General features: G+C 48.8%; 3 protein-coding genes, 1 non-coding gene and 1 pseudogene across 15 annotated transcripts in view; 2 read left to right on the top strand and 3 right to left on the bottom strand.

Annotated features, from left to right (window-relative positions):
* The first annotated feature begins 5,647 nt into the window (after window positions 1-5,647).
* Window positions 5,648-28,546, top strand: RFC2 (replication factor C subunit 2). Of its 4 annotated transcripts, none has more exons than XM_036309142.1 (11): window positions 5,663-5,818; window positions 8,157-8,226; window positions 13,453-13,494; window positions 13,781-13,887; window positions 18,423-18,524; window positions 19,532-19,632; window positions 22,487-22,644; window positions 22,871-22,936; window positions 24,332-24,412; window positions 25,854-25,967; window positions 27,354-28,546. In XM_036309142.1, exons 1-11 carry the CDS (start codon window positions 5,712-5,714, stop codon window positions 27,462-27,464), a joined length of 1,059 nt encoding a protein of 352 aa, XP_036165035.1. In that variant the 5' UTR covers window positions 5,663-5,711; the 3' UTR covers window positions 27,465-28,546. The 4 variants fall into 4 exon arrangements, with proteins under 4 accessions (XP_036165032.1, XP_036165033.1, XP_036165035.1 ...); XM_036309141.1 differs by lacking the exon at window positions 5,663-5,818 and adding an exon at window positions 5,947-7,928; XM_036309139.1 differs by lacking the exon at window positions 8,157-8,226 and having other exon boundaries at window positions 5,648-5,818.
* On the top strand, window positions 7,704-7,804 carry LOC118657135 (annotated as a pseudogene).
* On the bottom strand, window positions 17,280-17,385 carry LOC118657144. The gene has a single exon (XR_004967881.1). It is a non-coding gene; the product is annotated as a U6 spliceosomal RNA (small nuclear RNA).
* Window positions 28,547-29,372: 826 nt separating the features above from the next.
* On the bottom strand, window positions 29,373-44,824 carry LAT2 (linker for activation of T cells family member 2). Of its 7 annotated transcripts, none has more exons than XM_036310320.1 (13): window positions 43,995-44,824; window positions 39,852-39,966; window positions 39,300-39,339; window positions 36,236-36,279; window positions 36,011-36,056; window positions 35,460-35,497; window positions 35,168-35,203; window positions 35,059-35,089; window positions 34,445-34,497; window positions 33,062-33,127; window positions 32,676-32,765; window positions 32,044-32,167; window positions 29,373-30,090 (listed from the first exon to the last, which is right to left on the bottom strand). In XM_036310320.1, exons 2-12 carry the CDS (start codon window positions 39,943-39,945, stop codon window positions 32,061-32,063), a joined length of 645 nt encoding a protein of 214 aa, XP_036166213.1. In that variant the 5' UTR covers window positions 39,946-39,966; window positions 43,995-44,824; the 3' UTR covers window positions 29,373-30,090; window positions 32,044-32,060. The 7 variants fall into 7 exon arrangements, with proteins under 7 accessions (XP_036166213.1, XP_036166214.1, XP_036166217.1 ...); XM_036310321.1 differs by having other exon boundaries at window positions 29,373-29,984; XM_036310324.1 differs by having other exon boundaries at window positions 32,676-32,738.
* Window positions 44,825-51,947: 7,123 nt separating this feature from the next.
* EIF4H (eukaryotic translation initiation factor 4H) overlaps window positions 51,948-60,948 on the bottom strand; it is a 23,500-nt gene continuing 14,499 nt past the window's right edge. Inside the window, exons 3-7 of one of the 3 annotated variants that reach the window (XM_036308431.1) lie at window positions 58,969-59,033; window positions 58,784-58,880; window positions 58,430-58,489; window positions 54,327-54,464; window positions 51,948-54,071 (exon numbers count right to left, since the gene is read on the bottom strand). In XM_036308431.1, the coding sequence (XP_036164324.1) occupies window positions 53,932-54,071; window positions 54,327-54,464; window positions 58,430-58,489; window positions 58,784-58,880; window positions 58,969-59,033 (500 nt within the window). In that variant the 3' untranslated portion in view covers window positions 51,948-53,931. Of the gene's footprint in view, window positions 54,072-54,311; window positions 54,465-58,429; window positions 58,490-58,783; window positions 58,881-58,968; window positions 59,034-60,948 lie in introns of all 3 variants that reach the window. The other 2 variants (XM_036308434.1, XM_036308432.1) reach the window with 2 other exon arrangements.

Here is a 60,948-nt window from a genome sequence, read left to right as displayed (position 1 = left end):
CAAAAATTAGTTTGTCCGTGATCCGAGAATCCTGGCAGGACCCCACACGCCGCTGGAGACACCTGAAGGGCACGGGGAGGGAAGGGTCCTGTGTGGTTCGAGTGGCCCAGGCTCTACAGGGAAATGGCCTGTGAGCGGGACCGTGGGAGGAAGCACAGCTGAAGCTTGAATTCGGTGCTCCTGAGCCAACGTGTCCAAGAGGACTCTTGTGTTTTAAATGTCCACACCTCTCAGCAGAACAGCTCTGTTCCCGTCCCGAGACCTCTGTTTTGAGGGCCATGGAAGATGGCTACAAAATACCCTCAGATGCATCTTTTAAAAGACATTTGTTTTTTCTCACACGGTGGCATTTTAGAGTGGGTGAGGCTGGTACTTTCAAAGAGAGGCTGCCTGGCTTTAAGCAAATTCTGAACAGCAAGACTCTACTAACCCTCCCAGAGAACAGGCCGCTCCGCATGGAGACGTGTCCTGGTGTAGTGGCCTCTGCATGCAGATTTTGCATTTTAACGGTTCTGTTAATTTTTAACAATTGGGAAACTTTGAGAACTGTCCTCCTAAAAACAAAGGTACAGGATTTTGCCTGGTGCTTTAGGGTCACTGCTGATGTGGGGATGACCCCAGGCTGCCCTTTGAGCGGGATCATTAGGCTGTTGGAGTATTTACTGCCAATTTTGTTCTGTTTGTTTATTCATCCAAGCTTTCCCTGCTTCCTGTTTTCAGGCAGCACATCTGCCCTGGTATCCATGTGGCCACTTCTAAACCTGCTGAGGGCTGGGGGCCAGCGCACCAAGCTCATTCCGGTTATGGCTGGTTATCACTCCATCAGCGGCGATGAGACACGGGAGGGCCTATTTTTCTTTGTCTGCCAGTCTGGTGTGCATATAAATATGCTATTGCATGTAACATAGGCATTGCATGTACCGTAGAACATGTATAATTGCTGTTTTAATTTTCCTTTTCTTGACGAGCACCTATTTAACGTGTGTGGACCTTTTACATGTCATGTATGTTGCCCTCCTTTGTGACTTGTGCATTTGCCCATTTTTCTGTTCTGTACAAATTGTAAAGCTCTTTGGAGAGCAATTTGTCAGTTTCTAGCAATGCTTTAGAAGTATACATTCTTTGACCCAGAATTTGCTTCTAGAAACTGTCCTACAGAAGTGTTTACACATGTGCACAGACATCAGACTAGGATGTTCACCGCAGCCAGCTGGAATGGGAGAAACAGGAAGGGACAGAGATGTCCAGCTGCACCGGATGGGTAGGTGAGTGATGGTACAGTCGTACCACGTAGTCACTAAACTAGGAAGGACATCTATGTACACTGACTCCGTGTCAAAAAAAAAAAAAAGTGGAAGAAAAAAATATAATCTCATGTATCTAAAGAGAAATTGTATCTCTGCCCGAAGCAACAAGTGTTAGCTGTGTCTCCCTGTGGGGAGGACAGCGGTGTGGAGGGGATGTAAGGGGGACAGGGTAAACTTTCTCTCATGGTTCACGCCACACATTTCTGTTTTAGTCTTCTACAAGAAGGATTACTCGTGTCCTAAAATTTCTTGCCGCTTCAAGTGTGGTTCAGACACCAGCAGCGTCAGCTTCTGTGGGAGCGGGTTAGAAATGCAGTCTCATGAGGCACCGCCAAGTCTTCAAGCCCGTCTGCACGGATCTCCCTGAGATTCCAGACACATGTTGGGGCCTCGCACTGCAGAGGTTCTGAGGGGGTAGGCCTGGTGGCCTGAGCTCACAGCAGGGCTGACCTCTGCTCTGAGACAGCCAGTCAGTGATAAATGCAGGGACAGTGTGAGTGGCAGGCTGACCCTCAGAGGGTGCTGTGTGGCCCTAGAGCAGTGGTTCTCAACCTTCCTAATGCCGCGGCCCTTTAATACAGCTCCTCATGTTGTGGTGACCCCCAACCATAAAATCATTTTCGTTGCTACTTCATAACTGTCATTTTGCTACTGTTATGAATCGTAATGTAACTATCTGATATGCAGGATGTATTTTCATTGTGACAAATTGAACATAAGTAAAGCATAGGAATTAATCACAAAAACAATATGTAATTATATATGTTTTCCGATGGTCTTAGGCGACCCCTGTGAAAGGGTCTTTCCACCCCCAAAGGGGTCGCAACCCACAGGTTGATAACCGCTGCCCTAGAGGGTGCTGTGTGATCCTGGGGGTGCTGTGTGGCCCTAGAGCAGCGGTTCTCAACCTGTGGGTCGCGACCCCGTTGGGGGTCGAACTACCCTTTCACAGGGGTCGCCTAAGACCATCGGAAAACACATATATAATTACATATTGTTTTCGTGATTAATCACTATGCTTTAATTATGTTCAATTTGTAACAATGAAATTGGGGGTCACCACAACATGAGGAACTGTATTAAAGGGTCGCGGCATAGGAAGGTTGAGAACCACTGCCCTAGAGGGTGCTGTGCGGCCCTAGAGGGTGCTGTGCGGCCCTAGAGGGTGCTGTGTTGCCTAGGGGAGGCTGGAGTTCTGAAGCTCTTAGCTCTGTCTGGGCCTAAGTCCAAGTCACAGAAGGCTCAGTACAGGGAAGAGAAAAATGTCCTGATAGTGCAGTTCTGCCCCAAAGGTCACCTCCTTCTCTGATCCTCCTGGTATTCCAAGCCCATCATTGAAAGCAAGTCCTGGGAGTGCCAACAAGCCTCTTGTAGAGACGGGTTTTTAGAAAAGAACCATAAAGGGGAAAGAATTGTGCAGTGTCTTCTACATTTATTGAAAATGCTTTGTTCCTAGTCACAAACATCCAGTGAATGTGGTGGGAGGTGTGTGTGTGTCATAGCTGACTGTAAGGAAAATGTGAGTAATATTACCACATGGGGACAATCTCGAGAGAAAAACACCAAGAGACATTTCAAGAAAAGTTTATTTCAATAAAAATTTGTTATTTGTTATTTTCTCCTTCAGAGCAATAAAGGACCTGTGAGTAGTGGTTTTACAACTATGCAAGATGGCCTGGCTGGTGCGGGTCAGTGGTTGAATGAACATCAACACATGACCTAGGCCAGTGATGGCGAACCCATGACACGCGTTTCAGAGGTGACACGTGAACTCATTTTTTTGGTTGATTTTTCTTTGTTAAATGGCATTTAAATATATAAAATAAATATCAAAAATATAAGTCTTTGTTTTACTATGGTTGCAAATATCAAAAAATTTCTATATGTGACACGGCACCAGAGTTAAGTTAGGGTTTTTCAAAATGCTGGCACGCCGAGCTCAAAAGGTTCGCCATCACTGAACTAGGAGCTCAGGGTTCGATTTCTGGTTGGGGCATGCGGGGGTTGGGGCTAGATCCCCAGTGGGGGGCGTGCAGGAGGCAGCCAATCAATGATTCTCTCTCATCATGGATGTGTCTCTCCCTTTCACTCTCTGAAATCAATAAAAAATATGTTTTTTAAAAATATGCAAGATGGTTCCATCAGTTTAAAGAGGAACGGGAAAGAGACAGCTAACCTCAAGAACTTTTCCCAAATCATATACATATAAGGAAGAAGAAAAACACCAAGGAAGTTCTCAACCTGGAAACTTTAATAATTACCATCATTAAAACAAACTGCTTCAGAATTTGAGTCATTTGAGGTTCCTGCCAATTGGCAATAACGAAAGAATGAGGAAGCACATGTTCTGGTCCCACCTCAGAACACAGTTGTGAATTGGGACCTTGCTGGCCTGACTGTATAACTGGAAGGAGCCATCGGCAGACATCAGCTCCACGCTTACTACCCAACTATGCGCAAGGGAAGGAGCTAGGAGGTAAGTACTATCCTCAAGGAGCTAAACACTCAGGTTGGAAAGATGGAATTTACAGATGAAAAATAAATATAACAGCAATATTGTCTTCCCCAATAAATTTCCATAATGGATAGGGCTTTGGGGGGGAGGGGTAAGGAAAACGAAAATGTTAAGAATAAAAATAGAAAAACAATCGCTCTGGCCAGTGTGGCTCAGTTGGAGCGTTGTTCCATACACCAAAGGGCTGCTGCACGTTCGGACCTGGCCTGGGTGTGTAGGGGAGGCAACTGGTCCAAGTTTCTTTCTTGCATCAGTGTTTCTCCCTCTCTTTCTCTCTTCCCTCCTCCCTCTCTATAACCAGTGAACATACCCTGGGGTAAAGATTTTAAAAATAATAAAAAAATAGAAAAACAATCACCTACAATATAGATTCTGGAGCCCACGTTTACTTGAATGACTGATCAATCACCTGGAAGGCAAGGTCTACATGTTACATATTGTGGACTAAAAAAGGGCCAAATACTAAACCTGACAAGTCATGGCAGGCCTTACCAACCAACATAAATTCCTAACTAAGGTGGGTAGTCACATCCAAGGCCTGTCACTTACTTGATAAAGATCAGTCTTTAAGTGAGCCTGTCTATCGTCTTTTTGCATCTAGGATAACACTTAAAATGCCAGCGTAATCTTCTTTCCCAGACCCCTCAGGGCACACCTGCTGGCATCACTGCTTGAGACCACAGAACCCTTGTGATCTCATTGCCCCAATATCACCTCTATGTGCTGTAAATGTAAATTATTAACTATCCACCAATGGAAAAGAAGTATGTGTGTCTTTATTTTACCCAATCCGTCAGATTTCTCTGCTTTGCTTTCTCCTGCCCCCTTAATCTACCACCAAGGGATTTCAAGTAATAGTAAGTGATAATTATTACTCATATATATTTTTAAAATATGTATTTATTGATTTCAGAGAGGAAGGGAGCGGGAGATAGAGATAGAAACATCAGTGATGAGAGAGAATCATTGATCGGCTGCCTCCTACACGCCCCCCACTGGGAATCAAGCCCATAACTCCAGCATGTGCCCCTAACCAGAATCGAACCTGGGACCCTCCAGTCCAGCAGGCCAACACTCTATCCACTGAGCCAAACCAGCTAGGGCTATTACTCATATTGTTATTTATTACTCATTATTATTATAGCACGAGCTGTGGGAGGAAAGATTAGTAAATTAGGTAGAAAATCAGCCTAAAAGAGTGCTCAAATCATTGTGAATAAGAAGTACCTATTTCTCTAAAATGAAATTGAGTCGCATCTTACAGAGGGACAGCTGCCTCACCTGCAACTTGAAAGCAATTCCCACCCGGTAGGCAGCATTAATAAATGTCAAGTTCCAGGGCGCAGAGAGGAGCCCGCCCAATGGGAGCTGGTACTGCACCGGGACATCCTGAGCAATCGGGAAAACCGGGTGCCGGCGGGTTCCAGCCGGCGGCTTTCTGCCACCCGGCACCACTGGACGTCAGTCCAGTCCGTCCCCCGCCGGGTCAGGCATTTGGATGGACTACCCAGGACACCTGCCTCCGCACGGGCAGCATGCTCCTCTCCACCTTGGCGCAGCTGTTCTGCTGGTCGCGCGGAGAGGGCCTCCCAACAAGGCACACGAAGACACAAAACCGCCGAACGTCCCTTCCTGGAGCGACACGCTTTCTCGGAAGGCAAAGCGCTCGGGTCCCGCTGTCCTCTCTCTCCCAGGCCGGACGCCAGGTCTCCCAGAGCAACCGCGGCCTTGCGCAACCCGACTCCGAGCCGGTGCCCTCCGCGCAGGCGCGGAAAGAGGGGCCAGACAGCTTCCGCTCGCGCCCGGCGTCCCTCGCGTTTCCAGGGGCGGGGCTTGCGTGATGGCATCATGGGGCGGGGCCTCGGGCGGCGGGAAGAGGCGGCGGGAACATGGAGGTGGAGGAGAGCTGCAGTGGGGCGGCCGAGCACGGGGCCCAGGACTCTGCCCCGGCCCCCAGCAAGGCCCCCGGCAGCGCCGGCCACTACGAGCTGCCGTGGTGAGGGCCCAGGCCGTAAATGAGGGGTGCTCTGGTAGCGTCGGTGGGCGAGCGGCGGGTCGTGCCCGGGGGAACCCAGGGGCGGAAGATCGGGGGCCTGGAGCGGAGCTGGGGGCTCCAGGGTGTGGTGACCGGGAGATTATTTGAAGAGGGCGAGGGACACGGGTCGCTTAGCCCACCCGGGGTCGAGGGTGGCCGGTCTGCCCCCTGGAAACGCAGTGTCGGTCAGAACATTGCTTAGGGAGAGGAGGGGAGAGAGAAACTTCGGTTGGTTGGTCGGTTGGTTGCTTTCTGTAGGTGCCCGACTCCATGGACCGGCAACCTTTTCTGTGCACAGGAAGAGCTCAGCCAGCCCAGGCACTGGCCAGGCCCGCCCCTCTTCTCGATGAGAGCAGATACCTAAGTGGATGCAGTATAATGTATTGGAATATGTACAGCTGCGCTGTGCAGCCCCCCAGCCACTAGCCGCATGAGTCTGTTGAGCCCTGGAAATGAAGCTAGTCAGAATTGAGATGGCCTATAAGTGCACAATATACGCCTGGCTTTTGAGGACTTAGTATTAAGAAGAACTCATTAGTAATTTTTACGTTGCTACATGTTGAGAATGACAACATTTTTTAATATATTAGGTTCATAAATAATATTAGTAAAATTAACTTCATCTGTTTTGCCTTTCGTAATGTGACTACCAGGAAGTTTAAAATTACCCATGTGGCTGGCATTATATTTTTCATGCACAACACTACATACCTAGGATACTTGAGTATACAAAACAAACGGCTCTCAGGGAGCTTACATTTGATAGAGAAAGACAAAGTAAAAAAGCAGGTGCTGTGGAGTAAATAGCTGTGGTGTTCGGGGCAGGCCTCTGATGAGATGGCATTTGAGCAAAGACCTGAACTCAGGGAGGAAGCCCTGTGACTAGAGAAACCTTGCAGGTAGATGGAGCAGCTATGAAGGCCCTGAAAGAAGAGCATCTTTGCCTTTTTCACAGTCCAGCACAAATTTCAGCTCCTAACAGTCCCAGGTGGTGATTCCCTCAGCTTCGCAGCCCTTGGTTTCTATAACAAGTCTAGCACGGTAGTGGGACTTGCTAAGCTCTTATCTCCCTGCCATTTGGAAAGCCCTTCAGAGCAATCACCATGTCTTGCTTATCTCTGTATCTTCTGCTTTCCTCCCCTTGAGATCTCTACCTCCTTTCACAGTGCTTGGCACCTGGAAGGGACTGAGTCTGAAGAATAAATGAACAGGAACAAGCATGCTTTATCTGCTGGTCTTGGAGGGGAACTATCTGTTTACTGTAGTATGTGACAAACAAGCTTCTTTGCATGCAGCTGTTTCTGGAGCACAACTAGTACCTGCATAATCAGGGAGTGTTGTAAAGGACTCAGGAAGTCCTGATGGTTAAATCATTGTATATCTTCCACTTATATTCTCACCGAAGAAAGTCATTTTCTCTGTAGCATAGTTTGCTTATTTATTTAAAAGAGAAGCATTGCCCCGCCAGTGTGGCTCAGTGATTGAACCAAGAGATCACTGGTTCAATTCCCAGTCATGGTATATACCCAGTTTGCAAGCTCAATTCCCCCCCGCCCCTGGGAAGGGAGGTGGGGGCGTGCAGGAGGCAGCCAATCAATGATGTTTCTCATCTATGTTTCTATCTCTGTCCCTCTCCCTTTCTCTCTAAAAATCAAGAGAGAAGTATTGGTCTGACTAGGCCACTAGCCTGTCCACTCCACATAGCCTAATAGGGTCACAAGATAGGCCTGTGGTTTCTGTCTAGCCAGCCCTGCTGTGCGGCTTGTCAAGTCTGTAGAAACTGCCAGGGAAGGCATGAGGAGGCTCAGTTACATCCATATCTGTCAGATCAAATGATGTCAGTACTGTGCTCGCTTCGGCAGCACATATACTAAAAATTGGAACGATACAGAGAAGATTAGCATGGCCCATGCACAAGGGTGACACGCAAATTCGTGAAGTGTTTTTAAAAAGAAAAGAAAATGATGTCAGTGCTGTGTGTGCTGGATCTCTGTTGTGACGGCCAGACTGTTGCTGCACAGGATCACATTGGTCCAGATGGCCCGCTCTGGCCCTTCTCCAGCAACAACAGGTATTTCTGTGCTGTGGTGGGTTTGGAGCTTCTGGTGTGTAATTCTCATGCACTTAACTTTTGAAATGGCACTTGGGCACCCCTTAAATTTAAAACCTGCCGCCAATTGATGTATTTTTTTTAATGTATATCACCTGACAAAGCTGAGGATTGCTGCTCTTTAGTGCTTCCTTTTGTGTAGCATGAAAATAGCTATGTCAACATCTTTATGCATTTTCTTAAAAACAGGGTTGAGAAATATAGACCAGTGAAGTTGAATGAAGTAGTTGGGAATGAAGACACTGTGAGCCGGCTGGAGGTGGGTGTTTTTTTTTTTTTAATTTATATATATATATATGAACTTATACCACATTATTGTGCCTTGATAAAGCTCACGGCATTTGGAGCAAGACAGCCAAGGTGGGGGATGGGGGTAAGCCACGGATCCAGAAGCGTTGAGGGAGTAGGAGACATTCAGTTTGGGGATGCCTATAGGTGGTGGGTAACTTCAGATGTTTGAAGGGCTGGCTTATTGAAAAGGCATTATCAGACAAGGGCAAGGTTGGCAAACTTTCTGTAAAGGCAATTTAATAGATACCATAGGCTTTTTGCAAATATCGATATTATCCTATCTAATAAAAGAGAAAGATGGTAATTGGCGTACGACCGCTACCCTTCCCATTGGCTAATCAGGGTGATATGCAAATTAACTGCCAGCCAAGATGGTGGCCGGCAGCCAGGCAGCTTAAACTGAACATGAGGCTTGCTTGCTTCAGTGACGGAGGACTCCAATGTTCCCCGCCTGCCTTGCCGGCCTCTGAGCCTGCAGTTTGAACATTGTAACAAATATAGAAGCTAAACAAAACCCCAGAAACCTGCTTTCAGCGAGCCCAGGATCTCAGAGCTGGAGTTGATACAGAGTTTCGATTATAGAACCTAAACAAACCAGATACCTATTTTCAGCAGCTGAGGCCTCAGAGCTGGAGCCAGGCTAAAGCTGGCCCCGAATAAAAAAGAAAAAAGGAGCGGTTGGGAGCTTCAGTCCCAGCCTGAAAACAGCCCTCAGCCCCTCACCCAGACTGGCCACACACCCCAGTGGGGACCCCCACCCTGATCTAGGACACCCTTCAGGGCAAACCAGCCAGCCCCCACCCATGCACCAGGCCTCTATTCTATATAGTAAAAGGGTAATATGCCTCCCAGCACTGGGATCAGCGGAGCCGCGAGGCCTCCCGGCACTGGGATCAGCATGACAGGGGGCAGTGCCCAAACCCCCTGATCGCCCTGTGGCTCTGTGTGTGACAGGAGGCGGGGCCACAACCTCCCTATCGGCCCTGCTCTGTTCCTGACGGGAAAGTGCCCCAACCCCCTGATCGGCCCTGCTCTGTGCCTGATAGGGGGGAGCTCCCCAACCCCCTGATCGCCCTGCGGCTCTGTGTGTGACAGGGTGCAGCGCCCCAACCCCCCCACCCCAGGGGCCCTACTCTGTGTGACGGGGTAGAGCCATAACCTCCCCATCGGCCCTGCCCTGAGTGTGAGAGTGGCGGCACCCCAACCCCCTGATCGGCCCTGCTCTGTGGGTGATAGAGGGTGGCGCCCCAACCCCCCCACCCCACGGGCCCTGCTCTGTGTGTGATGGGGTAGAGCCATAACCTCCCCATCTGCCCTGCCCTGAGTGTGACAGTGGCGGCGCCCCAACCCCCTGATCAGCCCTGCTCTGTGGGTGATAGAGGGCGGCGCCCCAACCCCCTGATCCGCCCTGCTCTGTGCGTGACAGGGAGGAGCTCCCCAACCCCCTGATCGGCCCTGCTCTGTGTGTGACAGGGTGTGGCGCCACAACCTCCCCATCGACCCTGCCTTGAGTGTGACAGGGGGCGGTGCCCCAACCCCCCAATCGGCCCTACCCTGAGCGTGACTGAGGGTGGCATCGCAACCTCCTGATCCGCCCTGCTCTGTGCATGACCGGGGGCGGCGCCCCAACTCCCCAAAAGGCCCTGCTCTGAGCCCGACCAGGGGCTGCACCTAGGGATTAGGCCTGCCCTCTGCCACCCGGGAGCAGGACTAAGCCAGCAGGGCGTTATCTCCCGAGGGGTCCCAGACTGCGAGAGGGCACAGGCCAGGCTGAGGGACCCCCCCCTCCCCTCCGAGTGCACAAATTTTTGTGCACCGGGCCTCTAGTATAGTGTAAAAGACTAATATGCTGTGTCCAACTGGTTGCTATGACACTCACTGACCACCATGGGGCAGACGCTCAACGCAGGAGCTGCCGTGACACATACTGGCCATTTACAGAGAAACGGCACCATGGACCATTTTTTGTTTTTGTTTTGTTTTTCCCATTTAAGATGCATGTTTTTATTGAAATTAAAAAAAAATTTGTAGCCGAAACCGGTTTGGCTCAGTGGATAGAGCGTCGGCCTGCGGACTGAAAGGTCCCAGGTTCAATTCCGGTCAAGGGCATGTACCTGGGTTGCGGGCATATCCCCAGTAGGAGATGTGCAGGAGGCAGCTGATCGATGTTTCTCTCTCATCGATGTTTCTAACTCTCTATCTCTCTCCCTTCCTCTCTGTAAAAAATCAATAAAAAATATATTAAAAAAAAAAAAAAATTTGTAACCAGACAGAATAAAGTAGACAAGAATGTTATAATCTGACTATATAATCTCTCAGTCTTGTTGAATAACTAAAATATAACGTAGGATTGTTCTCTATGCTAATTTTAAGGTTGTCCAGTTAAACCATTATTTGGTATCTTTTCAACAGGTACTCTTAACTATTTAGAATTTCTTATCAGAAACATTCATATATTATACAGGAAACATTCATAGTTTATTTTCAAAACACCCTGGAGCGACAGCCCACCAAATTGCAGCCAATGCTGCCGAGACCCCATGGCACAAAATGCGGCCCATAGCCCAGCCCAGCCCAGCCCAGAAACGGTTGCTGTGGTAACGATGTCATGGAGCAACGCCCGGCTTCCTCTCCCTAGCAACTAGCCTCCTTGGAGTTTCTTCAGCCCAGGAACATGACATGCTTCATAGCCGGGTGCGAACATTTCACACTTTAACCAAATGTCTGTGAAGCGTTTTCCCGTGCCTCATCTCATTTGATCCTCACAGAAGTCCTGTAGTAGGTAGATAGGAGACTCAGTAGAGTCCTATTTCCTTTTCATTAGCCGGGAAACGGAGATTTAGAAAGCTTAGAAACTTGACCCTACTGAAAAGAAGTAAGAAATGGTGGACCTTGAAAGTCACTTAAGGTTTTCTCACTGTGCAGAATATAGTCAAACACTGCTGCAGTTAAATATTTTACCCTTTGTTCTCCCTGTGTGATCTACAATAATAATGTGCTTCATGTTGATATTTACTGCTGTATTGCTGACAATTACCTGAAAGAGAAGTTGGTGTGCTTCACTGGAATGGAAAAAGTTTAGCTAAATCAGAAAGCAGGTCTAATTAAGCAAGTTTATTTACATATATAAAGCTCTCGCTGGCACCAATCGCATGTGTGTGTTTTGATCTGTCATCGTGAATTTGGTTGACACTTCTATTATAATAGAGAAAGGACAAATAGCGATATTAAAATATTTCTTCTAATTAATTTACTTTCAATGTGCATGAATTTGTGCACCAGGCCACTAGTATAACTATATTTGACAAATACTCTGTTTATTTTTTCAACAATCCTTTAAAAATGTGAAAGCCATTCTTAGCTAGGGGCATCACAAAAACAGGCCTCAAGCTAGATTACCTCCACTCCCCTCATGCCCCTCCCACCATAGTTTGCCAACCTCTGCCTAGAGGGACTAAGTGACAAGGCAGCTGGCTTCAAAATGGGCAGGCAGAAATGTTTAGCAGTAAAGCAAGCTTTGAATTCCAAGCCATCTTTAGGCAGAATCTAGAAGCCCAACTAATTGAGTCATGACAAAGACAATCTCTGTAGTAATCTGTGCTTACACTATAATAGCTAACAAGGTATTTATTTATTTTACGAATGCATTCATTTTACAAATATTTGAGTATGTTTTCTGGGACAGCTATGGTGCAGTGTTAGGAACTATTGATATAAATAGATATTATTCCTGCCCGAGTAAGATTTTTAGTCTAGTGGAGTAGCATTCAAGTCAGCAGGCCATGTGCTAAGCACTCTGCTAGAGGAGGACAGGGTGCTGAGGGAGCACATGGGAAGAGTTAACCCTCACAATATCTTTATTCTCAAGTGGAAGAAGTGAGACCAAAGTTTGAGTGGGAGTTAGCCAGACTTGGAGGGGAGGAGTGAGAGAGAAGAGGTAGCAGGAATAGCATGTGCAAAGGCCCTGAGGTGAGAAAGCTTAGCTTGTTCTTGGGTGGGATGCCATCTGATTGGAGTAGTGCTTTCCAGACATTAATGGGCATGTGTATTGCCTGGGGCTTTTGTTAAAATGCAGATTCTGGGGCAGTAGTTCTGGAGGTGAGGCCAGATTCTGCATTTCTAACACACTCCCAGGGGATGCTGATGCTTCTGGTCCATGAGCTCCTAATAGCAGGGCTGTAGATGTATTGGGGTGTGTGAGAAATGAGCCCATGAGGTGGGCAGGATCCAGATTGGGTAGGGCCTCATGAGCCATGTTTGAGAGTTTGGGCCTTATGAAGCCAGCCTAGTCACGCCTTAATTTACATCAGAAAATCCCCAGCTCCCTTCACCTTTTTCCTCCCAGCCCCACAACGCACCTCCTCTCTGACAGCTGTCAGTTTGTTCTCTGTCTGTGGGTCTGTTTCTATTTCGTTTCTTGGTTTATTTTGTCCATGAGATTCCACATATGAATGAAATTATAAATGTGAAAGGATTAAGCAAACAAACAGACAAAACCAAAACATAGACACAGACGACAGCATGGTAATTACCAGAGGGGAAGGAGGGGAGGAGGAGGTAGGAGAGAGCATAGGGGATGAATGGTGACTCGGGGTGATGAACAGAATAGTATACAGGTGAAGTATTTTAGAATTGAACACCTGAAACCTATATAATTTTGTTAATCAATGTCAGCCCAATAAATTCAATAAAAATAAATAAGTAAATAAATAGGAAAGAAAAAGAGTTTGGGCTTCATGATGAGAGCAGTAAAGAGTCATACAAGGGTTTCAATCAGATAAAAATGTTTTCATTAAATGTGTGTGTGAGAAAATTAGCTGTGGTTACCGTGGGAAATGGGTTGGGGTGATGAGCGGCAGAGAGACTAGGAATGACTGAATCTTTGTAATTAAGGTGCTGTGTGGGGTGAGGAGGAAGGCCCTGTTAACGGTGACAGTGACCTCCAGGTTCCTGGCTTGGGTGGTAGTGTTGATGGCATTGACAGTCCATGGAAGGGGAAATGTGGGTGGGGCCTCAGGTTTGTAGGGGGAAATGACGAATTCGGTTTAGAATGTGCTGAGGCGAGTGTTCCATGGGGCATCCATTTGGAGATTTTTGTAGCCATGTTTACTACACAGGCCTATGTGGCTGGGGAGGCTTGGCTTCTTATGGTTTATAGGTTAATGAACTTTTTAATGAACATTTCTTCTTTCAGGTCTTTGCTCGAGAAGGGAATGTGCCCAATATTATCATTGCTGTGAGTACTCAGTCCTGGCCCTGGTGATGTCTTGAAGTCTCATTTTCACTTCCCTCTTGAGTGCTTTCTTGTGCACAGAGCTCCTCCTCAGAGAGGCCAGTTACCAGCAGAGCCCTGACATTGCCCTCTGCAAAGGAAAACATTTCCCCAAAATTGGTCAGGAGGCTTGTGGGTTGGGGTGGAGGGCTCGAGGGGGAGGTGAGTGTGAAAAGTGGTGAACGTCCATCAGGAGCTATGGTAAGTTCATTCTGCTGGCTCGAGCACTCATTGGAGATCTCATTCCTAGGGCCCCCCAGGAACTGGCAAAACTACAAGCATCCTGTGTTTGGCACGAGCCCTTCTGGGCCCAGCTCTCAAGGATGCTGTTTTGGAACTCAATGCCTCAAATGACAGGTACGTCTGGGAGTTAGGACTGAAGGGCAGCAAGTGTTTTGCATTGTGAATTGTTATAGAAATGGCCTTTTTTCCATTCTGTGTTGTATGTGGAGCTTGCCTAGCCAGCTATATGTTTTCCTTTAATCCTTCCCAGTGAAATAGAATGGGAATTGCTGGCTCATCAAGGTGGCATCATAGGCACTAGACTTGATGGCTTAACTTTGTTAATGGAAATTTTAAATATTATTTTTATTTGTGGTAAAATACACAATATAAAATTTACCATCTTGCTCATTTTATTTTTAATCCTCCCCCATATTTTCATTGATTTTTTAGAGAGAGAGAGAGAGAAAAAAACATCGCTGTGAGAGAGAAACATCGATTGGTTGCCTCTCATATGCGCCCTGATTGGGGATTGAACCCGCAACCTAGGTGTGTGCCCTGAATGGGAATCAATCCGCAGCCATTTGTTGTATGGGGTGACGCTCCAACCAATTGAGCGACAGGCCAGGGCCAGCTTACTCATTTTTAAGTGCACAGTTCAGTAGGGTTAAATATATTCACATTGTTGTGTAGCCGATGATCTCCAGAACTTTTTTGTCTTCCAGAACTAAAACTCTGTACCATCCCCCTCCCTCTGCCCCTGGCAACCACCATTCTACTTTCTGTATCTATGAACTTGATTGTATTGTAGATGCCTCATCTAAGTGGTTTCATACAGTATTTGTCTTTCTGTGGCTGGCTTATTTCACTTAGCATATGTCCTCACGATTCACCCAAGGAGCCAAACTCTAGCATCTGCCAGACTCTTTCCTTTTTAAGCCTGAATGATATCCCTTTGTAAGGACAGACCACCACGGTTTGCTTATTCCTTCATCCGCTGAGGGATGCTTGGGCTTCTTTCATCTTCGGGACATTTGTGAATTATGAAAATGCTGCTATGACATGGGTGTATAAATATCTCTTTAAGACCCTGCTTTTAATTCTTTTGGATATATACTTAGAATTGCTAGATTATACTTGGTAATTCTGTGTTTAATTTTGGGGGGACCTCCATGCTGTTTTTCATAGTAGCTGCACCCTTTTACATTCCCACCAACAGTGTTCAGGGTTCCAATTTCTCCACATGCTCGCCGACACATTTTTTGGTTTGTTGTTGTTAGTAGCCATCCTAATGGTGTGAAGTGCTTGTTTACTTTTCAGACATGAAATAGAGGATTATGAAATGAGAACTTGTTAAATAAAAAGTCTGCAAAGTCTATCTTTGGTTATTCCTTGAGGATGCAGATCTCAGCTCTTTAATATTGTCCTAATTTTGAAGATCTATGTAGACTTGAAACAGGCAATGTTCTTGGGATGCAACTAACGGCTCTTCAGCTGTCATGAATGAGCCTGTAATCAATCTATTTTCTCAATGCTGATTCTTACTACCTCTTCTTACACTTACATCATCAAACTCATTATTTTTTAAAACTTTAGTGACTCATAATTTTGTTGAAGAAAGAATAGCCCATAATTGCAAGATATTTTTAATTTTAGGTTTATAAAAACCTATTTGAGTGATCAATACAATGACTTTTTTGCATTTCTATATCACCTTTGTATACAAACCAGCCTTCAGCTTTTGATCACTTACACACTGTACCCTGTAAATGTTGGTATACAAACATAAAAGATGAAAGAGTGCTGTCATATGTTCTTTTATCAAAACAGAAGGTCCAAATTCGTATCATAGGATATTGGGGAATGAAGTCCTTCCTGTTGAGTGACTAGCCAGATGAAAATATATTTAGTGTTTGTCCTTATTTAAAATTTATACACCTAATGGAGTGATCTCCATGGTAAGTCTAGTCACCATCTGACCCTGTACAGTATTATTGACTATACTAGAGGCCCAGTGCACAATAATTTGTGCACTCGGGGGCGGGGGGGTGTCCCTCAGCCCAGCCTGCGCCCATTCACAGTCCAGGACCCCTTGGGGGATGTCCACCTGTTGACTTAGGCCCACTTCCCATGGGATCAGGCCTAAGCTTGCAGTCAGACATCCTTCTGGCAGCCAGGGAGCCCTCGGGGGATGTCCGACTAAAGGCTTAGGCCCCCAAGGGATCGGGCCTAAACCGTTAGTTGGACATTCTTAGTGCTGCCACGGAGGTGGGAGAGGCTCCTGCCACCACAACTGCACTGGCCAGCCATGAGCCAGCTTCTGGCTGAGTGGCACTTCCCATATGGAAGTGCACTGACCACCAGGGGGCAGCTCCTGCATTGAGCATCTGCCCCCTGTTGGTCAGTGCACATCATAGCAACCAGTCATTCTGTCGTTCAGTCAATGTGCATATTAGCCTTTTATTATTATTATATAGGATGTCCCTATTTCCCCCCTTTTGCCCCCTCTACCCAGCTCTTGCCCCCCACTTCTCTCTGGCCACCACTATACTGTTGTCTGTGTCCATGGGTTGTGCATATATTTTCTTTGGCTAATCCCTTCTTTAAATTCACTTCTTTAAATTTTTATTTTCAGATAAGTGCTTATAACTGCACTATTATATATTTTCTATTATATCATTTAGAATTAAGATATTTTTTAATTGAACCCTTGTAAATTTTAGCACAATTTAATAAATTATGCTAGAAGCAATTAGGAGATTTTTCATAATCTCATACATGTAAAAAAAAACTATGAAATACTACAGCATATTATATGTACCCTTCATCCAATTTCTTAGGTGTTAATAATTTAAACATAACCATTATACAACTAACAAAATTTGGAATATATTTTTCTTATAATCTCTTTAATGTTACTTAATCCATTTACTTTGTTTTTGTTAATCTTCACCCAAGGATATTTTTCCATTGAATTTTAGAGAGAGTGAAGGGAAAGGGAGAGACACATTGATTGGTTGCCTCCTGCACATGCTCTGATAGGGACTGGGGATCAAGCCAGCAACTGAAGTACATGCCCTTGACTGGAATCGAACCTGGGACCCTTCAGTCCACGGGATAATGCTCTATCCACTGAACAAAACAGGCTGAGCTTAAATCATTTACTTTTAATCTGTATGTGTCTTTATATTTAAAGTGGGTTTTATTTTTGATTCACCCTCATAATCTGTCTTGGCTTCTGGGGCTTCTGGGTCTGGCCTGCCTTGCTGCCGGGGAACCCGCCGATCAGATCCCCGGTGGCAAGGCGGGGCCAGGCCTGCCCTGGATGGCGGCACGCTGGTGGCTTGCGCTGTCCTGCCCTGCCTGCTGTATGCAAATTAGCCACCATCTTTGTTGGTGGTTAATTTGCATATCATGCTGATTAGCCAATGGGATGCATAGCGAAGGTATGGTCAATTACCATGTTTGTCTATTATTATATAGGATTCCCTATGCTGTACATCACATCCCCATGACTTACTGATTCTTAAAATATAGAGCATTTCACAGATTTGCATGTCATCCTTGTGTAGGAGCCATGCTAGTCTTCTCTGTGTCATCCAGTTTTCACATATGTGTTGCCAAAGTGAGCACACGCCTTGATTCTTAAGTTTGAGAAAACGCACCTATGATTTTGGCATCTGAGGAAACATGGTCTGAGATGTTGCTTATGTGATCAATTTCACCATCATTAGAGTCTAGAGCAGGGGTGGGCAAACTTTTTGACTCGAGGGCCACAGTGGGTTCTTAAACTGGACCGGAGGGCCGGAACAAAAGCATGGATGGAGTGTTTGTGTGAACTAATATAAATTCAAAGTAAACATCATTACATAAAAGGGTACGGTCTTTTTTTTTTTTTTAGTTTTATTCCTTTCAAACGGGCCGGATCCGGCCCGCGGGTTGTAGTTTGCCCACGGCTGGCCTAGAGTCTATTCGCTTCTCTGCAGTCATTTTCTGATTTGTCTAATAATTATGAAACATCTTCCTGTCAATTTTTTTCTTTGACATTGTGCATGGAAAATGAAAAGTTGGATGTTTTTTTAGTTGTGGTCAGGGAAAGCTTTAAAAAAGATAGCAAAGACAGAGTATCTGAACTTCTCTTATGCCTTCTAGAAAGACAATACAGTACCTCAAGAACACACCAAAAAATGAAGTATGAGACAATAGTAATAGTATTTTTCTTTCACTATTGCTTTATTCTTTTAGGCAATTCCATCATTCTTTCATTTTCTTATTATTTTAGTTATTTTTAACATAGTTGGGAATAATTGATGAGTAATGATGAAATAATTACTAGGATGATGAAATACCGAACAGTTTTAAGATACAGGAAGAATAAGAACACTAAGACTTTAAAATATATCTGAGATTGTAAAATAATTCAGTGGACCCATATGGTTAATACAAGATAAAATGAATCTCATTATAAATAGTAAATTTTTTCTTTGTTCTGAAAACCTCCAAAAAGGAATAAAAGTAATGAAATTTCAATTCTTGAAAATAGAATTGTTCAAAAAGGAAACTTAAAAACTAAAATTGGGTCCATGATGATGTCTGAGGGTTAAAGTTCCCATGAAGGTAATGGATTTTGTCTCAGAAGGTGACAGTTAACTTCTGGCTTGTTGTTTCAGGGGCATTGATGTTGTGAGAAACAAAATCAAAATGTTCGCCCAGCAGAAAGTCACCCTTCCCAAAGGACGACATAAGATCATCATCCTGGATGAAGCAGACAGGTGGAGTGCTTTGCCAGACATTTGACCTTGATCTCTAAGTCTCTTATCTGGCTTTATTAAATCCAGAGAAAAAGCTTTGCCTTTGCACTTTTGTGGTCTATTTGCTTATCTTCAAAAGCAATTTAATAGGAGCCTGAGGCCTAAAGTCATCTTAATTAACTTACAAACATTTGTCTAAGACAGTCAGCTAATATGTTTGTTCCAGCATCACTTACATGATGAATAATTTAAATGTTTTTTTTTATTGTTGTGAAATACACATAACATAAAACTTACCATTTTAGTGTGTAATTCGGTGACATTTAGTACATTCACAATGTTAGCCATTACCGGTCTAAATTAAAAGTTTTAAATGACGTTTTTAAAAAAGTAACTCATATTCTTTGAAGAAAATTTAGAAAATATTGTTAATATCTTGCTTTATTTTCTTTTTCTACACTATATATTTTTACATAGTTGAGATCATAATATAGGTAATTTTTGTATCCTGTTTTTTCCTTTTAATATAAAAAGCAGTGCTCCACATTATTATAGTCTTGCTCGGGACATTGTAATTGCCATGTTATAGTACATAGTTCACTACACCTTAACTTATTTTACTGTAACATTATAGCAATAATAGCCAACATTTATTGAGCACTTATATGTAAGCATTACATTATCCCAGATACTCTACATGTTATTATCTCATTTAATTGTCATCAACAACCCTTTGACGTAGACAGTATCATTATCTCCTTATAGGTGATGACACTGAGGCTCAGATAATGTACCTGTGGTCCCAAAACTAGCAGATGAAAGAGCTTCAGGTGGGCCAGGCAGCCTGGCCGCAGAGCCTCTGCTCCATGCCCACGTGCACCTGCCTGTGGAAGACCCAAACAGGCTCATGAGGAGAGGCTGAGCATGCCCAGTGAGGAGGTCAGGGTTCCCAGTCTCTAGGGAGAGATCTGTGTCCCAAGGGCCTCTGGTCACAGTTGCCAACTGCACTCTTATATTTTTCTTCTCAGCATGACTGATGGAGCCCAGCAAGCCTTGAGGAGAACCATGGAAATCTACTCCAAAACAACTCGCTTTGCTCTTGCTTGCAATGCTTCAGATAAAATCATAGGTGAGGGTCGGCTCTGGGTGTCTGCGGTCTACATGGTCCTCCTTTGGCTCTTTAGCAACAGAAGAGTAGGGGCTTTGTGATTGCCTGACGTGAGCCAAGCACTATGCCATGTAATCAACTTTTTCATTTACTCTTATATAACTGTTTGCAGAGGTATTATCAGCTCCACATTAGAGATGAGAAAACTGGAGCTCAGAGAGGTTTAGTAATTTGCCCAAGGTCACAAAGCAGGTGGAGGAGCTGAGATTGGCAACCCACATCTTTCTGCCTCTTGCACCATCACAAGCACACGTGACATTTTGATATCCTGTGCACAGTGTCATAGTCACTGCCGCTCTCCAGACATGTTCCTGCACTTTCTGTGGGCCTGAGCACTGCACATGCACTGCGTCTGCACACCGGACTTGGTTATTGCCAGGAATTGCTTCACCTGTGAAACCTTACATGTTAGTCTTCTCTCTGACCTGGCATGTGTTCTTCCAGTCCCCCCTCCATCAATTTGTTTCCTCACAGTTTTATCCCCTCTCCCCCTTTCAGCATCTCAAATTCCTGTTGGTTTCACATCCTTCTCTTTTTCTTATTGTTTTGTTAATCCTCACCCCAGGATATTTTTCCCATTGATTTTTTTTTTTGAGAGAATGGAACGGAGGAGTATGGAGAAAGAGAGAGAGGGGGGAGGGGAGGGGATATCAGTGTGAGAGACACATCATTTGGTTGCCTCTCACACTTGTTCAGACTGGGGGCTGGGGATCGAACCTGCACCCCTGTACGTACCCACAGCCAGTCAGGGCTCACATCCTTCCCGTTCTGATGCAGACTTCAGGCACAGTCCAGCTTTCTCTGTCTCTCACCATTTCTCACAGCTCTTTTGTCCCGCTGTCCTTGCCTCACATCCGCCCTGCTAACCCCATCCTGTGTGAGCTCAGCCATCTGACTCTCCCTTCTCTTTGCTCCCCTACAGGCCCCCCCTCCCCCGGGGCCATTGTGCACTGTTGCAAACAAACTGGTTATCAATCATGATGCCCCCACAAAGTTGGTGGGCTCTTTGTGTTACCAGGAATCCTTTATGTCCTTTTACCCTATCAGGATAGTCATTATTTGTTTATTAATTTATTCAGCTCTTCACTCAATAAGCATTTACTCTGGTCTCAGGTGGCGGGTACCACTAATGCAGGGCATACAAAGTTTAATGAGAAACATTCTCTACCTTCAAGACATCAGTGGTGTGATGGAGAAAACTGCAGAAAGTTTTGACTGAGGGGTGTGCATGGCGCTTGTCTCCTTAGCAGTGGGAATCTATGAGGGCGGGGGCACTGTTAGGTTTAGAGGCCTCCCCCGGTGCATTTTGCTCAGGGCTGTGTGATCTGAAACTGCATGTGTTGGTGGAGGCAGCTCTGGCCTTTGCTTTTTATGAAAGTAATTTTTGTGATACATACAGCATTTGGATTAACTTTAATTTTTAAAGAGATATCGCAAACAAAAGAGATCTCTAAAGGAATTTATTTCTCAGCGTTAGAGGAAATGGTTTGTGACCAAATTGCTGCAGCGCTAACTTGTGAAACTTAATAGCCCGGTCTCACTGTGACTCCTGGGGCCGCGCGCTAAGAGATAGGTGTCCATTGAGGAGGGCCACGCTGCCTTGTTCTGACGTGTATTTAAATTCTATGAATTCAGCTTTTGGAGTGTCTCAAAAGATAAAATTGACTAGAGGAAACTTCTATTGAAGTTAGAATATTAATTGCCTTAAAATATGTATTCCTGTTCCTAATTGATCTTTCTCTTGTCTGTGCTGATAAATATGCTAATAAGGCTCATTGTGAGGCTTCCTGCTTTCAGATGAGTCAGCAATTTTCATCTGGTGTGTAAGACTTTTTAAAACATGCACTACCTAGTTAGTCAGGGACACTGACCTCTTTCCCTCGATTGTCAAATAAAAAAATGACAGCCCAGCTGCTGTGGCTCAGTGGTTGGGTGTCGACCCATGCACCAAGAGGTTGCTGGTTAGATTTCTGTTCAGGGCGTATGTCCGGATTGCAGGCTCGATCCCCCGGTGGGGGGGCGTGCAGAAGGCTGCTGATCAGTGTTCCTCTCTCATTGATGTTTCTGTCTCTCTACCTCTCCCTTCCTCTCTCTCTCTGAAAAATCAATAAAAACATATTTTTAAAAGTGACGACAGCCAACACAACAGTAACCATCCGGTGTAAATGAAGCAGAATTATACCTTTTTTTTGGTCAGATCAGCAAAAAAATATATTTTTGGTGTGCCGCAGAACTTTAGTATTAGTTTATGTGTGCCATGAAATGAAACAGGTTGAAAATCGCTGAGATAAGTTGAGGTGGACTAACTCTTAGGAAAGCTGCTCTTTGAAGTCTCATCCACTTGATAGATGTGCACATATCATCTACTCTGCACGAGGCACAGTGGAGGCTACAGATCTGTGTGAGGCTCTGTCCCTGCCCTTGGGAGCTCATGCTTGGATAGGGGAGGGGCTCCCCAACAGCAAGCCATGACCCACCCAGCACACACAGTGATTTGGGGGCCACCTGGGCCAGCACTGGCTCACTGCGGGCTGTGGCATGTGGGTGTCTCTGTTAAAGGGTCTTTCCCTTCTGGAAGCCGTGGCCAGCCACGGACATCCCAGGCAGTGCTGGCTTAGGCCTCTCTTGTTGCTTATTGGTTAATATTTTGAAATTTAGTCCTAATACCGAGTCACTGGTGAGCGCCTGCTGGGTAGAGAGTGGTGCCGGCGTGGCTGGGCTGTGCAGGTTGTGCAGCTGCTTCCGAGTAACTACAGAACCAGCAGGGCGATGCCATCCTTGGCCGGGAGCCTCACTCTCTTCCTGTCTCATTCAGAGCCCATTCAGTCCCGCTGCGCAGTCCTCCGCTACACAAAGCTGACCGATGCCCAGGTCCTCACCAGGTTAATGAACGTGATCGAGAAGGAGAATGTGCCCTACACCGACGATGGTCTTGAAGCCATTATCTTCACCGCCCAGGGAGACATGCGGCAGGTGTGTGCGGTCGCTGCCCGGAGGCATGGACCTCCTGGGCTTGCCATGCCCTTATTTTAGGGGGAAGAAGGAAGTGATGGCTGTGCAGAGCCGGAGTGGGGAGTGTTGACCCAACTGATGGGGCCTTGGGCTGATTGAGAGCAGGCTTGCAAGGAGGGTGCTCAGCTAAAGAGGTGGGGAAGGGCCGAGACACAAAATCACCCCGGTTGTTTTTGCTCCTCAACAGGCATTGAACAACTTGCAGTCTACTTTCTCAGGATTCGGCTTCATTAACAGTGAGAATGTGTTCAAGGTACAAAAGCTGGCTGGGGCATCACAGTCTACAGAAACTGTATCTATCTGTGGGGCCAGTGGAGTGGAGGCGGGAGGTGCTGGAAGGAAGGGGATGGACATGGTGCTGCCGCTGGGGCTCACCCTCGGAGCCGGGGAGCTTGCTCTGCCTCCCGTGTGTCCCCCTGACTCCCTCACTGGAGAGTCGGAGGGACTTTGGGATTCTCTCAGGGTGCGATCCATGCCAGTGCTGCCACTGCTGCCTCAGGCTGGTGCTTTCCGGGTGCTCTGGTCTGCACAGCACCCCTGCACAAGCGCTCTCGTCAGCATTTTGTGGCCGAGGAAACAGGCCCAGGCAGCCTGTCCGAGACCATCCAGCCGCTGGGGGCCAGGAGGGAGCCCAGCGCTTCCCCCTCTGCGGGCCTGGCTCCCACCGGAGACTTCCCCTCCGCACTTCCTGTCCCGGTGTGGGTATCGGAGCTCCTCAAGGTCAAGCCAAAAGATTCTCGTTCCCACATGACAGGATTTTCTTCCGGGGAATTCTTCTGAAAACTGATGGCCACATCCAACAGCCCAGTCTGATTTCCCCCTCTTATGGGGGTGAAATTGGGTAGGGCTGGATTGTGGGTAAAGAGAGCTGTGCTAAAAGCCTCTGCCTCAACCTGGGCAGTGAGGTATTTTCAAGGGCCCTGGGGGGAACTTGCTTGGTCACCTGTTGTGACAGTTAAGGTCTCATTTCCTCCTGGAGCAAAGCATCGAGGGCTGCAAACCAGGATCCTGAGGGAGTTCATTGACCTGGGAAGAGAAGGCCAAGGGCAGGGGTAGGCACTGCCTGGAGATATCAAAGGCTGTCGTTTAGATTTAATGTTGGCCTGCGCTAGAGGGTGGACTCCAAGGCCAGTGGAGGGAGTGGCAGGGGCAGCCTCTGGGCTCAGGGAGAGCTGCACCGGCTCAGCAGGCGGCTGCTCGGGTCACGAGAGGCTGGGACCCTGTCCCGGGAAAGACAGTGCGATTCCAGTGGGAGACCGGCCCAGGAGACCTCCCAAGTCTTAGTGAGTTCTAAGTGGTTCTGGGCAAGTGGTCACCCCAGGGCTCTGAGATGTGACTTATAGTGGCTTTAATGCTGCCCCTGAGTGGAGATTCTTCAGTGGCCCTTGTTAATTCATCTTCTGTTGGAGAAATTGGTAGCAGAATTGGTGTCAGAAGCCTTCCTCACTACAGTAAGTCGACATCATATTCTTTTTATTTGGTGACTTGTTTCATGGCGAAGGGCTTTCCTCAACCTGGTTCTGTTGCTGGAGAATTCAATGAGAGAAAAAAGTTTCAGAGGTTGGTTACATCGCGCAGAAGCTGGTGTGTCAGGGTCCTCCGCAGATGGTCCCTCAGCGCTGACTCACCGTCCTTTCGGTTTGGTCAGGTCTGCGACGAGCCGCACCCGCTGCTGGTGAAGGAGATGATCCAGCACTGTGTGAATGCCAATATCGACGAAGCCTACAAGGTCTGCTTCTTCCGCCTCCCCTGAGTCCAGAGGGACCTTCCTCTTCCTGAGCAGGCTGAGGGAGTTCCCTGTGCTGGGGGCTTACGTGCATCCCTCCCCTGAATTCTTACAATGATGCTAGGAGTTGGTACACCCTACAGATGAGAAAACCATGACAGGCTAAATTCCGTTCTCTGTATCAACTGTTTAAAAGTAGGAGACCTGGAATTCAAAATCATGTCTTTGTACTATAGTTACATTCTCTGCATCAGGAATTTGCTCACCTAACATGAGGGAAGACCAGCCTAACTCCTTACTTTGCAGTGACGCCGTCTTTCTCTGTTAGGGGAGGTTTTCCCTCCATCCTCCCAAGGATCATGGGAGTGAGCATCCTGGACCCAGCAGTCCCCAGTCAGCCAGGAGAGGAGAACCCAGGGGGTTTGGGCCTGATTGTAGAGTCTGTGAGCAGGTTCCAGTGGGCACCGTGTGGTTCACGTGACCCTGAAATCACATGAGTGGCAGTGGTGTGATCTGAGGCCATTGGACTGATCACAGCCAGTTTCCCTGCTCCCACTAAATCAGGCTGGAAGTTGACTGAGTTTAGGGCAGGGTTAGAACTAATGTGAAATGAGTGCAAGGCAGGGAGACTGAGGCAGAGACCCAGGTACCGGATTGGGTCACCGAGTGGGCCTGAAGGAAGCCTTCAGATTTAGGCACACAGAGCTTCCCTGCCCCCTGAACCCCTGAATTTACCCCAGGTGCCGAAGCAAAGGCAAAAACAAGTGGTTCCAGACCCTGCAGTCCAGGTAGTGTGGAGTGGGGGTGGTGAGAAGGCAGGAGGCCGAGACCACTGCTCCAATCCCTGCCCTGGTCAGGATGTTGGGGCTGCTCTTGCAGGGCGTGGGTAGGACCCTGTAGCTAGGGAAAGCACAGCAGACACCACAGGGGTGGGGAACCTTTGTTCTGCCGAGGTCCATTTGGGTATTTATAGCATCATTCACGGGCCATACAGAATTATCAACTTAAAAAGTAGCCTGCTATATCTGTTCAAACAATTAGCTCACCCCTACTGCCGTGGCAGGGCCAGACCAAATGATTTCGTGGGCCTTAAACGGCCTGCAGGCTGGACATTCCCCACCCTGACAGGGTTCTCCTGCTTTTGCTCTAGGGTATACTGGGATGGCTGTCAAAGTGCTTAAGAGGCTCGGGGACAGTAGTAGACATTGCAATACATTTAAAAAATCTGCAATATTATCTGTGCTGGAAAAATCAGATTATCCCCACGTGATATGTAGGGCGTGGCCCACCAGCTCCATGGTGCTCAGCTGATTCTCAGAATCGCTTGGGTTTTCTAGGATGAGCAGTGTGACCAGCCTGAGACTTGTGTGGCTTTAACCTCGTTTCCCGAGTATCCTTGTCATGTATGGAGTTCAGCAGCCTCAGCATGTTCTCTTTTGTATAGATTCTCGCTCACCTGTGGCATCTTGGCTACTCACCAGAAGACATCATTGGCAACATTTTTCGAGTGTGTAAAACCTTCCAAATGGCAGAATACTTGAAACTGGAGTTTATTAAGGTCAGTAAGTGTATAGCCATGCCTCTCCTCAAGGATTCCGGCCATGCTGTGGTTCTCTTTGTTTCACTTACAGGCCTGGCATCAGAAAGATGCTCAGAAAGTGTCCCCAGCTCTGACGGAGGCGGGCGGCTCCTTGTCCTGGGGCTGGGAGTTTGTTTAAGCCCATTCTACCAGTCAGTGACCTACTGTTCCTTACAATGACTCTCGTTAGAGATTTGTGTGTTTATTCATCTTTAAGATCAGATTAATTGAGGTATGATTTACATAGAGGAAAATTCAGCCTCTTAGGTGCATTCTGTGAACAAAATCATTCAGTCGTGTAAACACAACTCTAATCCCCCAACTTTACGTGTCCCTTTCCTCTGTCACCTGGAAACCACTGATCTGCTTTCTCTTTGGGGGACAGAATTTTCCAGAATATGATACAGATGGAATCAAGCAGAAACATAGTCTTTTGAGCCTGGCCTTTTCACTTAGCTGAATGTATTTTGTATTTATTCATATGTTTGCTGTGAGGGTCCGTGGGCCCTTCCTTTTTATTGCTGAGTAGTATCCCATTGTATGGAGGTGCGGTTGCTTGGTCGAATGGTAAGCCTAAGTTTAATTTGATAAGAAACTGCCAAACTTTTCCAGAGTGGCTGTAGCATGTTGCATCCTGTCAACAGTGATGAGCATTTCAGCTGATCCACATCCCAGCCAGCACTTGGAATGCTCAGTTGGATTTTTAGTCACTGCCATAGGCTTGTAGAGGCTTTCATTTGCATTTCCCAGTGGCTAATGATGTCAAGCACTTTTTCATGTGCTTATTTGCCATCCCCAATCGTTGATGAAGTATCTGTTCAAATCTCCCGTTTTTAATTGGATTTGTTTTCTCATTGCTAAGTTTTGTTTGTTTTTTTTATCCTCACCCAACGATATTTTTCCATTGATTTTTAGAGTGGAAGGGAGAGGGAGAGACAGAGAAACATTGATGTGAGAGATACACATCGATTGGTTGCCTTCTGTGACTAAGGTACGTGCCCTTGACCAGAATCGAACCCAGGACCCTTCAGTCTGTGTGCTGATGTTCTATCCACTGAGCCAAACCAGCTAGGGCTCATTACTTAGTTTTGAGTGTTCTTTATGTATATTCAGGTATGTGTTATATAAATATTTTAATATCGCCTTTTTTATTTTCTTAACAGTATCTTACAAAAAAATACCAATATCCTTTTAGGAAATAAATTGAACTTTAGTTAAACATAATACATGACAACTTAGAGTTCATTTTCTAGTTGGAGTTAGAATTCATTGCATCAATTTTGAGTAAACCATTAGTACAGATTTTAAAAAAAATAAATCTATCCCTCACTTACTAACCAGATATAAATTTTATTTGTTTTTCAGGAAATTGGATACACTCATATGAAGATAGCCGAAGGTGTGAACTCTCTTCTGCAGATGGCAGGGCTCCTGGCCAGGCTGTGTCAGAAGACAATGGCCCCGGTGGCCAGTTAGAGCGGAGAACTCATTGATGGGGTGACAAGAGTCCCTGACAGTCGGGACTCACAGCCTTCTGCTCTGGGAGAGAATGCTGCCCAGACTGGCAGTGGGACTTGCCTTTTAGTAACATGCCGTGGCCTTCCCCGTGCTTCTACACACATCTCCAGAGTGTTTGCATTCAGCCCCAGGCTCTGAGACATGGTGATGGGGGAAAGGCCGCAGAGAATGTCCAGGGCACAGCACCCACCTGGGTGTGTGTTGGCATTTTAGCTAATAAAACTGTACAATTTGTCAGCAATAATGTGGCAGGGCAAGTCTGCAAAGAAAGCCAGCTTCCTGTCTGCGTGCTTCTTGCATCCTACAAGTAGAAAAGGTGATTTAGATGACAGACGGGACAAGCGAATCTCAATTTTTCTGGAGGTCAGTTCCACGGGGTGAGGGCAGGGTTTGTTGTAATTTACTGACCATTTAGAAAAACTACTCAACAGCTGGGGCCATGAGCTCTTTAGAAAGGACTTAAGGTGTCGCTGAGGAAAATGGTGCAGGCTTGGCGCATGGAGACTGCCAGGTCACCTTGTCTGTACAGTGCTTGTTGATTTGGCATTTCCCAGTAAACTTTATATTAACCTGTAGAATTGCTTTTTTTGTAAGATACTATTTTTTTAATTATGAAAAATACCAGTTGTACATAACATTGAATGATATTCACATACTCATCACCCATCTTAACAGTTGTACTAACACATGGCCTATCTCGTTTTCTCTGTATTCCTACCGCCCCACTCGGATTGTTCTGAAGCAAATCCCAGATGCCATTTTAGAATAGCATTGTTTGTGTGTTTGTTTAATTGATTTTGGAGAGAAAGGAAGGGAGAGAGAGAAACATCGATTAGTAGCTTCCTGTACGTACCCCAACCAGGGATCGAATCCACTGTGCCCTGACGGAATCAAATCCGTGACCCTTCAGTGCACAGGACAGCGCTCCCACCGACAGCCACACCGGCCAGGGCTAGAATGGTGTTAAGGGCGGGGATGGGAGTCACTCATCCTGTGGTTAGTGGACTCGTGAAAGGCTTTGATTAAAAACACTTGTGTGACATGCTGGCTCTTCCTGCCCTGTGGTTTCCCTGACGAAGGGCCACAGCAGTGCGGCCGTGTGTGCCCGTGCTGCACGTATTGCTGGGACAGCTGGGTGAGCCCATCTGCTTTCTCCCTGCCCGGCTTGTTTCAAACGGCTCTCGCTCCATCCAGCCTGACCCTCTGGAGCAGGAGGAAGCAGGAGGGGAGGGCCTGCTGCACTTCCACTTACTGCCGTCCTCCCAGGCTGTGCAGTCACTTGCCCGGCCCACAGTGTTGGGTAGTGACACTGAAGAGACACGGAAAAGGCCCCAGAGACATCAGGGTTTCCACACCTGTAACCCAGGAGGGACTCCCCACCCCGAGCCTCGGCCCCGCCACACCCCCTGGTCTGAGCTTGTGAGGTCAGGGCTGCAGGGTGTGAAGGGGCAAATGGCCACAGCTGCGCTCGAGATGTTTTTTCTAATTTCCTAACGTGGCATCAATTCTCGGAAAGAATTGGTGTGCCGCCCTGGAAGGAGCTGCCTTTGGGGCCCGGTCCTGTCCCCAGGCCGCAGGCTCCCTTTCTGTGACACAAGAGGCGGAGTCACTCCCTTGGTTGTACACGAAGCAGAGGAAGCAGACTGAGAATCGCTGCCCTTAAACTAAAAAGGTTTACTGAGGTTTTGAAAGGAGGCGGCATTTTTCCCTGAGTGGCTTTTCTGACTCAAGGTCCCACTGGGCCTCGGCCCTTCCCCCGAGACAGTCATGCTGCCCAGTCAGGGAGCGGGAGCAGAGGAGGCATTCAGGGCACCCGAGGGACACCACTGCGCCCCCCCCCCCCCCCCGCGCCTGCCCCCTCCCCCTCGGCAGCACTGACGCACTTTGTCCACAGGACACGCCCACGTAGCCTGCGGTGGCTGTGGCCACATCTCTTCCTCAGTGAACTGAGACCCGAAGAAAGGAGTGCCAGGGCGCCCCAAGTGTCTGCTGAAGTCAGAACATGTAATGCTTAGAGGAGACAAGATAGACAAACCTTCCCTGGAACGCAGAACATTAAATATGGCTCCACCTGTATAAGTTAATTACACAGCTTATCGATCACACAGAATCCCAGCAACGGACATTAGTAAGCGATTTGGGATCCAAACCCAGAGCAAAAAGGACATGAAGGCCAGTACTGTTCGGTGCTTAGATGTGGGGATGGGGTGCCACTGCCCCAGTGCCGGGCATTCAGTTACAGGGGCCACGGTGCCCTCACGCCACGCTCTTCCCAGCCCCCGGGAAGCTGGCTCCACGTGTAACTTGCGGGTCCCGTGTGGCCAGAGGGATGGTCCGCGGGACATGCAGGTGCCCCTCCCGTGAGCAGCGTGGCGGGTCCAGAAGTCCAGCTGCTCCGGCGAGGTGACGGGTGGGAGACGGTAACTGTTCCTGTGAGCGTTGGTTCCTTGGCCCCTCGGCGAAGATGAACATGGTTGGCTAGAGGAAAGGGCGTGCTTTGGCTGGCACTTCGTCCCCTTGGCACGGCTGGCTTCGAGAGGGGAGGGGCGCACAGTGGTGGTCAGCGTTCAGCTGCCCTCCCGGGCTGAGGAGAGAGCCGCCCGTCACGCTGAGTCTCTTCCCAGAGCTCCCACTTTTCCTTTGAAACCCTGACTGTGCTCTCTGGTCCTGGCCAAGGCCTGGGTATGGCCGACCTGTCTTCACGTCTCTCTCCAACCCGACTTCCTGACCCTGGGCACAGGGGCCCACTTCATATGTCCCCCTGCGTGGGCCTCTCCAATCAACAGGCCCAGAAATAAACTGGCCTTGCCCACAAAACCCGCTCTGCCCGTAGCTCCCAAATCTTAGGCAAAACCCTGCAATCCTGTTCAACGCCTCTCCCTCGCACCCACACGCAGGGCACCCCACCAAGGGCACCAGCGAGTCCTACGGACTCCGCAAACATTCCGTATCTACCTCTCCCGCTGCCTCCCTGGGCCAAGGCGGCATCTTTTGTCTGGACTCCTAACTCACTGGCCTCCCTGTTCCCACTGCCGCCCCCGCAGAGCCGTCCCTCGGTTTCCTCAGAGGATGATTCCAGGATGGCGCCCCAGAGGATGCTGAAGCCCCTTATGTGAGTGGTGTCTTTGCAGGGTGTGCCTACACATCACTTGCATGGATTCAGTGTACTGCTCAGTGCGGCAAGTTCAAGTTTTGCTTTTTGGAACTTTCTGAGATTCACCCCCCACCCCCAATATTTTCCATCTGAGGTTGGCTGAATCCATGGGTTCAGAGGGCTGACTGTATTCATTTCCCTACTCAGTAGCCAGCGATCCTTTAGAAATATCAAGTCACTCTTGTGTTTCAACCCTTCCCATGTTCCGTCTTCCCACCCCCAAATCTCGGAAAGAACCCAGGTGCTGGCCCTCTGTGACTGGCCTCCTCCTTCCTCCACGTCCACACTCCCCCGCCACCCCTGCCCCCCGCCGCTGTCAGAGCCTCTGAGCATGCCTCTGCTAGTCCCTCTGCTGGGTGTCCTTCCCGGGAGGGTGAGGAGGGGGCTCCAAAAGGCTTCCCTGGCCCCCCTACTGAACTGCCCACCTTACTGCCCGTCTCTTCCCTCCCGGGCTCGCCTCCACAGGACTTATCACCATGCAGCAGGCTGGACTTCCCCTCGGCTCTCTCTCTTATCTCAGGGGATCTGCTGTATCTCTCCCACCACAATGTCAAGGCATTTTGTGTGTTGTTTACCACTGTGTTCCCAGCACCCAAGGCAGGCCTTGCCTCTGGCAGGTGTGGTGAAGACTAAGCGAACGAGTGAACTGTGGGCCTTTGCCTGTTGGGCTCAAACTTGTGTGGCTGGCTCCGGACCTGCCCAGCCCGCCCCCCACTGAGAGGGCTGTGGGTGGACACCCCCCCCCCCCCACACACACACACACACACACACACACACACACACACACTTATTCTAAGTGTGTCCTTGGGCAGATGGCTTAGTGCCAGATGCCTTTGAGGTGACAAGTGATGGTGTGTGTGTGAGCACTTGACTCCGTGCTGGCCGGCAAAGTGGCTGCTTAACACAGTTCAGCCACTACTGCCGTCAGCGCCATCATCTCCCAGCCCTGCCCTGTGCCCCTGAGGCCAACACTGGCCCAGCCCCACTGAGCTCATGCTCTATGTGCAGTGTCTTGTCTAAGACACAGGTCCCACCGGCTCCGTTTTGCAAGTGAGGACGCAGACCTGGGGAGGCTGTCACTGCCCCAAGGTTGCAGGGACCCACCCAGAGCCCACTTCACCCAACAACTCACCACCTTCCCTGCCTGACAACCTCGTGCTTGCCGTGAATCTCACCTCACCAAGCCTGCCTTGGGAGTCAGGGGCAGGGTGGGCGGGGACTGCTCAGGAGGCCCAGCACCCTGCAGAGCCACCCCATTTCTGCACCCATGGGTGCTACCCCTTGGCCCTCACCACGGCTCCTCCAGCCCGAGCTCCCACCTTTTCCCAGGGGATGGGGCCCTCTGGCCAGTGAGGCCACCACCCTGCACCAGGGCAGCTGTACCTTCTCCCAGGTCTGCCCTAGGCTTCCGTGGCAGCCACGTCCCCATTTACATAATCGGGCTCTCCATCTTCATCCTCATCGGGGATTCCAGCAGGGGAGAGAGGTGCTTCTCTTGGGACTTGCCCTGTGGACCGGCAGGCGAACTGTCAGTGGTTCACATGGGCACACCCAGACCTGTTCCTGGAGCCAGAACGCCCACCCAGGGCTTGAGCCCCCCCGAAGCCACACGCAGCCTGAAGGAAAGGCTGCCCTGGACGAGTGTCTGTCCTGGTTCTGGGATTTGTCTGCCCGGGAAGCAGGGTCAGTGGGGCTCCATCCACGCAGGTGAAGGCAGTCTGCGCAGGAGGCCCCGACCTCAGGAGGCCGTGGCTAAGGCCAGTGCAGCCGCCAATGTGCTGCCGCCTTCAGCTTCTCTGAAATTAGCTGACCTGCAAGGGAGTACCCCGCCCCCCAGCCTGGCCCTCTCAGGCCAGACCCCCTGGCCAGGCCCCCCTGACTCCCACTACCCTTCGCCCCATCCTCCCTGGCCAGGCCCCCCTAACTCCCACTACCCTTCCCCCCATCCTCCCCGGCCAGGCCCCCCTGAGCCCGCTGAAGCTGTCCACTCAGGAGCCCCTGCTCTGGCCACATACCTACGACCTTTCTGGACTCCCGCCACTTCTGGATGGAAGCAGAGTTCTGATAATCCTCATCGCCTGCAGGGAGAGAACCGGGGAGAGGGCCTGCAGGGAGGAAGGGGAAGCCACCATGACTGGTCCTCAGGCCATCGAGGTGCCACGGCCCCTCCAGAGAGGCCTCTCGTGCCCCTGTGTGGGCAGCCCCTCGGGTTGGAAGGGCTCCCCAATAGAGCATGCCCACTGAGGCCCAGGATGATGGGGCCTCCTCCCAGGACAGGGGGCAGTGCTTGACCCAAAGCCATTGAGGTGTCCGTGAACTTTCAGGTTTCAAGGAGGGCTATGCCTCTGTGGGAACTTCAGATCTCACCAGTCCCTGCCCAGCTCCGGGCTGGTAGCCTCACCTGAGTCGGGCTCTTTCTGCTTGCAGATGAGCACGTTCTCGTAGGAATTAGCATCCTCGTCATCTGCTGCAGAGAAGGGAGAGGGGAGAGGGGAGAGGGGAGATGGGAGAGGGGAGAGGGGAGAGGGGAGAGGGGAGGGGAGAAGGGACAGGAGACAGGGGACAGGGGACAGAGGAGAGAGGAGAGGGGAGAGGGGAGAGGGGAGAGGAGAGAAGGGAGAGGGGGTAGGGGAGAGGGGAGAGGGGACAGGGAAGAGGGAAGAGGGGACAGGGGAGAGGGAAGAGGGGAGAGGAGAGAGGGGAGGGGGGAGAGGGGAGAGGGGAGAGGGGAGAGGGGAGAAGGGACAGGAGACAGGGGACAGGGGACAGAGGAGAGAGGAGAGGGGAGAGGGGAGAGGGGAGAGGACTTCATTATAGTGGGCCCTGTCCATCAAGCCTGGCTTTTCCTCTCTCCTTTTGCCCCCCCCCCCTCCTGTGGCAGATGACCTGTCCTGCTAAGCCCCCCGTCTTCTGGGTCCCCCAGGGCCTCGAACATTTTCTTGGACAAGCTTCTTAATGCGCACTGGTCTGGCTCAGCAGCTGCCACTCTGAGCTCCTTCTCTGTTCTCCAAGTTTACCCCTGAATGCACTGGGGAGGGGAGGTCAGGGGATGGGCTGCATTCAGGCCCAGGATGGATATTTGGATGGAGGGAGGCCCATCTCTATCAGGCAGTGAGAGCCACTGGGGGCCCAGGAGAGACAGCAGCCAGGTCGAAGCTTACCTGGAAGCAGACCCTTCAGTGGGGTCTTTGTCCAGGGGCTTAGGCTGCGTGTGGCATACAGAGCCTGCCCCCTGCCCCCCCAACTGGAAGCTGAGCTCTAACAACTCACCCACCATCCATTTACATCAGAAGGGCTCTGAGAAACGAGGCCCCACCCCAATTTGGAAGCTGCAGGGGGATGAAGAGGACCCACTCCCTGCCCAGTGGTGCCTCACTCCCCACCCCAGCATGGCCCGGGCAGGAGCACTGCCTGCCCTCGGTCCTCAGTTTCTCTTTCTGTAAAGCAAGGGTGTTGAGGGCCTAGAGTTGCAGCATCCGTCAGCCAGTCTGCCCCATCCTGGGCCTTCCTCTGAGGCCCCATATGTGCCCAGCCCGGGATGGGACCTGGATGACGAGGGACCCAGCAATCCCTCTCTTGCTTGCCCCTGTGGCCCACCCCTGACTCCCACACATCTCTTCTCTCCTCTGCACCTGGGCTCCTGCCCGAGGTGCCAGCTCCCTCATCTGCCCCTCACTCCCCAATCGATCCAAACCAAGGCTCAGGCTCCTCCTCCAAGTCCTCCCAAATGCCTCGATCCCACCATGCGTCTCCTCCCTATGCCCCTCCTTCCTCTCTGCCTCACCTTCCTGCTGCTTCTGGGACCGCTCCCAGTTGAAATACTCCATGATGGGGTCTCTGGCAAGAAAACACAAACACAACACCAGTGGCTGGGCAGGCCCGTGTTGCCGGGGGGGGGGGGGGGGGGGCGTGGCGGGGGAGCTTCATGGGTGCAGTGAGGCAAGGACTGCTCCAGCCATCACTCCCCCAGGGGCCCATGGGGGCTGGGCCAGGGTCTCCCCCATCCCCCATCCCACTTCCCTGGACCCCGGAGCCATCCTGGGGCTGAGGGGGAGACAGCCTGGCACTAGCCGCCTTGCCATGTGACCCAGACAAGTCTCCACCTGCCCTGGGCCTCAGCCTGCCCATCTGAGAGAGGAGCTGTCTGAGGGCCCTTCCTCTCAGCAGCTCCAGGTGCCCCTGTGAGGTGTCTGACTGGGTGATGCGGGATGGTCCCTCCACACAGGCCCTTCTGAGCAGGACCATGTCCCCATGTCCCTGCCACTGTCCCCACACCCTCCGAGCCACCTGAAGGGGAACAATGCTACTGAGCGCCTGCCTGCGCCTGGCTGGGGGTCCGAGGGCAGGAGGCCTTCCTGAGTACGGGAGTCCAGGCAGGGCTGGGAGAAGGCCACTCACATGTAGGATGCATCTGATCCGTGTCTGCTTCCTGCAGGAGGAGGCGGAATTAGGCCCAGGCTCCTGGAGGTGGCCCCCACTGCAGCCCCAACCCCCGGAGCCCACCTACCTTTGCTGAAGTTCAGGTACCTTGGTGATGCAGAATCTGGAAGGAAGGCCAAGGGTTTCTTACCTTCACACCTTTGCACCTGCTCCTTCCCCTCCCCCACTAGGCCAATGCCCTCAGGCCGCCCAGCCTGGCGTATCTGTCTCCTGCAAAGGCCTCCCTGTCAGGCCTGGCTGCCCTGCCTCCCCTCCCCCACACCTCCCCTACACATGTGCACAGTACCTGTCCCACCAGGTAGTCACCTGTCTCAGTCCCACTCACCCCTGCCCCACACCTGTGTATGAGGCTCACTCACCCTCGAGGCTGGGGGAGAACTGCAGCAGCTTATCCTTCCTGCAAGGGAGGGGTGCAGTGAGGCAAGGACTGAGGGAGGGGCTGAGGAGGAGCCACGGGGGCTGGAGGTGGGAGGGGGATGGCTCTAAGGCAGCCGTTCTCAACCTGTGGGTCGCGACCCCTTTGGCGGTCGAACGGCCCTTTCACAGGGGTCGCCTAAGACCATCCTGCATATCAGATATTTACACTACGATTCATCACAGTAGCAACATTACAGTTATGAAGTAGCAACGAAAATAATTTGATGGTTGGGTCACAACATGAGGAACTGTATTTAAAGGGCCAGAAGGTTGAGAACCACTGCTCTAGGGTTTTGGGGGATTTGAAGGCCACAGCCCTCCAGCCTGCTGGATGGAGGGAGGCCCTTCTCTGTCAGGCACTAGAACTCTGAGGTCTGAGGAGGAAGTAAGGTCTTGGCCTGGGCTCAGCCAGGTGGGGAGCCCAGCGTCCTCCTCATCACTTCCTGTGGGGGCTGTGACCCCTCTGGGTCCAGGCCAAGGGGCTCATTCCTACCTTGTTGGTGCCAAGTCAGAGGCTGTGTCCATCAGGGGCCTGGCCACTGCAAAGGATGAGGGGGTGTTAGCTGGACCCCAAGGCCAGTTTTCCAGTGTAGCTCCCTCACCCCTTCACCCTACCAGATCGGGCATGGCCACCCCTTCAGGACGAAGGGAGTTTGACATGCCCTCCCTCCCCCCCATCCCTGAGCCCAGCCCCTGGACCCTTCTGTTTGGGACTCACAGGAATAGGTCCCGGTCACTGCAAAGCTCTGTTGATTCTCTTGCCTGGAAACACAGGGACTGTTTTGAGCTAGGGCCTGGCCCCCACAGCCCAAGGGGCAGAGAGACAGGAGAGATGGACAGAGGGGGACAAGGAACAGAGAGGAGGCACATAGTAGGACAAGGGTGAGGAGAAGGAGCTGCCTGCCACCCCTCCAGGTCTCAGAGCCAGAGCCCTGCCCACTGGGTGCCCACCCTTTTCGCATGGCCCTGGCCTAGAGCCAGCTGCCAGAAAGACCCATTTCTCAACATGGGGTACCCAGGAACCCCCAGAGATGGCCAGGAGGCAGGCATCTAGTCATTGTCCAGTGTCCCTTCTTCCTTTGAAGCACAACCCTGACTTTTGTGTAGCCAGCAGCAGGCCCACCTAAAAGACTGTATATCACGGCCTCCCTTGCACCTACTTGTGGCCATGTGATAAAGCTCTGGTCAGTGAAATGCAAGCCACGGTTGTTGGGAGTTCCAGGAAAGCTCCTTAAAGGACTCACTGACAACTGGGCACAGCCTTTTTGTCCTTCTCCTTCATTCTAACTACGACCTGGATGCAGAGATAAGGGCTGGAGCCCTCGCTGCCATTTTGGACCATGAAGTGCCTTTGAGAATGGAAGCTACCACGAAGGATGGTGAACAGAACAGCTAATCATTAAAGCATTTTGGGGTCTCCCCTGGATTAACATGGGTGCCCAGCCCAGCCTTCTAGGAGCTCCTGGGGTGCTGGGGGTCGGGGTGACGTGATTTAGGGAGGATGCTCTATCCAAATCCACAGGAGAGAACCAGGCATGGCTTCCTGGAGGAAGTGATACAGGAGCTGGGCCTGGCACACGTAGGCTGGCAGGACTGAACCCCAGTGCGGTGGGGAAACCCAAGCTCTCCTCCCACCTCCTCCCACCATTTCCCCACCCCTACACGAGGAGGTTTAGTCTACAGTTCTAAGATCAGTTAGGGGCCTTGAGTGGGCAGGGGCTGCGGGGTGGGGGGAGCGGAGAGGGGAGATTCTGAGGAGGCCTGCCTGGGGGCAGGAGCGTAGGGGCACCAGGCAGCCCAGCCCACTCCTGGTGGAGGCTGTGGGCTAGCGATCTAGACAGCCAAGCGGCCAAAGATGCCTGGAGAGATCCAGTCCTGCCCCCGGGGTGGGCCTGGACGGGGAAATTCTATTTTCAAATTTCATTGTGGTTTTTCAGTTGCAAAAGGAAATGAGAAAGGGCGTGTGTGCCCATCTGTGCGTGAGTAGCCACCCGAGTGTGCATACAGTGCTGCATGTGTGAGAAGTGCACGCCTGAGCAAGTGTGCAGGGAGCGTGGGGGTGTGCGTGGGCGTTCATGCGCAGGCCCTCCATCACGTCACCCGCCTGCTCAATGTCAGGATGCCAATGGCCGCTTTCCCCTGCCTGGGGCTGTCCGAGGGTGGCCCCCTGGTTTGCAAGGTCTGGCACAGCTGACCCTCCCAGCACTCACAGAGCTGCCCACCTGCCCTCCAAGTGCCTGGAGCTCCATCTCCCAACCCCACCACTCCGCTGGGCTCACTGACCCCATTGCATCTCTGCCCCACCTCCCTCCTTCCTGCTACACAGGAACCCCTGCTTCCAGCTCTTCTGTGGCCCCTTGGTCCTTAGAACGAAGGCCAAGGCCTCTCCCACAGTCAAGGCCTCATCCAGCTCATTTTCCCCGAGACACACGGTACCTGCCACCCGGTCCTCTGTCAGCGACTGCCCACACTGTTCTCTCTCCCTCTAGAATATCCCCTTTGGCCTCTTTTTCTCTTAAAATCTTTCCCACCGAATGCAGACTGGTGCAGCCACTGTGGAGAAAAGTATGGAGCTTCCTCAAAAAACTAAAAATGGAACTCCCATTTGACCCAGTGATCCCACTTCTAGGAATATATCCCAAGAAGCCAGAAACACCAATCAGCAAGGATATATGCATCCCTATGTTCATAGCAGCACAATTCACCATAGCTAAGATCTGGAAACAGCCTAAGTGCCCATCAGCAGATGAGGGGGGGGGGGGCGGTTAGGGGTTAATGGGGGGGATGAGGACACATTTGTAATACCTTAACTAATAATAATAATAAAAAAACCTGTGGTACATCTACACAATGGAATACTACGCTGCGATAAAAAAGAAGGAACTATTGCCTTCTGCAACAGCTTTGATGGAACTGGAGAGCATTATGCTAAGTGAAATAAGCCAGTCAGAGAAAGATAAATACCACATGATCTCACTCATTTGTGGAATATAGAGAACAACATAGACTGATGAACAAGGACAGATCCAAAGACAGAGAAACAGCAATCAGACTATTAATCCCCAGAGGGAAGGTAGGGGAGGGTGGGGGTAAGGGGGAGAGATCAACCAAAGGACTTGTATGCATGCATATAGGCCTAACCCATGGACATGGACAACAGGGGGATGAGAGCATGAGTGGTGGTGGGGGGGGGGGGGGGGAGGATGGGGGTTAATGGGGGGGGATGAGGACACATTTGTAATTCCTTAACTAATAAAGAATTTAAAGATTTTTAAAAAAAGAATGTAAAAAAATCAATCTAAATAAATGAAGATTTAAATTACAAAAAGAAAAAAAAATCTTTCCCACCTCCTCTATCAGGCCTTCCTTAATCCCCCAGGCACATGCCCACATCCTCCCTGGCTCCTTTAGCATTTTCCAAGGGAGATGTAGACACAGCTCACATTTTGCTCTGTGCCCAGTGTCTGCCCCACACCCCCAGCCCCTCATGGCACCAAGAGGCCGAATTCCTCCGTGGACACCCACCCCCACCCGCACAGCAGGCTGCCCTGGGCTGGGTTCACGGGGGGTCTCTGCAGATGCTCTTGGGCCAGCGGGGACGTGGCAGCCCCTCCTCCTGAGGCCCTGACTGGGTTGGGGCAGGGCCTGGGCAGCCCTGGGTGCCCCCTCTCCTTCCCTGGCTGCTCGGGACCCACTGGAGCCCAGCCTGGAGGAGGTGTGAGGAAAGGGGCTGCCCACACCCAGGCACACAGTCACTGGGCCGGGGACACTGAGGCACTCACAGGTTCCTCTGCTCATAAATTTTCTCCGGTCGCTTCGCACCTGCAAAAACGGGACCGGATTAGCAAGCATCCAGAGTCAGGGTGGAACTGACACCCAAGGCCCCCTCATCCTGCCTGCCTGTGCCCTGTCCTAGGACAGGACACGGGGGCCTTCCGATCACTGAGGGCCACCGGACATGGACATGGTGTCTCTCACTACTTATTTAGCAGAACGGAGCATAGACAAGGTGGACGCCCCAGGCAGGCAGCCAGCCCAGCCTTTCCTCCCTTGTCCAGAGCAAACCCCTGCCCCAGACATGCCCCTTGACCCAGCAAACCCAAAGCCCCCCAGTGAACCAGACTGAGGGTGTTCAGGTGCAGTTTGGGGCCAGCCTTTGGGGGAGTCACCCCCATCCTGTGAGGCTTATCTGACTGCCTCTCCCAAACACAGCCAGGCCTGGCCTGTGAGAGTTGCTGGGTAGACTGTCCTCTCCTCCATTGTGCCCATGAGCTCCCCTCCCCAGGCCCTCCCCATCATACTCCAACCCCGCCCCGTCATAATCCCGCCTTTACCTGAGCGGGAGCAGCGAACACACAGGCTGGCCACCGCCCCCAGCAGCAGCAGGAGGGCCACCCCGGGCCACAGCAGCTCCGTCTCCGCACTCATGTCGGCTCCGGTGCACCTTTCCTGCAACGCTGCCACGTGAACCAGGGTGGGAGGGCGAGGGGGCTACCCCTTCAGGAGCCCGACCAGCCCCACACTCTCAGGCTTCTTACCCCCACTGGCCCCTGCCAGCCTCACAGCTGAGTCTAGGCTGTGGAGCACTCTTCCCACCCTGCTGGAGGGCCAGGGCAGGACCACACCTATTCCTCCGTCTGACCCCAGACCTGGACTCGTGACCCCCCAAGGCCAGCATCAACACATGGTAAGTGCTGGAAGGTTCTGGGGACCCACTAGGCAGCACCATGTGCGTATCCACACTCCTGCATACACCCTCGCTTAATCCACACAATTGCCCTTTGAGGGAGGGGCTTGCTCCATTTCACAGATAAAGAAACGGAGGCCAGACATCTCCCAATCGCTACGTCAGCGGTTCTCAACCTGTGGGTCGCGACCCCTTTGGCGGTCGAACGATCCTTTCACAGGGGTCGCCTAAGACTATCCTGCATATCATATATTTACATGACGATTCGTAACAGTAGCAACATTACAGTTATGAAGTAGCAACGAAAATAATTTTATGGTTGGGTCACAACATGAGGAACTGTATTTAAAGGGCCAGAAGGTTGAGAACCACTGTGCTAAGTGGAAAGACAGGATTCAAGTTCCAGCATCCAGACCCTAACTCTGGCTTTGCCCACTGCATCCCCTCCCTCCTATAAGTCCAGCTTTACTCCCCAAGCCCAGAGTCTGTGGACCCTTCTGCATGGGACCTCCCAGCAGCCCTCACCCAACCATGGGCACTTCTCCACCCCATTCATGGCCTCCCGGAGGAGCTGGGGGCACGATTTCCATTCATTAAAAATCCATGCACCCAGATTCCTCCTGCCCTGGGAGCTGGGAGGAGGGAGATCAAGGAAGGCTTCTTGGAGGAGGTGGGCTGACGAGCTTGGGAGAAGCGAACTCAGAGAGACCTGGTGTATGGCCCATGGTGGCTAGTGGTGGGATGTGGGGCTGGAGGAGAGAGGCTACAGGGCAAGGAGGCCCTGAATCCCTGCCTGCTGGCTGCTATCTTAGTGGCTGGTCCCAGCCACCTCAGGGCCACACTCTGATTGTCTGATCTTGGTGATCAAATCTGCACACCAGGGTCTGGTGAAGGCAAGTTCAGCCCCCTTGAGGGGGTTTCCAAGGAGAATCATTGAAACTATCAAGAGACTCAGCCATCTCGAAATAGCCGGGACACAGCTGAGGGCAGCAGGGGCTGTCTGAGGGGCCGGTGCCCCAGGTGCACGGAGCCTCCACACTGAGCGCCCATTCTGTGCACACCTGTGCATCCTGCATCAGGCACCTGGGAGGAGGGCTTCCCCCTCTTTACAGCTGGGGTGGGGGGTTGAGGCTTAGGGAGAAGACGGACCCACCTTCTGCTTCGGGCTCCCCTGAGGCCTGTGTGCCCCTGGCTGTCCCCTCACTTCTTTGAGCTCCCGAATCTGGGGCAAAGCCAACAGGACAGCTCCACGCAGTGCGGAGCCTCATCAGGGGCCCGTCCCAGAGAAGCCACCTCTCCTTCCCCAGACGTGGAATTTCAAGTGAGTCAGTGGGAACACGGGAATTCCCAAATCTCGCCACAGAGCAGCCTCCAGGTGGGGAGAAGGACTGGCCCCTGTCACACCCGATGCTGTTTGAGGGGATCCGCTCCCCTCCTCTCAGGGGCTGGGCACTGCCCTCCTGGTCTGCACAGCTTGCCCTGCCTCCTGAGTCCCCTCGGGCTGTTGGAAGTTGGGAACACCTGCCTTAGAGGGAGGCCTCCTGGGGTCAACTTCTGTCTGTGCCTCAGTATCTCTTGGCCTCAGTTTTCTCATCTGTAAAATGGGGGTCAATCACATCCAGCCAGGCTCACGGGGTTTCCTTAAGAGAAACGCATGGAGGGTCTTATTTCTGGCCGGCTAGTTTGGACAGCTCTCTCAGGCTCCGGATCCTCGATAACGTTGTCCTTTGGTTAGCACCGTGACTCTTTCTGTCCCGAAAGGAGATTTGGGCACAGACACATGGCTGGGTCGCACACATGCCCCCTGCGAGAGCTGGGACATGAGTCCACCACCGGCCACCCCCAGGGGCTGTTTAAGACTCCAGACGTGAGCTGGCACGTGGAGCCCTGGGACATGACCTGCTGACCTCTGGGGAAGGGTGGCCTCCACCCCAGAGGACCCTGACTATCAGAGAGCCCTTTTGCTTCTGGAGGTGAAGCACCCTCAGGGGTGGCCCTGGTCCATCTCCACCCCCTGGCACTGGGGGAGGCTGGGGAGGAGAATGCGAATTCTGCCAGGAACAAAAATTGAATCCCAGTGTCCCGGGCCTTTGGTTGCCCCTTTGTTAAGTGGGGGAAGAATGACACTCTTCCTGGGTTTGTCACATGAGACCTGGCATCGAGATGAGGCATGGAAGGTGCTGGGGCAGGTGGGGCACAGCTGGCCGTGACTGTCATGACTGGCCATCACCTGGCTCCCGGGGCAGGGGCAGCTGCCGCCTGTTGGGGCCAGAGCTGCCTTTGGGTCTGGGAGCAGGTCTCTCCAGAGCCTTCTCTGCCTGCTCCCCACACAGGCAGGCACGAGCCTCCCTCCCCTGCCTGACGTGGGCCTTGTGCTGGGACCTGAGAGGGGCTGGGAGGGGAAGAGAGCACGGCTCTTGCCCCAGCCCCTCAGCTAGCTGGCACAGACACCCACAGCATCACGCGGAGACACCGGGCCCAGAGGGAAGCTCACACAGCTGGCCAGTCACGGCAGCAGGACCAAAGCCCGGGGCACGCTGCCTATGAAGGCCACGCTCCTTTACCTTTTTCTTATATTTTTAAGAATCATGAAATACATTTTAAAAATAGACTAATTTGAGTAAAACTCCTATGCCCTCTCTCGTCACTTCCCACCCATGTTCTGAGAGCAGATGGGGCAGGGAAGGTGGGGGGAGAGAGGCCCCAAGAAGCCACGCAGGGCTGGGTGGGGTGGGAGGGCGGCTGTTACAGCCCATGGCTCTGCAGGCCAAAATAGCGCAAAGGGAAGTGGGCAGTTTTCATATGAACAAGGTTTGCAACAAGCTGTGTGGGAAAGCCCTCAGTGCTGGCGGTGTGGGCCTCGCGTCTGAGCCTCCCGCCAGAGAGGCCCTGGGAGGTGATCCTGCCCATTCCCCGGCACCTGTCATGCTGCCGATGGGGGGACCGAGGCCCACCAGGGCTGCAGGGCAGGCTGGGGGTGGAGAGAGAGGCCCTGGTCTCAGCCCCCAAAAGGCTTTAGCCACTGGGCTCTGCTCTGGGGTCTGTTTCGTTTCCCCAGTAACTTGGCCTTCAGATGAGGCCGTCCCAGGGGCTTCTAACAGAGGCTCTCAGTGCTCAGGTGACTGGTGCAGGGCCTGGGCAGCCCTTGTCCCAGGGCAGGAGTGGAGGGTGGCGAAGGCCAGGGCCACCTGTTGACAGAGTTGGGCACAGGGAGCTCTCCAGGGCTTACATGTCAGACCCCAGCAGGAAGCTGGCCGGCCGGGCTGGGGCCTGGGTGGGAGGGCAGGGACAGATGCCTCCGTCTGGCCTGGGGCAGGACCTAGGCACGCTTGCCTGTAGAGTCTCACCGTTCTCCCATGCGTAGCCCCGTGTCTGAGATATCACAGTTCCATTTTATAGATGAAGAAACCTAAGCTCATGGGCATGGACCGGGGGCCACTGTCCTGGCCCCTCACGGTCTCTGGAAGTGAGGGGCCCACCCTGGAGGCCTCCTAAGACTGCAGTCCCGGCTGGGAAAGGTGAGGGCAGGGAAGTGGCTGAAGGCCCAGAACCAGACTGCCTCTCTGAGTGCCGCAGGGTCCAGGGGGAAGGGCTCCCTAGTCAGGGCCACCAGGGCAGGAGTGGGGCCAAAGGAAGGGGTGTCCGGCATCCCGACCTCTTCCCACTTCCCCCAGCAGGCCGCCAAGGGCTCAGGAGAGACCACTCCAACCCCCACGGTGTCGGAGGTCGGGGGCAGCCTCCCGACCCCTGCCCCCAGGGCCAGGCTCCAGGTGCTCCGGGAAAGGCTTACCTGAGAGTTGAGGGCTCTTCACTGCGGCCACCTCATCTTGAGCCCACACACCTGCAGGAGCTGACGCCAACACCACAGATACTTGTGGGCAGCAAGCAAGGCGGCAGGCTTCCTGTCAGCCACTGAATCATCCCTCACACATCCGCTGCCCTGCCGGACAGGCTCTGGTGTGAACAGAGAGACTCATGCACGAGAGAGAGAGAGAGAGAGAGAGAGAGAGAGAGAGAGAGAGAGAGAGAGAGAGAGAGAGAGAGAGAGAGAGAGAGAACAGAAAGCTATGGACACACACGCTAAGCACACACGTGTAAACACAAGTCACACAGAGAGTAAGATACGCAGAGGGGCAGGGAGGAAGAATGAAATGGAAGTGCACACACGGACACACACACAGGCAGCGACAGTAGGAAGACGTGGAGAAGTACACGCTAAAGAACACAAATGCACACTAACACCAAAACACGCACACAAACTCAGAGGCAGAATCGCGGAGAGAGAGACAGAGAAGAAGATAAACAGGCAGGAAGAGAATGAGAAAGGGACGCACACGCACTACATACAGAGACACAGAGAGGGACAGAGAGAGACAGGCAGGGACTGAGCGCGCGATCAACCAAGAGTCTCAGACCCAGAGGGAGAGGGAGACACAGGAAGACAGAGAGCCAGAGAGAGAGACCGATTGTCAGAGATGCAGAGCGAGAGCCAGAGCCACTCACTCAGGGAGCAAGAGTCCAAAAATGAGGTGTGCAGTACACGCACACACATATACTCACACACACACACACACACACACACACTCAGACACACACTCACACACACTCACACACACTCACTCTCACACACACACACACACACACTCAGACACACACACACACACACACACACACACACACACACACAACATGAGACATGGGTGGAAAGAGAAGACAGAACAAACGGCTGGAGACAAGGCAGCTGACAGGAACGGACAGCCACAGGCATTAGAGGGAGCGGGAGAGGCAGCCACGCGGAAGGACAGGAGGACAACCCCGGCTTCTCCTGTGCTGGGAGCCACATCTCATCACCCCGGTTTTGCAGAGGAGGCAGGGAGAGAGCCGAGCAGGGTGAGAGCACTGGCAGTGCGACCACAGCCCCCGGGGACCAGCCCTTCGCTCCGCTGTGGAAGGGGTGGGGGGAGGTCTGGAAGGCAGCGCTCACTGGGAGAGATTGGCTCCAGTGTTCATGGTGCAGGTCATTAGTAACTTGCCCAAAGCCATGGAACGATTAGTGGCACCCCAACTGCCAGAGGTCACAGGGAAGCCCCCGAGGGTCCCCAGCACCCCATCAGTCTGGCACTTCAGAGCCTGGTGTCCCCGCTCTAGGCCGGGACTGGGTGTCTCTTGTGGCCCTAGTAGGGGTGGCCAAGACCTCCTGCAGGCCAGGTCCAGCCAAGGCTGGCAAGGGGCCAAGTGCAGAAGAGGCTCAGCCAGAACCGAAACAGAAACTGAGGGCTGGGCCCGCTGCTGCCACCCCGTGGGAGAGAAGGGGGGTGCACAGACTAGAGCTCATTTTGGGAGACGCCCTGCACCCTCACTGCCAGGAGCTTGTCCCCATCCCTGTACGTCAGTGGTTCTCAACCTTCCTAATGCCGTGACCCTTTAATACAGTTCCTCATGTTGTGACCCAACCATAAAATTATTTTCGTTGCTACTTCATAACTGTAATGTTGCTACTGTTATGAATCGTAATGTAAATATCTGATATAAAGGATGTATTTTCATTGTTACAAATTGAACATAATGAAAGCATAGTGATTAATCACAAAACAATATGTAATTATATATGTGTTTTCTGGTGGTCTTAGGCGACCCCTGTGAAAGGTCGTTTGACCCCCAGGTTGAGAATCGCTGATGTACGTGGTGGGACTAGGACTGAAACTAACCTCATCTGACTCCCAAACCTGTGCCAGGGCAATCACTACCACCACATGCCCTTATTTCATGAGGGTGTTGGCTACATTTAAAAAATATATATTTTTTTATTGATTTCAGAGAGGAAGGGAGAGGGAAATAGAAACATCAGTGATGAGAGAGAATCATTGGTCGACTGCCTCCTGCACTCCCCCGACTGGGGACTGAGACCACAACCGGGACATGTGCCCTGACCAGGAATCAAACTGTGACCTCCTGGTTCATAGGTCGATGCTCAACCACTGAGCCATGCCAGCCGGGCTACATTTAATCTCCATGGTCACTTTTGCTGGCTGAATGTTTCTTACACAGGTGAGAACACGTTGCCTCAGAGACTGACTGGATTTGAATCCAGACCCCTAAAGTGTCCAGAGCCCGTTATCTTTCCACCACCTGAGCGCAGGGACATCAGTGGGTAAAAGCCAGCAGCTCTCCTCCCTGGGCTGCCTGCCTGGCCCCTCCTCACACATGTGGGTAAACCTGATAGGCTTCTGTCTATCCCTGGACCATGTGCCTCCCCGGGGTTTCCTGCCTGCAGAGATGGTCAGAAGCTCCAACACATCTAATAGGAACAGAGTTCTGTTTTACATTCCCGACTTCTGTCTCGGCTTGGGCCTTAGTAATGGCAGGTCCTGGAGAAGTAACCTCTGACCACTGGCAAAATCTCCAGGTCCAACCAATGTGACCAGGAGCTCTATTGGACCCTCTCTGAGCCCATCTTCCAGCATAAAAACGGGCCTGTCAGCCCAAAGACCCTTTTTGGACCTGAGTGGGAGGATCTTGCCCCCTTTCTAGGCACTTGTCAAATTTCTCCAAAGTTCTATTATATTTATAAACCATTCACTTGTGAATTAGAAAATAAACTTTAAAAAACTAGACAATTCATGCCCAGTTGTATAAATTCTAGTGCACTTTGTTTTGTTTTTTACAGTTCGATGGGCTTTGGTATATTGCATCATCTATAATAATAAAAGTATAATATGCTAATTAGACCAGACGACCTTCTGGACAAAGCCGGGGCTGCGAGGGAAGCCCGGGTCTCGGGTGCCTGCTGGCGGCCAGAGAGAAGCCCGGGTCCCAGGTGCCGGAAGGAAGCCAGTGCCAGCAGCCGGGGGAAGGAAGGCCTACTCTTGCATGAATTTCGTGCATCGGGTCTCTAGTATATAACATAAAATTTACCATTTTAACTGTGCGAGTCAGTGGCATTAATTATACTCAAAATATTGTACAACCATAACTATTTCCAAAACTTTCTCATCACTCCAAACAGGGCTATTTAGCTTTCCAGTTCACCGCTGATTCAGTTGTGTGCACACTTGTTATAGAAGCAAAATGCCTAGGTAGTAATGCAACAGCTCTAAGGACTCTGAACGGTCTAAGGATGTGAATATCCTGGGGTCACACATATCCTAAAAGTGAATGGAAAGCTATGGATTCTCGTCAGAAAAAATGTACCTTAAGAAGTACATACAACATCCTAGAAGGCCCTGGAGCCCACCATGAAGTTGTCTTGCCACCCCCAACTCCCAACGTACAAATGAGCATTACTCCCACCCCCGATCCTGTCAGTTCTCTCTGATAATTAACTCACTACCCAATGGGACCTAGAACATTCCATTCTTCTGCCTCACCCTACCTAAATACCTTTATACAAACTGGTTTTGTCATGTTATTTCGAAAGTTCATCTTACATATAAGTGTCATGCTGTCTGTAAGCATTTGGGACAAACTTTCTGTTACCATGACCGTGGCTCATCCACGTTGCTGCGAGTGGATACCATTCATTCCTTTAAGGAGACTTCTGTACAACATTCCATTATCTAAATAGAGGTTTTGCCGCTATGAATGTTCTCTTGGATATATACCTGGAGGAGAACCACTGGGTATGGAGTATGGGAACATTTAATGTTCAAGTTCATTCCCAAAGCGGCTACACCCATTTATACTCATCTGTAAGGGAGAAGAGACTCACAAACTCTCCAGCGACTGGTTTATCAGGCTTCCTGACTTGCCATTTAAATGGGTGTAAAATAGTATTTTATTTCTTTAGTCTCGATTTAAAATTCCTTGATTGCAAATGAGTTGAACATCATTTGGGGGCCATTATTTCCTCTTCTGTGAAATAACTTATCATATCTTGCTTAGTTTCCTATTGGGTTGCCTTTTACCAATTTGCTGGAATTCTTCATATGTCCTTCATCATTTTAGTTACATGCCTTTTCCTTTTTTGTTTTGATAAAGTACTTTAAAAAAATCTAATGAGTATATTCTTTTTAAAAAAATATTTTTATTGATTTTGGAGAGGGAAAGAAACATTGATGAGAATCATTGATCAGCTGCCTCCTGCATGCCCCCTACTGAGAATCGAGCCTGCCACCTGGACATGTGCCCTTGACCAGAATCGAACCCGGGACCCTCCAGTCTGCAGGCCAATGCTCTATCCACTGAGCAAAACTGGCTAGGACTTAATGAGTACATTTTTAATTTCAAGAGTATAATGTATGTGAAAAAGAATTCTACCAATTCCAAGGAGTCTTGGTGCTATTTACAGAAACTCTGGGCTATTTAAAAAGCTTCTCTGGCCTAGCCAGCATGGCTGTGGTTGAACATCAACCTCTGAATCAGGAGGTTGCAGTTCAATTCCGGGTCAGAGCACATGCCCAGCTGTGGGCTCCATTTCCAATGGGGGTCATGCAGGAGGTAGCCAGTCAATGATTCTCTCATCATTGATATTTCTATTTCTCTTTCCCCCTTCTTTCTTTTCTGAAATCAATAAAAATGTATTTTAAAAATTGATGGTGCCATTACAATTCAAGTTATTAAAAAAAAAAAAAAGCTTCTGATCCCCTCCCTCCTAATCCTGTTTAGGATAAGCTTCTCGGCCAGTAATGATTTTTGTTTATTAATCCTCACCCAAGGATGTTTTTTCCATTGATTTTTAGAGAAAGTAGAAGGGAGGGGGACAGGAACGTTGATGTGAAAAACATGGACTGGTTCCCTCCCACATGAGCCCCGACCCGCGCCAGCGATCGAGCCTGCATGCCCTTGAATAGAACTGAACCCAAGAGCCTTCAGTCCACAGGCCGATGCTCGAACCACTGAGCACCGGCTAGGCCTAGGCCAGTAATGATTTTAACATTTACCTTGTCCCCTGCAATGAACAGAACAGGTATAAGAAACAAATTCTCTCTAGTGTCCAAAATGAATACCAAAGAGCCTGCTGCTGTGAAATAGTTTGCTTTATTTGTATATTTACTATTTTACAGTTAGAGGGTGGTTACAGGTGGGGGAGAGATTAGTAGGTTACAATTAAGTACAGTCTTCATCATTTTGATTTATTTTCATGACAAAAAACTTGCAAAAAGACTTTAAGATACCAGGTATGCTTATAAGCCTGTTAACCTCACACTAATGAGAAAGTAACTCATCATCTCAATGATGTAAAACATTGGCCAAGAAAATATGAAAAATAGAGCAAAGCTCCTCACCAAAAAAGGCCACACGTGGCCAGACCCAGGCCAGCCACTCTTACGCAATGAGGAGCCTGGGCGATAGCCACCTGCGACACACAGCATGGACCGCTGTCCTGTACTAAGGACAAAGTCTGAGATGCGACATCCTGTCCTCCTCTCCTCCCCATTTCCCTGGAAGAGCACTGGTGCGAAGTCCCACTGGGCAGACAGCAAGCAGCTGAACAGAAAACGGGCTGCCCACCCCATGCTCCACCAGATCCAGCTCCGTGGACTACACTGGGCCCTGTCAGGTCCTACTGCAGCTGACAGTCCAGCGTGAACCTTGTCAGTGGCAGTGACTCTGCATGACCTCAACAGCCAATGGAATTTGAAGACTGAGGGGAAAGAACAAAAGTGTACTTAAGGTACAACTTGTGAAAAGAGCAGATTATAAGGCTGTTTAAAAACCAGTCTCCTCACACTGCAAAGAAATGCTGTTTCCATGCCCGGCCAGCATGGCTCAGTGGTTGAGCGTCAACCTATGAACCAGGAAGTCATGGTTTGATTCCTGGTCAGGGCACATGCCCAGGCTCGGTCCCGTGTGGGGTGTGCAAGAGGCAGTCGATGAATGATTCTCCCTCATCACTGATGTTTCTCTCTCCCCCTCTCTCTGAAATAAATAAAATAAAAAATAAATGCTGTTTCTACTGAGTCTCAAGCCAGAGTGGCTTTACAAATTGACATTAATTAGCTCTTTTGGTTCTAGACTTCATCTCTACCAAGTAATCTCCTTCACTGAGAAAACCAGGCTATTCCTTAAAAATCACAAACTGAAAGTGGACAGTAGGTAAAACTGCAACACCTTCCTCCTTCCCCCAAATGTCCACTTCCAACTTCTTCCTTCTTTACGCCTCCTGCTCCCAAGCCCTCCCTGAAGAAGCAAGACATGTGAGTCATGAAAGGAAACCCAGGCTTCTGGAGTCTGCTGTGACCACAGTTACTTTCCCAGGACCTGGAGAAGCAATCTGGCCGCTGGAAGGCAGCTATGCTCACCACTAAACCACCACCGCTGCACCAAACAGGCCTCCGACAAAATGTAAGAACATTCATAGAAACCTGAAACCTATGGATAATAAAGGGACTCCCATTTGTAATTTCATTAAATTTTGTTTCTCTGAAGCCAGCTCAATAGCACAGAGGAATCAGGCATCACCTGTCTTAAACCTATCTCTGGAATATTCACATAGCAGGTACAAATATTTATGAAACTGAGCCTATTTATGTAGGTGCTTCTTTGGGGAAAGATGTACCCTTCTCTCTTCCAGTTAACTTACGGATGGGAGGCAGATACTAAAATGCTTTCTGTAGTATTTAATATTACAGAACTATTATATACTGCAGAGGTGCTTATGAGAAGCAACCACTGTCAAGTTATAGCAATAGATGGGGGGAGGCAGGAAGACAGCTGCACAGGAGTTTCATTTCAACTATAAAGAAACCTCTGGCTCTGGCCAGTGTGGCTCAGTTGGTTGTGTTCTGTGCACCGAAGGGTCGCCGGTTTGATTCCCAGCCAGGGCACATACCTGGGTTGTGGGTTTGATCTCCGGTAGGGGTGTACCCCAAGAACAAAAAATTTTTTAAAAACCTCTGAATTCCTGGGAAGCCTAGCTGACTCTTCCAAAGGTTTGAACATCCCACAGGTGCTTCAAAGATGGAATCTAACAGCACCTTTGGAAAGAGGCCTCACAGAGCTGGAGTTCAAGCCTCTGGCCATTAGTAAATCCCCCCAGGAGACGGGTCTCCCCCTGAAAGGAAACACCAGTAGGCAGCAAGTCCTTTCCTCCATGTTCTTGGCTGGGCAGCAGCTGAAATAAACAGTCCCTCATGCACTCACCAGAACAGCTCCTACTGCCCCCACCTTCTTTCTCCAGGTTAAGCTGCCATCAAGGCTCTCACCTTTAGGCAAGGAAACTGCACCGGGCCAGGTCCTCTACCATCACTCTCCAGTGCCAGCCTGGCCTCCCAAACAGCTCAAAGCCCTGTACCTAGACCACTGAGTCATAAAACCATCAAACTACACAGCAGTTCTTCCCCAACATGATCTGCTTGTTATGGAGTAGCACCATCACTGTCATGAAGAGTACCTAGAATTTCTTCTAAAAACAAGCAGTTAAAAAAAGGCAGGTGTAAATAACAAATGGAAAAAAAGAAAAGAAAAAGCAAGTGCACACTGTGCAAATTATTTGATTTCTTCCATACTGGGAAAAACTACAGCCACACCAGGTTCCTATCTGTTAGGAAAATTACATTTTTAGAAAATGGCGGGGTGGTGGTGGTGGTGGTGTGAGGGGGCGCATGCGTGGGGTGGATCTGGCATCCTATTGCTAATCATCATTAGTTCTTCTTAAGATAATTTCACTAATCCTGTAACTTCCAAAAGTAAGCAGCTTTTCTCTCTTAAATTACAGTATTCTACTAAATTTGGATACTGCTTCCCAAATTAAAAATGGTTAATTTTATGAGGAGCTAAAAATAACTCAAAATAAAGACAAGCATTAAATATTACGTAAGGTTTTCTTTTATTTAAAAGATCATTCACAAAATACCATATCCATAGATTTACTTTCTGTCATATAGTTGAATGTGTTAAGTGTTTGGAATTCCATTCTTACATTTAAAAGTCAACTGGATTGCCCAGAAGTGTAGATGAATTTGTTTTGTTCTTAATCTTTTCCACATTGAAGATATAAGTAGGTCATCTGAAAGCATCAGGTTTGGTTACAACCACATAATGCATGTCTTTCTTAAGTTAAGTATTGGTGTTACACAAATGGTTCTTATTTCAGAAGCAAAGATGACAGGTGGAAGGAAAGAAGGGAGAGTTCTGTAAACGGCTGAGACCTTGTAACAAAGACAGAGTAGACACCAAGGACGCCAGCGAGGGACCACCTACTATCTGAGCACACTGCGCTGGGGAGGCCAGGACTCCCCTCAGCCCTCCAGCACGCTGGCGAGGGCCTTTTTTCTCTACCGCTCTAGCTGCTGGCTGACCCTGAATTTCTCCCAATAAAACGAGTGGGACTCAGGTGCTGATGAATTTGATTTGTCCACACATGGGTGTTCAAGCTCAAAAGCTATTGCCTAGACCCCTAGTCCTGGGTAAATGCTGAACACTGTATGTGGGAACAATGAACTTTGTCCCAAAGATGAGACCTAGTAACTTACAGCCACCTACCAATTATTTTAAGGTTCTTGATAGCTATATATAGTAAAATTCTCAATTCATCAAGTGAAACAGAGTAAAGTGCCAGATTCTAGGCCCATTTTAATTTTCATTATAAAAGTAAAGGATGGTGGGAAGCACAGTATCTCATTGTTAAACTAGGAAACAGATAAATGCAAGGGAGAGATGCAGAATACACAGATAACAGGGATTTGGAAAAAGCAATGTTCACACTATAAAGTGAGCCCAGCACAGCTCTACCACCCCCTCCCACCCCTACCCTTTAGTCCCCCAAAGCACCTGTGCCCAGTAGAAAGGAAACCAGCAGCAGGCAGTTCGGTACATTCAGCCAGACAGAGGAGCCTCTCGTACAGCTGGTGAAGGAGGGAACCAGTTTGGACAGTGTTGAAAAAGCAGTAAAACATGTGAACACAGTAGTGCATTCAACGGATCCTCTCGTGTAAACTCCCTACTAACATCTCACACTACCCTTTAGGTTTCACTGTTCAAAATTGGAACCTATTCAAATAATCCATCTGGGGAGGGGGCCATAGAGACAGGACTACCTATAAACAGGATGGGAGGAAATCTGCAAGAATCAATAGACATTTTATCCTTGTTTTGAAAACAAGGCGTTTCAAAATCTGTATGTTGATCAAAGCTGAATAATAACAAGATGCTATCCAATTTGTGACTTCTTTTCTGTTACTTATTTATTTTCATTTTGTGTATGTGTATGTGTATGTGTATGTGTATGTGTATGTGTATGTGTATGTGTATGTGTATGTGTATGTGTATGTGTATGTGTATGTGTATGTGAAAGCCACAGAAATACAGAACTCAACATGCAGGTCGGAAGAGAAGCACTAAAAAAAAAAAAAAAAAAATCAAAGGAAGTGACTGGAGTCTGGCCAGTGTTTAAAGTAAAAAGAGAAAGCGAAGGAGAAAAATGAAGCAGCACCTCAATTCGAAGAGCTCCCCACATGGTGGCTGCCTTTTGTCCCTTTAGAGAAACTCATGTGCTGGAAGGAAACAAGGAACAAGAAGGAAAAAGGACAGAAGGAAATGGGGAAAGGAGTGGCAGAAAAGAAAAAAAAAAGCACGAAACAGGCACTAGATACAGCAAAGCCAAGAATGTACTAAAAACCACTTGTTAACTGCTGACATGCACTCACAAGCTCTGTGTTTCCTTTGTAAGAAAGGAGGACAAAGGTCAGGCGCAGGAATGGTAACTGCAGGACTGCCGGTCCAGGGGGCTGCCAGGCTTCGGTCTTGCTCTAACTGCCCCCAAACCCCATTCCCTCCCAACCGCCAGCTCATTCTTGCTCCTTGTGAACAACTTCCTCTCTGGGCCGGGCTCCCCCGAAGATAGCAGAGTTGGGATTGGCTACTTGGTTGAGGGGTGTTGCAACTGTTCGAGGTTTAAGCTGGAGCCGTGGTCTCTGTGCTCTTTCCTCTGGGAGGGAAAAACAAAGTTTATAAAGAATGGATCCCATTCCCCATCGGGTTAAATGACCTCTACATCCCAGCCCAATTTCTAAAAATTAACAGCCTTGAAGAACTATTCCATTCCCAGATACACAATAAAGATAAACTTACTATTTAAGACCAAGGGTGGGTCTACAGCCACTGCATGGCTTAAGAAGGCAAATGTCTATGAGGTACAAAATATCATAAAAAGGTACCCTCCACTTACAAGTTGTCGCCATACCTTCTGTTGGTTCTCTGAAATCCATATTGGGCCCTCGGAGGGGAGGGCCATCTCTGAAACGACTCCCCATTGGGGGGCCTGTTCGCCGATCACCGGGGCGACTCCCGCCCCTGCCTCCTAAGAAGTCGTCCCTGAAGCCTGAGGAGAAAGACGACACTCATTACTTTTGAAACTACTGTTTCAAAGATGACTTCACAGGTTGAATAAATTGTTTCTGATTTTAAAATTGTAAGTTCTTTAGTTTGTCCAGCATCTGAAGTTTTTCCAAAGTATGATGCATTGAAAATGAGTCCAAATGTGAAACTGTTTGATAATTTCAATGCAAACAGACTTTTTAAATAAAAAAGAATCTTGGGAGAGAAAAATAAAATAAGCTGTTTAAATTCTTAGCCTGCAGGAAAAGTGGAAAACACCATATGAGACTATATTCTAATATGACTTAAAACAATATGAAAATCCTCAAGGCACATTTTATTCTGTTTTCTACTATAAATCTATACAGTTATTAAAAAGATAAGCCTGAAATTTAGAAGTGACAATTTAGAATGCAAAATAACAAGGAAAAATAAAAAGACAAAGACAAAACAAAAATACGAAGTCACCTCTGGGTGACACTCCCCATTTTCCTGTTCCTGCTGCGTTTCAGGGTGGATCATTCTAAAAGCAAAGCACCTGTGTGGTAAACAAAGCGGTTATCCGAGTCAGGCCCACTCCCTAGGGGGGCAATGCTGAAGCGCAGAGCACCTCACACCCAACCTGTACCTCACCTCCTCTGCTGTACTTGCAAAGGGGCTTCCCTCATTCATTTGTGTATCTGCTAAAACAATTACCAACGTAAGTAAAATGCATCTCAGTTACAAATGTTAAGAGTCAGTTACAATTCTCATCAGTGTGTAGAAGAAACAGTATTTTCTCAATGGACTTTAAGGTTTTATTTAGTTTTGTATTTAAGTAAAAGTCCTTCAGTTATTGGAGTTTAATTAAACTTTTAAGAGTATGGCCCATTGAAATGAGTTAATTTCCAGTAGAAATATAGCTAATAAGATTGTAATTGAACAAATGTGCTTGCCCCCTTTGTTTAAGCTCCCAAAGGTGACTACTTTTACTCACTCTAAGGATGGTGCCATTGCTCAAAGCTTTATAGGAATGCATTGCTGAGAAGAATCCTGAGCCTGACACATTCTTCTACATTCTTGATCCCCATTTTAACAGATTTTGTATTTGCAAATTCATCTACTTGCTAAATTTACCTGTAACCTCCAAATCAATACTTGCGGTGTTTTTGCTGCCATTCAGACATGCAAACAGCAGTGAAAGATTTTAGTCACCTGACTGGAGTGTTCTCAGTTGAGGTGGAACAAGATAACTCTGCCTTGTTTCAGCTCATACTGTAAAGAGATTCTTTTCACGACCTATTAATGCAGGTTTTTTTGCTCTTGTGTTTTTTGTTGGTAATTTTTGTTTAAAATGGCCCCCAAATAGTGCTGAAGAGCTGTCTAGTGTTTCTAAGCATAAGAAGGCTGTGATGTGTCTTAGGGAGAAAATACATGCTAGATAAGCTTCATTCAGGGAGTTATAGTGCTGCTGGCAAGTTCAATATTAATGAATCAACAATATATAGAAAATAAAGTGTCTTTAAATAGAAACACACATAAAGCAAGTTTATGCCTACAGCTGCTGACAAAATGCTATGATCAGAGGCTCAAAGGATCCTGACCTTGTTATTTCCCCTAGAAGAAGATCAGTATTTGTTAATTAGGTACTCTCGTTGATTCTATAGAACCTAACTACTGCATATATGGAGATCAACTCTATCTGTAATGGTGGTACTTTTCTTGTTCTTTAAGGTGGCAAGGACTTTGGAAATAGATCAAGTTATTTAAAACCCAGTTCAGAAACTAAGTTGAACAATACCCATTTTAACAAAGCAAGCAATAAAAACAATTCTAAAAACGATTTAGACCAAATCAGAGCACTGTTTCGGGGGAAAACACGTTGGGATGCACATAGTAAATAAATATTCTTTAGTCTTTTACCTGACACTCTCTCCAAACTAATCTAAACTGTGAAGTGTCCCTTTCCATGTGAGTATGAAAGTAAAGTTACTTTCCCTTTAATAATAAGGGCAAATGATTTTTGCTGCCAGTGTTTAGTAAAACATATCAACTCACACCCACACTGATGAGACAGGTAAACACAACTGCTACTTTGTCCAGGTGGATGCGACAAAGTATAGGAGAAAAAAACCAGTGTACATTATCAGTGACAGCTTCACTGCAGAATATCTTATGATACGAGCATTGGAAAGATTACGAGAAAAGCAAGGCTGACATTAACAAATACCGTTTAATCAATTTGATGAGATTTCCAGGAGGCACACTATGCATGAGAATCTTCTGAGTTTCCTTTACAAAGCTTAGTTTAACACACTGGCTATTTCTGGTAGTGGGACACTTTAATTTTTATTTGACACAAATTTTTTTAGCAGCACATAGCATTAAAAAACAGCATTCTTTTAAAGAATAACATAGATCTACTTTCATAAATAATGTATGTAGCCATTACGCTACCACGTGGCACTTCACCGAAACACTGTTTACACTGAAACTGGTGAGCGGCAAGGTAGTTTCTCTGGCTATGTTCACTATACTGTATGTCTCTGCTTCTGAGTTAAAGCCCAAGCTAAGTCAACAGTAGAAAGGCACTGATCGGTTAACTTTCACAGGTCCAGAGCTATGAGCTCCCTGTGCTCTTTCCATAGTACCAGGAATGCACAACTGGCAGGTCAGAGACCACCACTCACTGAGCTTAACTAACTAACTGCTGCACCTGGATTGGCTTTAAGACTTTAAACATTTGTTGCATGTTTCAATCAGAGACTAGCTTATACATAAAATTACAGGTTTACTGGATTATACTGTACTTTTATGAATAAGCTCATTTCTAATTGGCTATAGGACTTTAAAAAAATAGATTATTCAACAGATATAGTCACCTGTTTAGCTAAAGCAGTACTGGAAATAAATCTGAAAACTTTTTAGACTCACAGGACACCTTGCACCACTTTCCCCATACTTACCCATTACTTTATATTGAGTTTTGTTTTGACTGGGGTGGGGGGTGATAGCTGGGTGGGTGGGGCTGTTGATGTTCTCATATATTGTAAGAGTACAGAAATAATCTCAAGTTTATAGGAAAGAAAACAGTTATTTTTAATTTTCTACTTTTCTGTTACAGTTGACATTTTTACTACACGTATGAATTACTTAAAAAAATAAAAAATAAAGGTAACGAGATGAAGAAATGTTTAAGAGATCTTTCAAAGCAGAAGCCTGGCATGCAAAAAGGCCTCTTGAGCTGAGGCTAGGAGGCACCTATTGGCCTGCCTTGGTAAATTAAGAAAAAGAATAGTAGGCCCTGGTCAGGTAGCTCAGATGGTTAGAGCAACGTCCCAATACTCCAAGATTGTGGATTCGATCTCCAGCCAGGGCACATACAAGAATCAACCAATGACTGAATAAAATAAATGGAATAACAAATTGATGTTTTTCTCTCCCCTCTCCTCTCGCACTCTAAAGAAAAGAAGAATAGGAATGGTAAAGTAGATCATGCCCACCATCAAGCCATGAGTTCTGCACCCCTCAAGAAAAAGGTCACAAGGACTCTTTTACCATCTTAGGGGGGGGCCACCAGGAATCAGTTAAAAGGCTTTCCGTAAGTTTCTAGAACCTCCATACTATATTTCTAGAAGTAACAAACAGTATTCTATTTGTGTGGTACACACAAACAAGAGTCACCAAGTAGTTTCCTCAGGCGAGGCGCTGAGAAAGACTACTTACTGCACGAGACAAAGGCACTGAGAGAATGAACAGCTGGCTAAGGAAAGGTAACAAACAAAGCAGGGTGGATCAGTCTAATAGGTCCTACCCCAAATATTTAGGTTCTAATAGAGGCTTATTGCATGCCTGGGTACCTTTTGGGAAAGTTTCATTTGTCAAAGGCACTAAAGAAGTAGTCCGGCCAGGCCGGCCACTCACAAGAAATGTACAACAGCAGCAAGGCTATTGAAAAAGGTTAAGTGGTGATACTTTAAATACTGATACCGGAATTGAAGTCATCCCGGGACTCCCATGCACCTCTAGATTCTCGAGGGCCACCCATTCCTGAGGATACACAAAAAAGATAAAGTTGAGGTCGGATCATTACCTTGCTGCACACACATGGAAAAATCACTGGGACGATGTACAACTCGTGATGGGAAGTTCAACAAAATTAAAGAGTTTTTGCTGCCAACAGGAAAAACCACCCCAGGCTTGCAGAAGCATCATTTATTCTAAGATTTTATGTTTATAAAAGCTCACATAAATCTATCTGACCTACAAGACAGAGTTCTACTAGTAACCTTCCAGAGTTGTAACCAGTAAGTTGTTATGTTCAGTTTTAGAAGAACCAATCACCTCTGTCATCTGGTCCACCTTTCCTGAATCCAAAGCCACCTTTATCTTGTTTTCTGCCTTCTGCAATGTCCACACGAAGTGACCGATCACCCAACAGCTAATTATAAGGGGAAAACAGTGTAAGTATTAGCAAGAAAAAAACTCAACTACTAGCAACACGACAGAGAAAACCTGAACATACTTACTGCGCCATCGTATGTCAAGGCTTCCTTAAGGGAATCCACCTCGTCAAATTCTACATAGCAGAATCCTGTAAGAGAGAAAAAACTTCATTTTCTCAAGAAATTATGGGTTAAAATTATTATGGGTTAAAACTACAACTTGCCCACATCAGAATTACCACTTTGTTGCATTTATATGACTGCAGACTAGTAGAGCCTGAATGAACATTTTTACTTTTCAATAAATAGAGCTTGCCCACCAGCATGGACCAGTGGTTGAGCACTGACCTATGAACCAGGATGTCATGGTTCGATTCCCAGTAAGGGCATATGCCCAGGGTAATGGGCTTGATCCCCAATGCAGGAGGCAGCTGATCAATGATTCTCGCATCATTGATGTTTCTATCTCTCCCTCCCTCTCCTTTCCTCTCTCAAGTCAATAAAAATATATTTAAATAAATAGAACTTGACTGTTATTCTTCCCTCTGTTATATTTTTTAGAAAGTACTAATCAAACAGGTACTAAAATAACAGCTGTGTTTTTATAAAGCTCTCATATGTTTTAACCATAATATTAAAACCTTTCTTGGATCACAGCAGAGTTGTTGGGTCTGACTTCTGAATGACTTTGATATACCGTGATTGGGGTTTTAAGACAGATTTCAAAGTCGATACTGATATGCTCTGAAGGAGAGGCTGAAGGTGCCTACTACTTATTTGGTATAAAACCTCTGATAAGCCTTTCTTTTTATGTGCAGCACTCTTGTCCACGTTCTTTCCTTGCACCCGGGGACTACATCTGGGCTAAGTCCTTTCCCTGCTGTAATATGCTCACACTGTACCCTGCACACCCCCACTCCTGCCAGAGTATCCTGATCTTGTGTGATGATTACACTTTACCTTCAAAGCCCACTAGACTGCAAGTGCTTTGAAGGCCTGGGTCCAAATGATTCCGGTTCTCCATTTGCTCAGTAAGTACTTACACTGAGAATGTACTGCTTGGCTGGAAAGTATCCTCTGCCCTCCCACCTCCTTCCCTAAGTAGATTCAATGTTTAGAGAAATTGAGAAAACCACTCCAAAGTTCAAAGAGGCAACCCCAGCCCAGTCACACACCTCACACCCTAGAGCTGCTGAAATGGAAGGTGATTCGCTATGAGATCGTCTAAAACCTGCTGCTGCTGCTGCTGACTCATCCCAAAGGTTGGCTTCAGCTACACATTTTTTTAAAAATATATTTTATTGATTTTTTACAGCGAGGGAGAAGGATAGAGAGTTAGAAACATCGATGAGAGAGAAACATCGATCAGCTGCCTCCTGCACACTCCCTACTGGGTATGTGCCTGCAACCAAGGTACATGCCCTTGACCGGAATCAAACCTGGGACCTTTCAGTCCGCAGGCCGACGCTCTATCCACTGAGCCAAACCGGTTAGGGCTTCACCTACACATTTTTATCTTAACTTCGAATTCCTAAATGCTTTTTAGCAAGCTAACTAGGTGGGACTTACAGAAGTTTAATTTGTTTTCGGTGTTTAATCACTCGGTAACAAAGCTTTAGGTTCTAAAGTCAAAAAGCTTTCAAAAAGGTAAAAAAATACCACTACATACAGAACCACTCCGATGAGCAACACCTCTGCTTCTTGTACAGCTCCCCACTGTAAGTCACCACAGTGACTCTACTTTTCATGGACACACTTCTGGATAAATAATGTAAACCAAATGCCCTTATGCCTTGCACCAGGCACTTAACTACTGGGCACATTTCCCTTCAGGCAACCTTGAAAGCTAGATGATGATGTCATTTGATTCTTCATTCTTACTCCTCTGCTCAATTGCCCTTAAGATACTAATCTATAGACACTTAACTCCATCTGAAATTTGACTCAACCTTCTCCCAAACACATACTCTGAAGTTACAAATGTACAGTGATAGTAACACTTATTAGGTTATCTTTTGGAATTTATAATAAATAACTGAATTATAGGAAAACTACCAAGAAAAA

Source organism: Myotis myotis, unplaced genomic scaffold (assembly GCF_014108235.1).
Source record: "Myotis myotis isolate mMyoMyo1 unplaced genomic scaffold, mMyoMyo1.p scaffold_m19_p_5, whole genome shotgun sequence".
Classification (NCBI taxonomy): domain Eukaryota; kingdom Metazoa; phylum Chordata; class Mammalia; order Chiroptera; family Vespertilionidae; genus Myotis; species Myotis myotis.
The sequence above is the reverse complement of the archived record's forward strand: the minus strand, read 5'-3'. Positions and strand labels throughout refer to the sequence as shown.

Excerpts from the sequence above, each read along its gene's own strand:
- RFC2 (XM_036309141.1), top strand. The coding sequence starts at position 7,819 with ATGATGTCAGTGCTGTGTGTGCTGGATCTCTGTTGTGACGGCCAGACT. Across the intron at positions 8,227-13,452 it reads ACACTGTGAGCCGGCTGGAG|GTCTTTGCTCGAGAAGGGAA; the intron begins GTGGGTGTTTTT and ends TTCTTCTTTCAG. Across the intron at positions 18,525-19,531 it reads ATCCTGGATGAAGCAGACAG|CATGACTGATGGAGCCCAGC; the intron begins GTGGAGTGCTTT and ends TTTTCTTCTCAG.
- LAT2 (XM_036310319.1), bottom strand. The coding sequence starts at position 39,945 with ATGAGTGCGGAGACGGAGCTGCTGTGGCCCGGGGTGGCCCTCCTGCTG. Across the intron at positions 35,204-35,459 it reads GTTCTCCCCCAGCCTCGAGG|ATTCTGCATCACCAAGGTAC; the intron begins GTGAGTGAGCCT and ends CCTTCCTTCCAG. Across the intron at positions 35,090-35,167 it reads GTACCTGAACTTCAGCAAAG|GAAGCAGACACGGATCAGAT; the intron begins GTAGGTGGGCTC and ends CTCCTCCTGCAG.